We start from the raw sequence: 72089 nt of genomic DNA on the forward strand, positions 1-72089 counted from the left end.
GAAAGCAGTTGAGGATGGTCCAAAGCCTTGGGTTCCTGCACCCTCGGAGGAGACCTGGATGGAGCTCCTGGCTCTTGGCTTCAGATTGGCAGAACTCCAGCCATTGTGGCTACTTGGGGAGAGAATTATGGGACAGAAGCTCTTCCTCTTTGTCTCTTCCGCCTCTGGATATCTGACATACTGTCTCTTCATTACTGCATGAGCATCGCCAGCAATGGAGAAGTAAAGTCAACAAGGAAGCAGTAGAAATGTTTTTACTTCAACAAATTTCTTTTACTGAGTTTTATACATACCTGGTAGTTATAAGGTCTAGTAAGAGAGATAGAGGAGGAGAATAGCATTACATTTTTAGAATTTTATCTAAAAATAACATTTTATCTGTTAAAAACTAATCAAAATCAAAAAATAAAATAAATACTATGTTTCTATCAATAGAGGAAGAAAATAGGGTCCCCTGAGACTATGTCTATTATTTTACATACTATGCTTTGTTTCTTTATTTGTGTTTATTTTACTTGAACGACATGTAGACAGGATAGGCTCATAATTGCTGGTTTACTTCTCCAATAGAAAGGCTTGAAGTGGCTGGGCTGATGCTGGAAGATGAAAATTCCATTAAGGCCTCTCCAATGGTTACCAGGGACTCAGTAATTGCTTGAGCAATCACCGCTGCCTTCCAGACACTGAACTGCCTGGAATCTGGGGTTTAGGAGTCAAAACCAGGAACTCCAATGTGGAATGCAAGCTACTGAAATCAGTGTCTTCATCATTAGGCTAAACACTCATTGTGCTAAATTTATTTTATTCAGCTGGGCAATGCCAATATATAGAAAATCAATCTTCATTTTAAGTTGTTTTAGTAAAAATAGCAAGCAATCTGGATTTCAGTAACAAAATGGTATTATCTAAGCAAGTCGTTACACTAGCTTCTCAATTAGTGTACTCAAACTTTGCTGCAATCCTGTATTTTAGTTTAATTCTTTTTTAACCACAAATTTGATTGATAGAGTTGTAAGTTGATATTTGTGGCTTATTTATTATTTTTATAACTTATTTCTGTAAGATGAACAAATTTCAAGAACATCACAATATTGTAATAAGAGTTTAGAAACATTTTACACCTTGCTGTATCTTCATTCTGTACTCCACACCTACCCCCTCCTTTGCTATTTTTTTCTTTTTCATTTTTACAATGGCACACTTTCATTTCACTCTGCAATAAAAAGCTTCACCCTCAATCCATCAAGTTAAGATTTCAACACAGAGAAAGTGGGCTGGGGGAACTACTATTCCTCCAACGTATACGCAAAGAATATAAAGAATAATCAAATTTCAAAATGTCAGTCTCACTCATGTGGATAACATTTTCTTGTATACTCTGTATTAGCTACCACGGGTTACAGAAATGCAAGGACTTCATCCACGAGGCTACCACACAGGGACCAGGTTTTTGTTTGCTTGTTTTCAAGATTTATTTTATTTTTATTGGAAAGTCAGATATACAGAGAGGAAGATCTTCCGTCTGATGATTCACTCCCGAAGTGGCTGCAACAGCCAAAGTTGAGCCAATCCAAACCAGGAGCCAGGAGAGTCTTCCAGATCTTCTATATGGGCGTAGGGTCCCTAAGATTTGGGCCATCTTCTACTGCTTTCCCAGATCAGAAGCAGAGAGTTCGATGCAAAATGAAACAGGCAGAAAGTGAACCAGTGTGCATATGGCATCTAGGCACATGCAAGACAATGATGTAGTCATTAGGCTATAGTGCACGACCACAAATTTAACTTTGTGGTAATAATAATGGCAACACCCCCAACCCCCAAAATAAAATGTCATCTTACAAAGTTAGATGAAAAGGCTTCTGACTAAACTCGTTTTGTCAGAAAAGCTGTGCTAAAAAAACAACAACTTGAAATTTTGTAATTTTAATCAATAAATTTGGAAAATAAAATTAAATCAGCCTATTAGTTCTTTGTACATTCATGTTTATGACTGAACAGTTCACATGTTATTGTCCAAAATATTAATCAACAAATTACAAAGAAATGTAGAATAGTACTTGGCTACCAAAAAAGAATAAAACCATGCCAGGCATGTTGGGATTTTTAAAGATACATATATATATATGCAGAATTTTGGGTGAATGTTAGATATTACTCTTATTTCATTCTTACTGTGACAAAACATATTTAACCCCAATAAATGCCAAATCCTTAATACATTCCTTGGCGAGTTTGCCAAATCCAAGACTTCAAATACTTACTTTTTAAAGTATTTAAAAAAATAATTTAAAAAGCTGAATGATATAAAGATGGAAAGATAGAATGAGAAATAGATCTATGCTATACTACTTTACTCCTGAAATGGCCAAAATTGTCAGAGTTGGCCCAGGCTAAAGTGAGGAGTTCAGAATTCCATCACAGTCTCAGATACCTGGGCCTGTTCTACTGCCTTTCCATGTTAATTAGCAGGAGTTGGATGAGAATTGGAATACGTGGGACTGCAACTCAACTATGATATGGGATGTTGTATCATGAATGACATTCTAATACATTGTGCCAATGCATTTGCCATAAGATTCTGTCTTGTCTCTTCTACTCCATAGTGCCCTCTGAAAGTGTTTTTTTTTTTTTTTTTTTATAAGCATAGGATGAATCTGAATCAAACCAAAAGACTTCTGCATACTTCTAGAGGTGTGTGGAGAGCTTTGAAACCTGTGGTTACATTTTAATAATAATGTGTTGCTTCAGACTGAAAATAGCACTGAGCTAAAATTTGAAAGAAAAAAAGTAGTTTCCATTCACTCATCGACATTTTTCTTGGAAAATGAACACATCCGCGAGTAACACTTGCCTGCTTCATTTTCTCTGTGTGCGTGTTGGAGCACAGTAACGGAAACTGACTTTTGCAGCAGTAATAGGAGACTATAAGAGACCCTCCTCTTTCAATGGTGTAAAAATCTCTGAAATGAGGTAACTCATAGTGGTGATTAAGAGTATGAAACAGTATAATTTTGCAGCTAAGAGAGGATCCTGGGAGTTTTGCCTATAAGTTGTGAATCTCTGCCAGCCTGTTGCTGTCATCTTCTGTACCATACACTATTAAAGTCTTTGGTGCATCATTCAATGGAGCACTATTTCCATTTCCATCATCTGATCCTATGTAATTGCTGCAGAAACATTTGGCGAGAACCTCAGGGACATAGGCCGCGTGCAGAAAATGCTTGTCTCCTCTGAACCTACCAAGGTTCCCATTTTCTGTGGTTTTAACTTCTTGAACTTCCTCATTGTCTTGCCACATCAGTTTTCCATTTAAAACCATTTTTCAAATGGCTATTGAGTATTCTTAGATACTTCCAGCTGTTAAGCTGAAATTATCATATAAAGATATATGGAAATCATAATTACAGAAAACAATACTTTTTATCTGTTCAGCAGTAAGAGATTAAAATTGATCAATAAAATCTGAATATTAATCTGGTTTTCCACTGCAGATGTCACTGTTACTACTTCAACACAAACACACATGCGCACACACACGTACACACAGAGCTTACGTATGTAAAATAGGTTAATGAATCAGGTGCACAAATGTAGAAGAAATCTAATATTTAAGCATTCACAAGGTCAGATGGACTATTTTTCTTAAATATGCTTTTCTTTGGCCTTATTATTTCATCACATACAAAATGACAAATTTCTATGACAGAGATCCCTAAGTTTCATCATGAAGTGAATGGTTCACTATGTCTTCTTTTTTAAATCAGCAGGTGTAATGAAAAAGGTAGGAAAAAATGACAGAATGTTTTGGAAAGCTGAGAGTGTTTCAAGGGCAAATGTGATGCGCACACATTCAGAAAAGGTAACATAAGAAAATTTCAGGGAACCACAAGGAAAGTTAATCACATGTATTTAGTTTTGGCTCAATCTCTCCTGACATGCTTGTGAAAAGAAACATCATGATTTGATCTAATATGTATTGTTGGCTGGGCTGTGCCTACTTGGCAAAAAGAAAAAAAAAGTGAGGGGAGGAGATAAACATCATATTACTGCTATGAATCTCCTGACTTGGCTTCTTTTTAATTGGCACCTGCCCTGTTCTAGTTGTGGGTGGCTAGACCTCAGCATGTGCTTTATAGCTGAGTGGCCATGACCAGCTATCCTTCTTCAAAAAGATTCTAAACCTCATTTCTGAGCTTAGGAAATGTTAGTTGGTCTCATTTGTAGAAAACTTACAAGCAAACCTCTCACCTGAAGCCAGATAAAAGACAGCTTCATGTAGAGAAATCATCTAGGGAACCAAACAAGGAGACAGTTGGAGATGTACTATTAAAAACTGGTTCTCTTGGTTCTAAGAAGTTAAAAGAGGGATAAAAAATTTCAGTGTGGAGCACAGAAAGGGTGAAATAAGGGCACACAATCTGGTGATTTCTTTTCTTTGGTTCTGAGCCCTTAGAGTGAGCTGAAGAGGCTGTTTTCTTCTCTAGGGAAAATAATCCTGTGAACTGACCTGAATGATAGAAATGTTTCAAAAAGGGCAGAATTTTTGAAATATGAATAGCTTAATAGAATGTCTTGAAAAAAAAGTTTGCAAAATATTTAGGAGGATTGGATGCAACTCAGGCTTTTTAATTTAAAATGAAATACAGTTGATAAACTTCTGTTTCAGGTTTGTTTGATGGTGAAATGGGCAGAGTGATCACTGCTACTAGAGATCCTCAAACAGCAGTTCCTTCAGAGTTATTTTTTATAATGTCATTAAATAAATGCCAGTAGGTATTATATAAATTGTAGCAGGGTAGGCATAGAGACAATTTAACTAACTATAACCCGAAGTCTTTTCTAATTACTGTACCTGTTCTAAGAATTTCCTTATAAGTTAAAGTTAGAATTTTTCTTTTAATGGAATTTTTTCCCATTCCTTATAACTTCCACATTACATAGGACCATAGGAGACTTAACAAAAATCTGTTTGTTTTTAACTCAGTATTTATTGCAGAAAAGTTTGCTGGACAAAGGTTGGGAGTGTGTAAATACCCTCGAAAGAATAAATTGCTCAGGTGTCCCTTTATTTCCTTCTCAGTGCCTTTGATAATGGGAGGAATAGGAGCTTCAGAACAATGCTTTTGTCATGCTGAAAGTCATGATCCATGCCCCTTGCAACAACTCTACAACTGGGCAAGTTCAGCATAATCTGAAAGTGAAGTCCCTGTATCCTTTGCCTGCAGGCTCTACCTCTGCAATGAAAAGTCAAGTGAAATTTCTTCTTTTTTGCTTTGTTTCGTTTTCTTTTTTTTCAAGGTTTTAACATTTTCTTTGAACTGCAGACTTACAGAAAACAAAACAAAGCAAAACAAAACAAAACAAACAAAAAAACACAGAGAGACCTTCCATCCAATGGCTCATTCTCCAAAAGGCAGGAATGACCAAAGCTGTGCAGGACCAGGAGCTTTTTACTGGTTGTCCCCGCAGGAGCAGGAACCTGAGAAATTGGACCACCCTTTGTTTTCTTCTCTGGCACATCAAGGAGCTGGATTGAAATGGAGCAACTAAACTTGAACTGATGTCTATGTGGGATTCAAGGCTCACAGGTAGAGGCATAACGTACTATGCCACAGTATTGATTCAGTGAAGCAGACTTTTTGGTTATTGTAAACTAAGGAGCAATTTACTCGAACTCAACATTTGGAGCTTTTGTGAAGGAATAAATAAGAGATTTTACGCAAAACAAGTAACGACAATGGCTGGCATAAGTTAGTACTTGATATCAATACCATGATTTATATTACTAAAATGTAGAAATGCCATGATAACTTGGTAATCATTTCAGAAGAATATGAGGAAGAAAATAAATAAATAAATAAAGATGATCACAAAAGCTGTTAAAGAAAAGAAAATTTAGCTCTATGAGAAATTGCAAAAACCTTCAGAAAACAAGGTGTAAGGAAAATTCCATATTTTGTTTATAGTATTAAAAATACATTTCTTTGTTACTTACTTGGACTATGAAAAACTGAGAAAAATAACCTAATGTGTAATTTTGGAAGGTGACGTAATGACTGTGTTATAGCAGTTTAATTATAAAACAATGAACATTTAATAGTACCTACATAATTACACATGTCGTTCAATTATACCATTTAAAAAAATCAGTTACTTTAAAACAGATTTTATGTTCAGCTTTACAAACAAGTAATAATCATTCTATTCCAGTTCAGGGTCTATGTGTATTAAACACCTATTTAAGCTGTAATACATGGTACCCTAGAGGTTAACGTCCCTACCTTGCAAGCGCCAAGATCCCTTATGGGTGTCCTGCTTCCCATCCAGCGCCCTGCTTGTGGCCTGGGAAAGAAGTCGAGGACGGCCCAAAGCCTTGGGGACACTGCACCCGTGTGGGAGACCCGGAAGAGCTCCTGGGTCCTGGCTCTGGATCCGCGTAGTACCGGCCGTCGCGGTCACTTGGGAAGTGAGTCATTGGACGGAAGATCTTTCTATCTCTCCTCCTCTCTGTATATCTGACTTTGTAAAAAATAAATAAATCTAAAAAAAAGAGAGATTATTGAAATTCGTGAGAGGGTTTGCCAACATGTCAGGTAAAAAAAAAAAAAAAAAAACAACACAAAAAAACTATAGCACTTCTGTTTTTTTTTAAGATTTATTTATTTTTATTACAAAATCAGATATACAGAGAGGAGGAGAGATAGGAAGATCTTTCGTCCGATGATTCACTCCCCAAGTGAGCTGCAACGGCCTGAGCTGTGCCGATCCAAAGCCAGGAACCAGGAACTTCTTCAGGGTCTCCCACGCGGGTGCAGGGTCCCAAGGCATTGGGCCGTCCTGGACTGCTTTCCCAGGCCACAAACAGGGAGCTGGATGGGAAGTGGAGCTGCCGGGATTAGAACCTGCACCCATATGGGATCCCGGGGCGTTCAAGGTGAGGACTTTAGCCGCTAGGCCAAGCCGCCGGGCCCGCATGTATACATTTTTTATTTCTGTACTGGTTCTGAATTGATGCTATTTCAAATATGTGAATATATACAAATTGTTTTCTGAAAGTAAAATGTTAAACATATTGTTGAAATTAAAATGTAAAAACCTCAGGATATCATTGAGAGAAATGTCTATAGTGGACAACTAAAAATATTCCTTTTTATACTTTGTCATATGGACAGTTCTTAGGGTGATACATGATATGTGTAGTTTATACTTGTATGAGACATTTCCTACATATAGTGAGTACAATTAATGACAACATGTTGTATTTTTAAAAACTGCCAAGTTTCACTGTTAGCATAATGGTAAACATTCTCACCTCAAAAATGATACCTAGGCAAGATAATGTATACAAAAGCTACCCAGCTAGAAGAGGATATTTAGCATTAGACTAACAGAAAAACTAGGCAGTTTTTTTAGACTACAATATGTTGCTTTTACTCTACTTCCCATTCAAGTCCCTCGCTATGGCCTGGGAAAGCAGTAGAGGAGGGCCCAAGTGTTTGGGATGTTGGGATCACTTGGGAAAAGCTCCTTCAAACTCCTAGCTTTAGAGTGACTCAGCTACAGCCACTGTGGTCATTCAGGGAGTAAACTAGTGAATGAAAGATCCCTCTGTCTCCCTTCTCTGTTCCAATAAAAATAAATACATCTTTTAATTTAAAAAAGAGAAACACTGCATATTATTTTTAATATAAACACCTAACACCTGAAGTGAGGAAAATCATATCCCTTTACTGAATAATGTATTTATTTATTTGAAAGGCAGAGTGATATAGAGAAGGAACACACAGGCACACATTCAGAGTAAGAAAGAGGAATCTTCCATCAGTAGGTTCAAAATCCAATTTCCAGGTGTGCATGAGCCAGGCTGAAGCCAGGATCCTGGAATACCTTACAATCTTAAAATAACATTGGTAAATGATAAGGATAATGAAATACCAGCACCTTCCAGAACCAATTGTAACTTATAATTATCAATGAACATTCTTTATATATAAACTACAACACAATGGATAGTGCGTTTTCAAAGAGGGGACATTTAGATGATCCAGACACAAAGTAAATTTCAGGGTTGTTTTTTATAATGACATATTCATGAACCAGTGATTTCTTGCTTGTCTTTAAGCTTGAATTTCCATGGTAACAGCATCCTCCAGGAAAAGCAAGCAAAGAAATCTATTCCACATAACACATGATTAAAAAGGACAGACAAACTTGGCTACCAAGAATTGTTAGGGAGATGAAATATTCTTTTCTGAAACTCCTAATGCACTACTATTATTTTTCTAAATATATAAATGTAGAAAGAAATGTACTAAATTGAATAAATCAAAATTTTCCCCATATTATAGCAATAGTTTAGTCCCTCAATATTAGTCACAAGTCTATTATTCTGTAATTTAAGTGTATCTTCACATTGTAGGTATAAAGAATTGTATAAATTCCAGCATTCTAATGTCAAGATATATTTAACATTTTTTTTCTAAACCTCCAATGCATAAGCTAAAATGTTAGTTGGAAAAAACCCTATCAATAAGAGTCTCTTATGTTTAGTTTACAACTTGATATCATATCAAATGAAGGTGATAAGTCAGACATACTTTGTTACTGACAAAAATGATTATTTGCTTTTTAAACTATTTTAAAATTTATTTTATTTTTATTTGAAGAACAGAATTATAGAGAAGGAGTGGGACTGTGGAAGAAAGAGATAGGAAGAGAGAGGGGAGAGAGAGAAATGGGGATCTTATATTTGCTGGTTCACTCCCAAACAGCTGCAACATCTGGAGGTGAACCAGTCAAAAACCAAGAGATTCCTCCAATTCTTCCATTCAGGTGCAGGATGCCAAGGACATAATCCATCCTCCACTGCTTTCCCAGGCCATAAACTGGGAGCTGGATGAGAAATGGAGCAGCTGGAATACAAACCAGCCCACATACATTATGCCAGCAGGTGTCTCAGGCAGGCTTAGTCTACACCTTGATGTTGGCTGCTAACTTTTGTTTTTTAGTACCTTCGTTATAAATTCAAAACTGACTACTCACTAACATGAACTCTGTGGACACAATTTTAATTGTATACCTAGAATACATAGGCTGAACATTTCAATGAACTGTCATCTGTCAGCTACTTTACAAAGTTAAATAGCCCTGAAGCTCTTTCTTGAACCGATCCCTTGCTCGCAATGCTTAGAAAATTGTTCCACAGAATTTTTAATTTATTATTTATCTATGGATTGAAATGTCAGCCTACTACTTACCATTTCTTTCTTTTTTTTCTAGGTTTACTTATTTTTCTTATTATCAATTTATGATAAACTTCCATAGATCATGAGATTTCCCTTATCTGCTTCCAATTCCCTCCACCCTCACTAAATACTCCTATATAATTACTACAGTATAGTTCTTCATATACAATCATATGTCCACAATTGTGGGCCTGGACAATGGCAGAGAGTTCAGCATCCTATTGTCAAGATATAGTTTTATTGGGAGTCATCTTTGTCTGGAAGTAGAGATGCATACTGCATTGTATCCTCACATCTGGATATAACAGTCTCCATTACACAGTTACTATACATCCCCTTAAATGAAAAGCCACAAAACATAATCAACAACAGGAAGAACAAAAAAAGAAAAGAAATTAACAACACCGTGACATTAAACAACATGGTACTGAAAGACTAACGTGTCGCTGGAGAACTGAAAAAGAAAGCCAAGAACTTTCTTGAAGAAAATGATGCTTCTGTATGTTCTATGAGTTATTATTGAAGAATTTAATCAGAAGAAAGTGTTTTGAAAAGATGAAACTAACAAAAGAATCAATATCAATGAGATATAGTTTCAACCGATCTTTATTAGTGAAATGTGTCTCCTGTAGGCAACAAACAGAGGGATCTTGTTTTTTAATCCAGTCTACTAATCTATGATGTTTGATTGATGAATTTAAGCTGTTTACAATCAAGGTTAATATGAATAGGTGTTAATTTGGTCCTGTCACTATAGCAGTGAATTATTCATTGATTTAGTCTTCTGTTATTTTACTGGGTTGTTCTTTGCATTGGCCTTTGGTTTTGGTGGGCACGATTCCTTTTCTCTGTCAAGAGAACATTTTTAAGTATCCTTTTAGGGCAGGTTTGGAAGACGCATATTCTTTTAACTTTTCTTGACTGTGGACAAATTTTATTTTATTTTCAAAGAAAAAGAAAAATTTTGCTGGGTAAATTATCCTGGGCTGACAATTTTTTGCTTTTAGAATCTGGAATATGTCATTCCATTCTCTTCTAGACTGTAGAGTTTCCTGTGAGAAGTCTCCTGTGGGTTTAATTGGCATTCCTTTATATGTCAACTGATTTTTTTCACGTGCACATTTAAGGATCTTTTCCTTAAGTTCAATTGAAGAGAGCTTGATGATCATGTGTCTTGGTCAGGATCGCTTTTGGTCAAGTCTGTTGCAATTCTCTGCCCCTTCTGGATGTTATTTCCCAATTCTTTCTCTAGATTAGGTAAATTTCCCCTTATTATTTCATTAAATACATTTATAAACCCAGCTTCTCTTTCTGCACCTTCTGGGACTCTCTAACTCTTATATTTAGCCTTTTAATAGTGTCTTTCAATTCTTGAATGCTTTCTGCAGGGGTGAGGGGGGCTGATCCAGCTCTGCTTCCAGTCTTTTGTTTGTTTTCCCCTGGTGACAGGAAATATCTTCTAATTATGAGATTCTTTCTTCTGCCTCTTTCATGGCTCTTTGTTTGCAGTCACTTGTGCCACTTCCTCCAGCAAGTTCCAGGTCTGGGTTCTTATGTTAAATTTCTACCATCGTCTCTGTAGCCCCAGCTCCAGTCTGCGCTTGCTGATACCATGCCGAGGCTACAGCATTGTATATACAACCTTTCTCCCATTTCTGGTTGGAGCAATTTCCAGGATTAGGAAGACACCAGGTGTTCTATATACCTTGGCTGTTGGTGGTGCTGATCTTGACGAAACATGTTTGCTGTTAAGTCTGAGGGCCACACAAAGCTATTTTTTTGCAAGACTTTACTCTTGCTCTCTGTGTTCTTGATCTGCATCATGTTTTCATTCCAGTTTTAGCATATTTGCTGCCGAAGTGAGCACTACCCCATGTTTCATCTGCACGATGGTGTGGTGAACTAGCAGAAGAAATCTGTCTTGCATATGTTCACTCACTTTCTCTTCTTTTTCTCTGTAACTCTCCCTCTCAAATTAAAAGAAAAGATATCTCTAAAAGCATATTTAAAAAAGTCTGATTACCTCCCTCAGGGCTACCACTCTCACTGGACAGCACGAACACCAGGACAGGGGCAGGGGTGGCTGGACAGAAGGGCACCTGCCAATAGGTGTGTGGGCTGGATAGTAGGTTGGTTGGGTTGAGCTGGGCTTCAGTGACAGTGCATGGGAACCAGCGTAGGGGCAGAACTGGTGGGGGTTATGGGGAGTCACTCCAACTAGGCTGCAGCTCCAACTGGTTTGCGTGAGGACAGAGTATGAAGTGGGCAGGATCGAGCTGGACTACAGCACCCATTGGTTCATGAGGAAGACAGGGCTGGAAACAGAACAAACCCAGCAATCCCAACAACCAACATGTGCATAAGCTGATTGGTGTGATGGATGGTGGACTGTGTACTAGCAAACTCGTGCAAGAATCAGGCCTGGGATTATCTCAGATGAAGTTTCTTTGGAGATCCCACCAATTGAACTGCTGAGCTTAGAATCCTAACCATGAAGAGACTGTCAGCCAGTGGACTCTGAATAGGTTTCATTGCGATTGGAACTAAGAGATTGGCAGCAATCCAGAACTGATGAACTATCAAAACTGTTTGAGCAGGACCCTCAGAGCACGCCTCCCGTTGGGGATATGGGATGTTGGGAGGCTGGGTGGGGCTTTTCCCTTTGTTTCTCCCCTGACCCCAGATACAGGGAAAAATGATAATGTTAGTGTGGAAACAATGGTATTACCCACTTTCACCCTGTAGCCCTTGACCCTTTGTACCCTAATAAACTAAGATTAAAAAAACAACAACAAAAAACAAAAAACAAAAAACAAATCTCATTCGTTTTTTTCCAAAAATTTTCTTTGAATGTTTTGCTAAACCCTTAATCTCAATCATTTTTTTTTTTACTTAGACATCTTCTGGACAGCTAAAACATATTCAAAATTCAGAGTAGCCTTTTTTTTACATATACATGTTTCTCAGTTTTTATACAGAACAGTCAGTTTCAGAACCACTGCTCTACCTGTGCAAACCTGACTATAGGAAGTTAGTCATGACTTCCTGCTCTACCTTTTCTTCCGTTGCTCACAATAAACGAAATATATGCTTTTACTTTTTCCAAAAATATAAAACTCTCATTATCTCTCATTTATTGTTTTCCTCATATTGCTAGGATGAAATTGTATTAATATTTCAGTTCATACTTTTATCTAATACTCTACAGCCCTCTGAAATGTTAACTTAGTCAATTCACTGTATATTTCACTGCAGTTGCTTCACAGAATTTATAGAAATAATGAAAAAAAATTTAAATCTATTATTAAACCATCTCTGTTACTATTCTCACCATATCTTTTCTATCTCTCATTAGCTTATCTGCATCTTTAGAAACAAAATTAATTTTATAAAAATAAAATAATAATAGGAAGCATTTGGTATATATTTGCTATATTGCCAAGTATGGCCATTTCTTGGCTGTTGTATCTTTGTGTTTGTTATGTCTTTTCTTGAATATTTTTGCATACTGTTAATTTGATAAATCCTATCATTTCTATCAAATGCTGATTCTACTCAGGTTTATAAGCCTGGTTTGTGTTCCCTTATTACATTCTCCACTTTCCTGTCTGAAAATCAACTCGTAAGTACTAACACAGCCATTGGTTAAAATTCTATAATGGAAATAAATCTAAGGCCTAAATTTATAAATTATATTTATTATTTAGTCTATATACTATATCACTGGGGTTTGACATACACATGTAGATAGTGTAAAGGTTTCTAAACATAATTGAAACCCACATATCTAAATAAGAAAATACTACCTAATTAAGCTTGATGGTCTTGATTATTATTTAAGCACTAATACATTTAACATTTGATACCATGAAAATCTTAAACTTGAATTTTCTTTGTATTTTATCTTTGGGAATCTTATGGCCTTATTGTTTTCAGTAGTTATTAGAAGCAAAATATTTTGTGGACCTACAGTTGCCTTGACTACATATTTAAGCAAGATTTTAAAAATGGAGTAAATCCTAGCTAAGATCAGCTTTAAATACTAAATTATATTTGGGATAATAAGCCCAACTCTCAAGCATGTAACTCAGTTATCATACTAGCATACAATTACTTTTACGGACTTTCCCAGCTTTGTAGCAAAGAGAAGTGGGACCCCACTGTCTTAGAATTTTATAGCTTCTTAGAAAACATTGACTAAAGCCATGGCCATATGTTATCAATTATTTAAATGTTGAAGCAAAGAGTTAGATATTCAAAAGTGTCCTTATTAAAAAACTTAATAAGACACAATTCATATTTTATTGATACACAGAATTGTCTGTTGCGGGACAACCAAACAACAGTTAGCCAAATAAAGCAAATAGACATCCACTGTCAACTCTGTCAATGATTTTTACACTTTCATTTTTAAATCCTTATTTTAAGTACAAACTTATTTGCCAAATCCTCTGTAGTTCTTTTCCTTTTTGTTTTCTAACTTGGATATTTCTGTGCAGATATTGAGACATTTTGTTTCATTTTGACTCAGCTATATGCTACCACCTGTGAATTTCCACTTATTCTATATTAAATTTACAAATTAAATAATTGCAAAATTTAGGAATAAGAGAAATGCTATTGCAAATCATATATTCATAAAGAGGAATAAATATAACTCTTCTTAAGATTTACTAAGAAAGTACCTGGGTTTATCTTGTCAAATATAATATTAAAATAAAAATATATGCTACAAATTAAAGTAAATTCAATCTGCTTATCCTAACAGAAATGGATGTCTTGAGAAGATATTTTCAGCTTCACTCTTTTTAAAAAGAAAATTATAACCATAGAAATAGCAAAGACAATATGATCTTTGATACATTCAGAATGCAGATATGCATGCTAGGAAGCAGAATTGAGCACAGTAAATGATTGTTCATTATGTCAAACCCAGGAAATGTACTTATTTTAGACTGTGTAGGCCAAAACATTGAGACATTTTATTAAGGGTCATTTATAGACTGTTTTGATTCAGAAAATAATTTAATGGGCCATTTGCAAAACATATTCTACCTTTAATATTCTTGTACATACACACCATTCATGGTTTAACCTGGGATAGATTCCAAAGATAAGTAACCAACGGTAAAAGAGGGGCCTGGAAATGACTTAATAAGTACAACTAGGCTTAAAGACCAACATTCAATGGAATGTATGTCAACCTGGTAAGTGGTTCAGCACATATTTTGAGCATAAATTTTGGTGACATTTAAATAATTAATGGAATGGCTTCATTTGACATTAACTTATCCAAGCTGCAACAAGATGGATGATTCTCATTATTTTGTTTGGTTTCACATGTTTTATTTATGTTGTACTAAATTTTAAAAATTACTAGAGGATTTTCTGACTTAAATGTATGAAAGAACTATTATGAAAATCCAATTCCAAAGTTTGGGTATAATATTTTTCAAAGATAGGATAATTAGAAACATAAATGAATATGAAAAAAGGCAAGCATGTAAAGTCTATAAATAATTTCCCAGTGAACTCATTGAATCTACTGCCATGATGTACTTAGTGTCTGTCCATTGCACATGACACTCATTAATCAGTTATTTGCTTCTTGGTTTAGTAAGCAAAAGATTACAAAATGTCAATAGAAGCAATAGAATGATTAATTATCATTGAAGTGATACTCTATGGCTGATTTAGAGTGAGATTATTGAAATGTACCACTGTCACTATGCTTATATAATAAGGTGAAGCTTTTATAAATGCAATCAGAATGACAGGACAGGAGGAAGGAAACAAATATCAGAAGTCCTGAGACAAACAAGGACAGCTTTTCAAGGTCTTTTTGGGGTTTTTCTGCATGTGACCTCTCAGGATTACAAACTACCAACATTTCCATGTGTTTCACATTTTGATATTAAGCAAATAGAGGTTAGAGTTTACTGGATTAGTAACATGTGGTGCTGGGCTGGTTCATGTGCCAGTTGCTCCAACTTCCCGTTTATGGCCTGGGACAGCAGTGAAACATGGTCAAGTCCTTTGGTCCCTGCACTTAATGGAAAGTGTGAATGGGGCTCCTAGCTTCTGATCCACTAACCAGGTGCTGTTGTGGCCATTTGGGTCTTGAACCTGCTGGTAGGGAGTCTCTTTCTTCTGTTTCTCCTTCTCTGTGTGACTGCTTTCCAAATAAAAATAAAGCAACTCTTTAAATTGTTTACTGAGAATTTTTTTCTTTGTTTCCTTGTGTGTTTTTCCTTGTTTGATGATTTTCAATACTCCCTAGTCAACTAGCAAAAACAAGGAAGGAAAACTAATAAAATCAAAGGCGAACTATCAAGTCATACATTTTTAAATTTTATTTATTTTTTTAATTATTATTATTTTTGACAATCTTGACATAATTAGGGTAAAAAGGTTCAAGCACTACAGGAAGATGGGCAAAACAATTAGTTCCATATTGTTTCCCTAATATATCTGATGTAAAAGGGGATTTTCAGGGAGAAACCCCACCCAGTTTCCCACCCACCCCAGGTCCCAGATGTGGGGCATGCTCCGAGGGTCTTGCTCAAGTGGTTTTGATAGTTCAACAGTTATGAATTGCTGCCACTCTCACCACTCTAAGCATGATGCGGTCGTTGAAGAATCCACTGATTGACATAGTCCATCATATAGTCTCCATTTGCCCAGTATTTTCATTGCCAACATATAGCTGAGGTGGTTGATTGACTTGTTCTGTCTTCTGTCTTTTGATGGTTAGTATTATGAGCCTGAAAGCTCGATTGGGGGGATCCCCAATGAAGCATTGTCTGAGGTGTTCCCAGACCAGATTCTTGTATGTACTAGCAAGTACAGGGCCCGGCACAGTCCATTGCCCCGATCAGCTGGTTGTTGCAGTTGCTGGGTTGGTTGTTTCCATCCCTGTCTTTCGATGGAACAAATGGGTGTTTGCAGTCCAGCCTGGTTCTGCCCAGCACATGCAAAGCCATCACACAAACCAATGTGGGCTGCAGCCTAGTAGAGTGACCCACAATACCCCTCACCAGGTGCCCCCTACCCTGGTTTGCCAGTATGTGTAGCAGACTAGTCCAGTCTGTTCCACATCCCTTTCTGCTCTCATACATGGCAATGGGTATTAAAACCTTGTTCCATCTAACCAGCTCAACTATCCAGCCTTCACGGATGTTGTTGGGTGTCCTTGTCTAGCCACCCCAGCCCCTGTCCTAGTTTTCGTGCCCTTCCGTGGGGGGTGGTAACCTAAGAGGGAGGAGCCCACTATTTTCCTCCCAGGCCACTCCCCCTCCCGGATTATGCTCTCCAGGTGGTTCTGTGGTTTAACTTGACAGAACTAGCCCCCAGTGCCAGCTTCTGACATTTTTTTTTTATAGTTGTGGGGTTTTGCTTTTTTTAAAAAATACATTTTGTGTTAAATTATATTGATTATAAAGGTGAGTCATTTGCAGACACACATGGACTTCTGCTTCGTGGGCAGAGAGTCAAGGTTGGGGGGAAGCTGGGTGAGATTAATGTTTCAGACTTTGCTCCTTTCTCCTTGGAGCGGGATGGTGGTGTACATAGCTCCTTGCTTTTAGAATACATCATCTCCTGGGGAGGAAGGCAGTTGTTTGATGTTGCCTTGGAAACCCCGTGGGGAAGAATGGTCTGAGGGTCTTAGGTGAGTAGTCTTGCTCTTGGATGCCATCAGTTTCATTGTATCAGAGGTGAGCAATTCTTGTAAAGAACTTCTTTCAGTGTGCCCACAGACCCTATGTGCTTTATACAGAGTCTGGTATTTCATATTTTCTCTAAGTTGTAGTCTACCCCTTTTTACAATAAAAATATTTTAGTTGAATTAAACAGCAGAGTGATATAGGAAGGGATAGAAATACAGAATTTTCCAGCTGTTGGTCCTTTTCCCAGATGACCTCAGTGTACAAGGCTGACCCAGGCTGAAGTCAGGAGCCTGTCTTGAGCTAGGGGATTTAGCAACTTGCATGTCTTCCACATGAATGCTGGGACCCACGCTCCTGGACTGTCTTCTGCCAGGGGCTGAATCAAAGTGGAGCAACTGGTACTAGGACTGTAACGTGAAAGTTGGAGGCTTAGCCTGTAAGCCACAGTACTGCCTCCCCCTTATTGACAGGGTTCTGTCTTCACTCTCACATTTTCATTTCCAAACATTTTCATGTATAAATGTCTCCAGTGAGTAAATGTGGAATATAATAATAAAGCTTCTTCTAAATAAAATTTGAATTTTATTCTTCATCTAGCTAGATTTTGCTTTCATTTTCACAATTGCCTCACGTACTTATTGATAAAGATGACTTGTCTGGTGTTAGAGAAAGCAATAATGTGGCACAATGAAAATAGCCACACTGACGTAATTTCAGGAATGACATAATATTTGTTTACCATTGTCCATTTTTAGGAAATACTGATAACAACTTTACACATAAAGGATCCAGTATCCCGCAGAAGTATAGAAAGCCCTAGTGACACATAGTAAAAGGATTATGATGTCTTTCCAAGAAGATGATTATTAATATATCATAAAGGGAAAATGAAGATGAAATGAATTATGAAATGATTGTTCTGAGGAATTGTTCAGGGATAGAAGCATTTTGATTTCATTGTTTATGAGGAAGTAATCAGAATTGCAGAAAATAAATCTCCTGTAGCTGTGATATGACTGTCGTGGTTTCTTATTTTCTCTCATGATACTTGAAATGATTGGGAACTATACTAGCATAGACAGAAAATTCTACAGTATGAGCCAGTGTCTTGTCTTTAATATCATTCTCACCAAATCCATTGAATTACTAATTGGGTTCTTAAGTCACTAAATAATGAAGCAGATGTCCTCTTAGTTGAAACTATGAAAAGCAATATATCTAACAAAACTAATCTAAATATGCCCTCATGGAATACAGATCAACCTGATTATTGCTAAGTGAACTATTAAGCTTGACTCTCTGACTTCCTGCCTGCTGTGTCTTGAAAAACTTGCCTGAGCAGTCCACAGCTTACATGCCAACATTTGAACAACACCAAAAACTAATATGTATAAGACTTGCAAGAAGTTTCTATACAAATCTAGCAGTCACTCTTACATTTTAATTCCTTATTGAAAAAGTCAAATTAAAAAAAATTCATTTACAATTATCTGTATTTTTGCGTCTTAACTAGACAAAAAAAAATAAAGCCTCCTGTAATCATACATTTTGAAGATACGTTCAGCCAGATTTCACTTTTGTAGTGAAATTGAAACAATTACATACTCATTAGGCTATTCGCATGTTTTAGGAAATAATTGTATCTGTAATAGGCATATATTCTCTTTCTATTATTCAAATAGTGTAAAATGTACAACATTTCTTGAGGTTTTATGTTTTTGTTGTTTATACTCTTAATATGTGAATAAGTTTTTGAAATAATACAATTTCTGTCTTTGAAATCAAATAAAAGATTTCATGATACCCTAAATTACTCACAAAATTAATAATAGTAACTTTTGGAAGTAAAAATTATTTCAGTTGTTCATGTGAAATAATATTTGATGATGGTATCATATAGAATATTTAGTAAAAGATGTTATCAAAGTAAATTCTCAATACGAACAGAATTTCAGAAAAAAACTCTGGTTTTGGAAGTTTTATTTTTATATAATTTTTGTTTACTTGAAAGGAGTGGCACAGAGATTAAGGAATGGGAGAAATGAGAGAGAGGAAGAGTCTTGCACAGTAGCAGTGTCATTTGAATGGCAGAACCCAACTTCTTGAGCTGTTTCCTGCTGCTTTCAGCCGGTGCCCCTTAGGATGTGCACGAGCAAGGACCTGGAATTGCGAGAGAACCGGAATTTAAACTAAGGCACTTCAATATGAAATGTGAATAATTCAAGCAAAAAGCTAATTGCTGTGCCAAATGTCATTTAAAGATTTAAAAAAAATAATGCCTCTGTGAATCCTTGTTACATTCCTCACAATCTTATTTTCACAGTTATTATCACATATTTTTCTTTCCATTAGGAATATTACCATGAATGCCTACTAGTCACTAGAATGTGATCTGTATCAGTATATGCTGCAATTAGTACAGAAATAAGTCATTTTAGAAGTAAGATTTTTTTCCTTTATGTAAATAAAAAAGCAAAAACAAAACTATAGACCAGCCTGAAAATGTGTAGGGCTATTACTGGTAATCAAATGAGAGTATGAAAATTTCATTAATAAGCATTAGATATCAAAATAATTATAATTCTGTAGCTGGTGTTGTGGCATCATGCATAATGCTGTCACTGTGATATTGACATGTATGTATACAAAATCATATATATAGTACATATATAGCATATTTCCTTAAATGTTGATAGACACATGGTTGATTCTATATTTTGGCTACTGTGAATATTGCTTTCATAAACATGATGATGGAAGTATCTGATGTAATCTATTTGTGGCTTTGAGTTCTATATCTAGTAGTTGTATTGCTGAACCATGTGTGTATTTCTAGAGTTTTAAAGACATTTCCATATTGTTTTCTATATTAGCTAAGCTATTTTACATTTCTACTAAAAGTTAAGCTTCCTCATAATTCCCTTAGATTGTAAGAAAGCACAATGAATTGAAAGAAAACACAGAATGAGGTACAAAAAAAATTAGGTGGCATGGATGAAAATATCACAAAAATAGAAATCTATTTCCTCAGAGATCTGAAAACAGATATATCATCCAGTATTTGAAATTTATCCACACAAAATGAAATCAGCCAACAAGCCATGTATTGACCTGTGCTTGTTGCAGCTTGATCTATAATGGCTAAGATACATAATCAACGCACGTGTGCATCAATGGTGACTCAATGCAGAATATGTGAAAGCATGCACTGTAAGAAAAAAAAAAGAAAACAACAAAGAGTTCAGAAGTGTGGTTGGAAAAAGTGGGCAGGAAAGAGATCAGGGTGGGAAATACCACTGTAGTCCCAAATGTATACTGTGAAATACTTGAAATTTCTTCAAGTTATATAAATCAAAGTTATAAACTGTATTAAAATAAATAAATACTTTTCTTCATATTCAGGAAAACAATAAATTATTAAGAAAAACACAATAGGGTCCAACACAATAGCCTAGTGGCTAAAGTTCTTACCTTGCACATTCAGGATCCCATACGGGTGCTGGGTCTTATCCCGGCTGCTCCACTTGCCACCCAGCTCCCTGCTTGGGGCCTAGGAAAGTGGCTGAGGATGGACGAAAGACTTGGGACCCTGAAAAAGCATGTGGGAAAGCTAGAAGAAACTCAGGTCCCTGGCTTTAGATCAGCTCAGCTCCAGGCATTTCAGCCATCTGGGGAGTGAACCAGTGGATGGAAGATCTTTCTGTTTGTACCTCATTCCCTCTGAAAATCTGATGTTCTAATAAAACAATAAATAAAATCTTAATTTTTTAAAGAAAGAAAGAAAGAAAGAAAGAAAGAAAGAAAGAAAGAAAGAAAGAAACTAACAAGGCCCAGCATGGTAGCTTAGTGACTGAAATCTTCACCTTGCACAGGCTTGGAGATCATGTGGCAGCAGTTCTAACCTGGTGGCACTAAATTTCCTATCCAGTTCCCTGCTTGTGGCCTGTGAAAGCAGTCAAGGATGGCCCAGAACCCTGGGATCCTGTATCTGCCTGAAAGACCAGGAAGAAACTCCGGGATTCTCCTGTCTTTGGATCAGCTCAGCTCTGGCTGCTTCAGTCACTTGGTGAGTAAGCCATAGGATGGAAGATCTTTCTCTGTGCGTCTCTTCTTCACTTTATAAATCTGACTTTCCAATAAAAATAAATAAATCTTTAAAAAGTGTGAGACATAGACATCCAGATAAAGAAAGCTCAAAAGATCTCAAGCTCAATCAAAAAATATTTTATTCAATATGTAGCTTTTTATACACTAATGATGAGCTTACTGATGCTGAAATCAAGGAGGCCCATTCACAATGGCAACCCAGATATCAAATATCAATTAATGATTCTATCACTAATTAAAGATGTCAAAAGGGAAACTATGAAACAGTGATTAAGAAAATTATGAAACAATGTTATTACATTTCCTATTCATGGATTGAAAGAATAACCATCATTAGACTATCTACATAAAATAATTTAAAAATTCACTATGGATTCACTTATATCCCCATAAAAATATCAATGACATGCTTCACACAAAATTATAAAGCCAATATGAATATCCCTAAAGATGATAAAGGAATAGCCAAAACAATCCTGAGAAAATGCAAATGTTGCTATTACAACATCTTTTTCTATTCATATTACAGCACACTACTAAATTATACTGTGTTAATGGCACATAATCAATATGTAGATGAATGGAACTGATCAAACGTTTCACACTGAAGTTCTATTCATTGCAATGATTGGCAGAAGGTAGTGAAGCAATATGGCTACTATTCTTGGAGCCAAACAGTGGCTCAGACCCAAGTCAACTTCCCAAGCTGGAGAAGAAATGTGTGTGACTGCAATTGTCCCTTAAGTTAAGCTACATGTAGAAATTTCTTCCTACCTTGACTTAGGAAGATAGTGATTCCTAGCTCGCCTAAGTATAATTTGGTATCAGCAGTCATTCAATGCCAAGTGCATGTGTACCTCCTACACAAGGCTTGGCCCAAAGTAATGCTCCAATGCACTGAGCTATCCAACTGGTGTAAGTTGCTTATTCTTGGTCAAATGGCATGAGACAAAGAAATGAATGTGCTATAACCTTTGTAGATACAAATACTTATTTGGAAGTTTTTCCTTGCAAGAGCTGTAACCAGACAGACTTTGAAAGGTTTATGTGATGCCCAGGTATCTTCGTCAAGTTAATAGTACCTGAGGCACCTATGTTATGCGACATTACTAGAGTGAATTAAGGATTTCCAAATAATCAGCACTTTACAGAACTTTTCTTACCTCTCAAGATCATCTATCTATCTGGGGACAAAAACCTTATTTTATCTGAACTTAAGAAATCAGTAATAAAATCAAAGTAATACACCAAGCCTGCTGAAATGGGGGGCATAGTTCTGCATTATCTGTTCGGTCTCATTCACTCAGAAAGTGATTACCTGACTGTATGTCAATGAATTCTTTAAAAAAAAATCCTTATAAATAAAATTAGACAATCATTCCAAAACTCTTCAAATAAATTTATCTTTTAATTTCATTTTTCCACAGAAAATCTGAAAGAAGCAAAATCATGAATCAGCAAAGTCGAGTAAGCAGGACAGATATTTTCAAGTGACATGCTTCTGACTTTGAAGATGGAGAATGAGGACATTACACAAAGAATTCAGATAGATTCTGTAAGCCAGTGAAGGCAAGAAACCTGGCTACCTAAGAACCTGCTGTGGGGATATAGCACTCCTGATTCACCTGAGGACTTCTGGCCACTAGAAAGAACTTTGATAGAAAAATTATATTGCTTCAGTACACTAGAAGGTATTTTGTTACATCAGAGATAGTAAACTAGAATATTATCCTTTTGTTAAGGACTGTTAATACATTGCTGTAATTGGTGTCAACACCATTTTGGTTATGTGTCTGATTCAAAATTCATTCTCAAAATAGTTTTCCAGGAATTCTGAAAAAAAATAGTTTTACCTAAGGAGTCAAAATCTAACATTGGATTTTAAAGCACAGTTTTTTGAACTGGATCATCCATTAAGCAGCTGATGATAAGGGCTAAGCATTCATGGTAGTCATGAGTATTAATCTTGATTAAATACAATGAGCAAGATTACTTCTAAAAGCTTGTGAAATTTTTAACAGATAAGTGATTACTAAGTATGTGGCCAAATATACTGAATCTCTTCTATTAATGTCTTGAGAAAAAAAATGATGAAAAGTAAAAGTGTATGTGCAACAACTGAAGGAAAATAACTTAAAAAGTATGTTCATGACAGAGAAGAATCATACCCTGACAAAAAAGGAATGGAAGTAGAATGAGACCGTTCTTTAATTGTGCTTTTAACAGATTGAGGTGGGTATCTCTAATTCTTCTCTAAGCGATAGAACTTATTGATGAATCCATCTTTTTTTTACATTGTGCTTGAAAATTGATAAACTTTGATTATTTGTGTCTTCCCAAAATCCATTTATTAAAATGTTAATCCACAGAATTATGATATCAGACAGTGGTATATTTGGGGAAGTGATTGTATCATTAGGACAAAACCCTCAGTGGGATCACTACTGTTATAAGTCCATTGCAATCTGTTGGTCTTTCTCACCAGGTGGGGCAGGAAGGCAAAATTTATGAACCAAATAGGACTATTGGTCTGAAACTTCTTAGACTCAGTATGTGAGAAACACATTTTTGATGCTTTTGAGTTACTCAGTAGGGGCAGACTGCTACAGAACATGCTCCATTTTGTTGTTGTTTGCTTTTCATTAATTCTCCTTAGTTATAAGGATACTCGGATTTTCTGTTTCTTCATCATTCTTCTTATATATATGGTACTAAATAGGAATTTGTCTCTTTTACTTTGTGTTCTTTTTTAGGACAATTGTTCATTGTAGTTTTTATTAACCTTTTTATTGTAGTAATACCTTCCTTCACATTTGTGATTTTATTAAAAATTTGACTTGTCTGCTTTTTCCATGGCTAGAGCTATAGACTTGGGAGCTATAGACTTCCCAGATTTGTTTCCATGGAAAAGATGCTCCATCCAGGTCACTCACATAGGTACCAGGCACCTAAATACTAACACCGTTTATGCTGTTTTTCCAAGATCATTATCAGGGAGCTGCATTGGGAATCGAGCAGCCATGACACACACAGGTGTTTGTAAAAGGATGTTGGATACTCGCATAACAAGAGAGAGAGAAAGAGAGATGGAGAGAGAGCGAGAGCTAGAGAAAGAAAGCCTGCCATATACTTGATTATGACTAGATCACATTGATTATAGTTTTAAAGAATTTGTCTTCGCTAGAAGTAATACACAGTAAAATACTTGTTTTCTCATAAAACCCTAGTCAAAAACATTAACAGAAGCTTTTATATAACATTTGGTCAAATGACAAAAAGCTCTTAGGATCTTTCCAAAGATAGGTTTCCAACAACCTTTCCCATAACCGAAAAAGCAAGTTACTATTTAAAGCAAAGCATAAAATGGAACCTGAGTCTGGAATATACTTCTCTAAGTACGTACTCTGGAATATACTATCCAAAATTTTGGTCTAATAAAATGACAAAACAGCCTCCCTTACGAGAAACCTGAATGGAGTTCCTACCTACTAGCTTCAGGCTGGTCCAGCTCTGATACCATGAAGATGGAATAACTCTCCCTCTCTATGTCACTCTGTCTTTTAAGATAAATAAAGACATTTTGCCTAGTCTGTGCACAAATTACCTTCAGCAGAAGTTAGCTTCTTTGCTCAAAGTCACATCCATTTCAGAATATACCTACATAGAAAAACTGGTACGTACAGTTTATGAAGAGATAAACCATTTACTCTGGAAAAAGTAACAGCACAGTGGCATATCAAACCTAGAGCACCCTATGCTAATAGTTGATGTCTTGTTGAAATGCTTCCTGGTCATTCTTTTCTTTATTCAGCCCTCCCTCTTTTTTATTTTCTCTACACCTCCATGTTCATAAGGAGAGTGCTTTAAAAACAACAACAACAACAACAACAACAACAAAAAACAGAACAAAAGCAAACAAACAAAACCCTCTGGATATTCTCCAAAAAAACCTGACCTAAAGCAAATGCATAGAGCATGTGAAAGTCATCAGATGTCTTCAGAATATCAAGCAATATTTATGACCAGTTTCTGGTGTATATTCTCCCTTCTCCTTCTCACTTGGTCCTAATGATGACCTATATCAGAGATTTCTCTTTCGAAGCATTCACAGTTTTCTGATTTAGCCATTAGTATGACAAGTGCAGTCACAGAATCCACCGTTTCCCTGAGCAAATTGTCTTTCTATAGAAACAGCCCACAGAATTCAAGTGTAAAACTGACAAACCTATTTTTCAAATAAATTTGCAGAGACTTCAGCCAGAAATAAGACAAAGAAAGACGGAATACAGTTTACACACAGAGAGAAATAGATTTTCTACTTTGACTGCTTGTAAGAACTTAAGGTGATAAATAAGCTAACAATATCTGTTACTCGCAGGGGAAAAGTTTCCATGTCTTGTTTGTCTGGTTTCCAGAGTATTCAGGATATTTTCATCTGATATATGCATTTATTTATTAAAATGCTGATAAGTAATACTTTGTACATAAACATTATACGCATAATTTATGATATGATACAGATTCCCACATGTACATTTGTTATCTAATTACAGATATAATTATATCCTTCATTTTGAAACTTTTTTTATTGTTTTCATATGATTTTACATATGTCTTTAGATGTTTATAACAATAAGATGCATCATATTCTCTTTCAAAATCTAGTTTACAGAATTTAAACTATCAACAGTTACATTTTTAGAATTTCTACTTAACATTTTATACAATCTTTTCAATAGTGCTTTTATTAATTTATATTTGCATGAGCAGGGTGCAACGGGTGCTTTTCCTCTGCATCTTTGCCAATACTTAGCGTCTTTTGTCCTTTTTAAATTGCCTATCTAATAGCACGCTCACCTATTCGCTTTAAATTTCCCTTATGCTGATGTTGAACATCTTTGTTTCATGCATTGTAGCCTATATGTATGCTTTTATTTGAGACATGTATGCTTGTATCTATCCATTACTTTTCTTTTTTTTTAAAAGATTTATTTATTTGTATTACAAAGTCAGATATACAGAGAGGAGGAGAGAAAGAGAAGAAGATCTTCCATCCGATGATTCACTCCCCAAGTGAGCGCAACGGCCTGAGCTGTGCCGATCCGAAGCTGGGAACCAGGAACCCCTTCCGGGTCTCCCACGTGGGTGCAGGGTCCCAAAGCACTAGGCCGTCCTCGACTGCTTTCCCAGGCCACAAGCAGGGAGCTGGATGGGAAGTGGAGCTGCCGGGATTAGAACCAGCGCCCATATGGGATCCTGGGGCGTTCAAGGTGAGTACTTGAGCCGCTAGGCCATGCCGCTGGGCCCTATCAATTACTTTTCTTTAGGTACTGATGGTGATGATGATTTTTCAAACTGAGTTGTATGAGTCCTTAAGTATTCTAAGTTTTATCCTCTTTCTATATGCACAATATACATCTGTTTTCTCCTATTCTGTATTTTTTTATCTTCTTGATCATTTTTGTGTATCCTTAAAAAAGTGGGTTTTTTTTAGTTTGTTGAAACTTTACTTGTCCATTTTTGCTTTTTTTTCTTGTTCTTTGGAGCCTGTTCAAAAAATAAATAAATAAAAATCGTGCAATTTGCTATGTCCAATAAGGTTCTCCCTGTTTTATTCTAGTAATTATAATGCTCAAATCTGAATTTAGGTTTTGTGCCATTTAGAATTATTTTATATATTGAAAGATAGGGATCAAATTTCCATTTTTCTGCATCTCAGTTTCCAACGTCCGGCACCGCTTATGAAGAAGAGCACCTTATTTCCAGAGCACGTGTTCAGCCCTTTTGTCCCAGTCAGTGAGATGCTGATGTTTGCTTTTAACTTCTAAGCTCTGCACTCTGCTCCACTTGTTTCTGGCTTTGTTTTCATGAAAATATCATGCTGTTTTAACAGCCATATCACTGTAATATATATATATATATATGTGTGTGCATATGTATGTAATATATGTGGTAGGATATATAATATATATATATAATATATATTCTATAAGGTAGGATAATACCTCCTGATTTGTTCCTTTTTCTTGCAATTATCTTGACTGCTTTGTGTCCTTTTCAACCCCATAGAAGTTTGAACATTTAGTAGGAATTGCAATGGTTCTGTAAATTTCTTCAGGCAATAAGCACATCTTAATGGAGGCGGGCAACTAGGGACGAGGGAGGAGCCGTGTGGCCACAGGGACCATGCAGAGGCCTGCCTGCCCAGGCCCCTGTGGAAGCAGAACTCGGCCAGGAATTGCAGGCACCAAGGAATACTGCAAGTACATCAACAACAGAATGTGGGAAATTCTAAGGGCATATGCATTGATATTTCCACCAAATTAATGCAAAGAACAAAACAGAAGGAAACCATCTGCAAACCAATAAAGAGAAGGCCAACTGGGAGAGCAGTCGAGGACGGCCCGAGGATTTGGGACACTGCACCCGCGTGGGAGACCTGGAGGACCTGGAAGAGGTTCCTGGCTCCCGGCTTCGGATCGGCGCGTATCGGCCCGTTGCGGCTCACTTGGGGAGTGAATCATCGGACGGAAGATCTTCCTCTCTGTCTCTCCTCCTCTCTGTGTATCTGACTTTGTAATAAAAAAAAAAAAAGAGAGAGAGAGAGAGAGAGAAGGCCAATGTTTAATGCCCTTTCGACCTCCCCTGTTGAACAGCTGTAATTTATCAATCAGAGATGGTCAGAAAGGAGCCATCATTGTAATACCTTCCTCCCCCGTAGCCGGCCAGAAAAGGATGCTGGGGGTCACAGAACCCTATGCAATGGAGCCAAGATTTGGAAACCTCTAAGCAACAGGATAATGCAGGAAAGCTAATAAAACTTGAGTTTATAATTGAAAAAAATCCATGCACAGAGATTGTTTTTCATATTTTTGAGGTCCACTACAACCTGAACTGAGCCAGGCAAAGATAAGCATGGGACTCAGTCAAGATTTTTTTTTTTAATGTGGGTGCCTATGTTCATACTACTGAGCTATTGTCTTGGCCTCCAAGGGTGTGCATTAGCAAGAGCTGGAATCAGAAGCCAGAACTTCAGCTTGAATCTGTAATTTTGGTGTGAGTTGCAACTATTCTAACTGGCGGTTTAAATGTTAGTTCACATGCCTGCTCCAATGTGATTTTTATAGACATCGTGATTCTTGTTTTATGTTTTAAATTTTTACTTCACAGTTTCCCATGAAACTGGCAATGATACTTCATACCCCTTAATGCTACTAACTGCTTTTCTAGAATATCATATTAACATCTGAGATTATTTTCCTTGCTGGACGTTGATTGAAAATAGCAGCTAGCTCCTCCTAGAAAGGTTGGTGTCCTTCCAAGGTTTCAGTTTGGTATGAACTGATAAGAATTGTCTTTACAGATGTCTTCGCTGTGCTTCCCTATTGCGTTTTCTATTTCCGTTCACCTATAATGTTTAAAGTTAAAATGCATATTCAGCATATCTTCTGATTGAAATTGCATTGATTTTTCTTTATATTTATTTTGATTGGAAAGTCAGATATACAGAGAAGAGGAAAGACAGAGAGCAAGATCTTACATCCGTTGATTCACTCCCCAAGTGGCCGCAGTGGCTGGAGGTGCGCCAATCTGAAGCCAAAAGCCCGGATCCTCTTCCGGTCTCTCACGCAGGTGCAGTGTCCCAAAGCTTTGGGATGCCCTCAACAGCCTTCCCAGGCCACAAGCAGAGAGCCTGATGGGAAGCAGGGCTGCCGGGATTAGAACCAGCTCCCATATGGGATCCCAGTGAATGCAAGGTGAGGACTTTAGCAGCTAGGTTACTGCACTGGGCCTGAATTGATGTTTGAATAATTGTCATAAATTATTTTTTTATATTGTTTAAATTTCTCATTTTAGAAATCAATATATCTCATTTTGTATTCAATTCTTTATATATGGCAAGAAAGATTTTTCCCCCCATTGGCTATTATAAACCCTTTGTACTTTTTATGTTTTTTTTTCAATTGTTCATTTATGTTAACATGAGTAGGATATTTTACCCCATAATCTATTTGAAAATGATTGATATAAACTTATAAATTGCAGTGTCTCCAAAGGCAAAATTAAAAAAATCAGACCCACATGAATTCTAGATTGACCCCAAACTTGCTGTCTGATAATTTTGAGATTACAAGCAAAGACGTTGTAGATATGTATCGAGCTGTCTCTAGAAAACTGAATTATGGATTGCAGCTTCCAAAGCCTCCCTTTCAAAGACCAGGATACATTTTATTTTTCAGATGGTTAAATTAGCAGGAGGCCATCAGATGGAAAAAATAAGCATTTTAAGTTCCGATGTAAAACATGAAACTTAATTTAGTATACAAATACATTTAGTGTGTAAATAATTACTAAATTTAGTATATAGATTACTTAATTTAAGATTATAGGTTAGTTATAAATAAGTGTGTTTCAGTAAATTGTAAATAACCAAGTATTAGCTGGTTACAGGGATGCGCTTGATTAAATGATGCCAAAGTCAGGACATGGCTTAGCTGAAGCCAACTAGATTTTTCCACTTTATTTCTGAGTTAGGCCTACAAAAGCTCACTGTCCGTGTTGCTGCATAGAGGCCTCTGAATATCCTCTGATTCTGAGTCCTGCTTTATCTAGGAATCATTCTTTGAACAATTAAATTGCTTTTTAAAATCTTTCTGTTAACATAGTAAAATATGTGTTCTAACTTGTGGCAAAGATATATAAGGGAACATGAAAATTGAGAGTAGAATGATGGGCATACCCTATTGTAACAATATAGGGGAGGGGAGTTGGGAAGGTGGAAAAAAGAAGTGAAATCCCTGAGCCTATGGAACTGCATCATAAAATAAATAATTTTTTTTTAATTGAGAAGCTAAAAAAAAAAGTTAAAATGGCACTTTTTTGGTTTATACAATCAGTTTGCAAACTGAGGAATATACAAACTGGGAATATGCATAGTATAGTTTTTGGGTCTTTTTTATATTTGTTTTGTTTTTATTAGGAAGTCAGATATACAGAGAAGGGCAGAGACAGAGAGGAAGATCTTCCCTCTGTTGATTCACTCATCCAATGGCCACAATAGCAGGAGCCACACAGATCTGAGACCAGAAGTTCAAAGCCTCTTTAGGGTCTCTCCCGCAGGTGCAGGGTCCCAAGGCTTTGGGCTGTCCTTGACTGCCTTCCAGGCCAAGGGAGCTGTAAGGGAAGCAGGGTCGCTGGGATTAGAACCGGTGCCCATCTGGGATCCTGCCGCATGCAAGGTGAGAACTTCAGCCACTAGGCTACCTTGCCCAGCCCAGATTTTAAAATTTATTTTATGTATTTGAAAGTCAGAATTTTAGAGGGCAGAAAGGGGGAGAGAGAGAGAGGGAGAGAAAATCTTCAACCCAGTAGTTTACTCCCCAAATGATGGTAACAAATTGAGCTAGGTAACATTCGCTCTTTCTCTCTGTATGTGTATCTGTCTTTCCAAAAAAACAAAATAGATAAACAAAAAATAAGAAATAAAAAATAGATAAATCTTAATAAATAAATAAATGAAGCTCAAGAAATAAAAAAGAATCAAACCAAAAGCAAATGTGTGTGTTTTTTTCTTTTGCTTTGTGTTTGTTTGTTTGTTTTTTATAATCCATATCTTTCAGATTAAATTGGAGGCAGGCTTATTGGGTAGCTTGCTGTTACCCTATTTCCTGCTTTAATGTGGGTAGGTTTTGCTTCAAACTCTCAATCTTTATTGTAAAATCATGCATATTCTTTAATAGATCTGTTCTTTCTTTAAACAAAAATAAGCTTGTTATTTGCCTAATCAGTGCTGTCGCTCACTGGATAAAGTTTGCTTCATAACTTTGCATTGTGCTTCTGTTTCACATATTCTGGTATGTTCTTCAAGGGACATTTATAATATATGTCATGGTCTTTTTCCCATATTGATTTGTTATCAGTTCGAGTTTGCACATATCTTTTTTCTATGGAGTGGAAATGCCACCATTAATGCAATACTAATTTGATTTTAACTTTTCAATAAAATTGACATTTGGCTAATTCCATCAGCACTGTTATTCTTTTTGTTTAAAGGAGAAGCTGGGAAACTGTTCTGTGGCTGAACAGGCTAATACACCATCCTATGGCACCAACATTGGATGTGGGCACTAGTGGTGCAGCAAGTTAATCCTCTGACCTTTGTCACCAGCATCCTACATGAGCACCAGTTCTGTCCCAGCTGCTGCACTTCTGATACTGCTCTATGCTTCCGGCTTGGGAAGGCAGTAGAGGATGGTGGGGGTCCTTGGGACCCTGCCCCATGTGAGAAACCAGCATAAAGCTCCTGGCTGCCAGTTCAGATCCACTCAACTCCAGTGGTTGTGTCCATTTGAGGGTGAACCAAAGAATGGAATGTTAGATGATGACCATCGACAGCCCGCCCAATGGTGGAATAATATCGGCAAGTTGTTCAGAGTTGTAATGGAAGCTTTTTTGGAAAATTCACTCCTGGGCCCCCTTTGCGCAGAGGGGAAGGAAGAGGGAGGCGAAAAGGGCAGCTGAGATATGTGTGGAGGAGTTTTATACTCCTATAGACATGTGGGCAGGCAAAGGGGCTGTCTGTGCCCCAACTGTGTAAGGAATGTCCATGCAGGTGTGCCATTGGTCAACTGGAATCCCGCCAGGTCGGTGACGTCACTGGCTCCTGTGGCACCTTTTGTTCCAGGCTGAAGCCTGGAAGACATGCTGGGTCCGGAGCAGACCAGCCCCTTGTCTCCAGTGCCCTGGGCAGCCATCATGGAAGACCTCTTTTTCTGTTTCTCCTTTTTCTGTGTAAAATTTGCCTTTCAAAAAATATATATCTTTTCAAAAAGATTCCATTTAAATAATTATTAAAACAAATCATAATCAAAAGATTTGATTTTCTGTTTCCAAATGCTTTTTTTTTTTTTTTTGGTCTTTAAAAAGCTCACAGAAATATTTATTTCAAAAGCATTTTTGTGCCAATACAAATTTGTCTTTTAATTATATTTTCCATGAACTTCTTGAAGCTCCCTCATATACAGAATAAACAATTAAGCCTTGAAATAAATACCATTCACAATGCCTCAAATATGAATATTTCATAGTTCATCTGGAAAAAGAAATGAAACCCTGCACACCAAGAACTTTTCGAGGTTATATAGAAATTCCGAGATCCTTCGCATTTCCTTTGAATTTTATCAAAACTTGTCCACCCGCAGTGGCTATTGTCTGTGTCATTTGCAATGGTGTTCTGCTGAACAGATAACGCTAAGAGCTGGTGTCTTCACAATATTTAATGTAACAATTTGTGAACAGAGTGCATCTGCTTGTTTGCATCTATTGTCCTTTCCTTGAGTTACAGTTTCTAGTTCTCAGTATGCAGGTTTTCATTTCTTTTTCTAGATTAACCACCAGACATTCATATTTGAGGCATTGTGATTGGTATCCAAATGCTTTTATAAAGACAATTTTATGCATTCTCAACAGTATCTATAAGTCATCTTTCACAAAACAACATTAGTTTCTATGGATGATTCAAAGGTTAAGCACCTATGTTGTAAATTTTTTAAAACCAAGTTTTCATAGTTTAATAAACAAGTTCTTACCTCTCACAGACCAACCTTAATGATAGTACATACTGATACAAATATCTCACCTTTAAGAACCTACAATTCAGGGCCTGGCAAGATGACTCAAAGGCTAATTCTCTCCTTGTAACTTGTAGGATACCATATGGGCACTGGCTCATTTTCATGTTGCTCCACTTCTCATCCAGCTCCTTGTTTATGACCGTGGTTAAGCAGTGGAGTACATCTCAAGTAACTGGGATCTTGCATCCATATGGGAGACCCAGAAGATATTCTTGGCTCTTGGCTTTTAATCATCTCTGCTCTGACCATTGCAGCCATTTGGGAAGTGAACCAGTAGATGGAAGATCTTTCTCTGTCTCTTCTTTCCAATAAAAACAAATAAATAAAGAAATAAATAGACAAACAAGCAACCTGCAATTTCATTTAGAGATCTAATAACCCTGTTAAATAAGGAGTGACACAGTCATTGTTTTACCTTGTGATATCAACAATTTAACTTTGAATAAGCTCGTTGAATAACAAATATATCTGAATCATTATGTTCAAAGACAATGGCTATATTCCAGAAAAATTCTTGGGTTCTCTATTTTGTTTTAATCCTCTTGTTTTTTTTTCCCTAGATCTTCTTGAGTAAAAATATGAAGTTAAGATGCAAACCACCTCCCTTTGTAATCGGTATTTCAGAAAGGTTGCTGTTCATCTTCTCTAAGGACCTCACAAATCCCGAGTAAGGAGGAAACATCATGCCAATCTAATTATGTTTGCCCGAAGCTTCACATCAATGACAAAGTGATGTACCTGCTCATTCCCAGTGCAATCTGTGAGAGCTCACTAAGTTATTTTTTGGTCTGTTATTAATACAGCACACATATTCACTTTTGAATGCACTTACAAGCATATTTAAAATTAAAAAGAAGTTACATTAATTTCCATTAACTTATGTAGTTAAACAATGTCTTCAGGGGTACTTTGAGTCTTTAGGTAACATTTCTGGGTCACTTTAATCCTCACATTTTTTGGGCCCGGCGGCGTGGCCTAGCGGCTAAAGTCCTCACCTTGAAAGCCCCGGGATCCCATATGGGCGCCGGTTCTAATCCCGGCAGCTCCACTTCCCATCCAGCTCCCTGCTTGTGGCCTGGGAAAGCAGTCGAGGACGGCCCAATGCATTGGGACCCTGCACCCGCGTGGGAGACCCGGAAGAGGTTCCAGGTTCCCAGCTTCGGATCGGCGCGCATCGGCCCGTTGCAGCTCACTCGGGGAGTGAAACATCGGATGGAAGATCTTCCTCTCTGTCTCTCCTCCTCTGTGTATATCTGGCTGTAATAAAATGAATAAAATCTTAAAAAAAAAAAATCCTCACATTTTTTCCTCTATATAATTACAAGCCCAATAGTTTTATAGTAAGTACAAGATGCTTTATAGTACTTTAAATATTTTAGCCTCTTCAAAATACATTGTGTCCTATTTTAGTTATGAATTAGTTTCTTCTTTTTTTTTTTTTTTTTGCTTTTAAGAAAACTGCATTAAAATTAAGGAGGAAAAGTAGAAATACCTTCACAAAGGGCAATGTTGGAACTACAATAGAATTTTAAAGTTTCTTCTGTTTATAAGTCCATGAGTGCTACGAAAGCATAACAGCTTTCCAAAAAAGTCTGCCATAACAGAGTATCTACTGGTGGATTAAAGCCTGTTGCACAATACAATCAAAAACAAAGCGTTAAGTGAACCAGAAGTAAAGTCATGTGGGACGAAATTATAAAGGTGTTCTTATGTCTGGATGAACTTGGAACAATGTTTCAAAAAAAAAAAAAAAAACAGAAAGAAAATAAATCCTCTAACCTGTAGGCACACTATAATGAAGGCTATTCAGTTTTGCTATTTACTCTAATCCATATTATAATAAGTAACATACACAGTGTGTTGTTCTGGTACTTAATGATTATAGTAAGTAATATTTGATACATTTTATTATACAAGTTGATTCAGTCATCATGATATATTCCATACTGTGTCAAATGTTTTAGTAAATAAAACAATAAATAAACACCATGGTAAATGCTAAATACTTTATACACAGGAAAAGCAATCTACAGAGGCAAAAGAGACACTATCAGGAAAGGCCAAGGGGCTAAGTCAGTTCTTACCAGAAGTACTGAAAGTAACCAGTCATTATTCCATAATCCAAAAATAAATAGAGCATGCCACCAAGTTATAAAGCAAAAGAAAGGGGATCTTCATGACCTTGGCAAGCACCTAAAAAATTGGAAATGAAAGAGGCAGTTTTAATTAAATAAATATGTAAAAGTGAAGTTATTTTCCTGTTTTGGCATTTGGCATCTTATTCTTTTACAACTAGTGTCTTAAATAATTATATAAAATGCATTTATTAGTAAAAGAATTTCATAGCAAATTAATTCTACTTTCAAAGGCAAAGCAGAAATGTCCCTTGTATTTAACAAGTAATTTGACTAGAATAAATATCTGTTACCTATTTATTAAATTTTGGCACACAACCATCAATTCGCTGAGGATTCAACATTTTCTTGTTTCAATATATGTTTCAGAAATGAGAGTTGCAGAGAGTGAATCTGTTGATTTAGTGTTTATTTTTTAATAGTTTTTGCTTTTTAGCAAAGTTTAAAGCAATTTAAACTTTGTTGTTTTGAATTTTATAGAATAGATTAGTAGAGGAATGTTGGCAATCACTTCTAGCAAGCTTTCACTTTTCATCTCTATTATAAACACAGAATAGAAAATATCTAAATTTTCATTTGTTTCTGTTGATATTTTTATTTAAAACAAGCCTATGATCACTATGGAAATTAAAATGAATTCTGTATTTATACACAGAAATATGTACGTTCACATAGATCAGAATCTGTAAAATCTGTCACCAGCTCTATACAGAAAGCCATTGAAGGAATGGCAACAAAGGTAGCATTATCTCCGGAAAACCACAACAAAGAAGTATCTGAAATTCTCAGACAGGAACCAGATACCATCAACAGCCTTGTCACTTTCAAAGCATGTTTCTTGCTTTTTCTTCCTTCCTTCCTTCCTTTCTCCCTTCTTCTATTCCTCTCTTCCTTTCTCTTTCTTTCAAAAACTAAGTCTTGGATGACTTCTTCGCTTCAGCTTTCCAGAGATGCAAGCTAAACTCTGAAGATATTCCCTCACAGAAACTATAGAATTCTAAATATGTGCTGTTTTAAGATACCAACCTTATAGTTTTACTTTTATTCAACAACAGATAATCAATTCAAGATCATTTAGTTCTAATAATGAGAAAAATGGGATGACTAAATCAATGAAAGAAAACATTGATTTTCATTACCAGTAGTTTAGTGAATGGTAGAAAAATCCATCATAGCTCAATTTTCCTCTCTTCCTCCTCTCTCTATTTTTTTCTTTTCTTATTTTCTTTCATTTATTGTCTCTCTCTTATTTCTATTCTGTCTTATTCTATTCTATTATCTTTTTCACATAAAATATATTTTATTCTAGTGATTGTAAGGAATAAAAAGCCAAATTAACATGGTAAATTCTAAAATTTATCCCTAAGCTTTGCTTCTGCTACATATTTTTTCTTTTTTGTCATGGTGACTGTTTATATTAGAATTCCTAAAAACTTTTCAAACTTTTGAAAGTAAAATGTAAAAACTTTTAAAATGTAATTAATTCCACATTAAGAACATGTACCACATGCACGTCATCTTAAAGGCCAAGTGTTTGGTTTGTGACAGATGAAGATTTGAAAGATTTACCAGTGCAAATGTAACAGCACCAACATGTGACTCTTCTGAAAATGTATCTGCAAGCTTCATTGGAGAAAATATTTATTGTTTATATATATATATATACATATATATATATATAAAAATTCAATTTAATGTTCCAAAATAATAATTTAAAAGTATATACTTCAATGTTTTACATTTTTAAAATACCATATATATATAATCTCAGACATACAAAAAAATCAAGTAAAAATAACCTAAATTTTGAGATATTTGCTGCATATTTACTTTTTTTTTCTTTTAAATTTATTTTTATCCCTTTGTATGTTCATTTATTTATTTATTTGAAAGAATTAAAGAGAGTGAGAAACAGAGGAGAGGTCAGTCTTCCACCTGCTTTTTACTGCATAAACAGCTTCCAGGACTGGGGCAAACTGCAGCCAGGAGACATGAGCTTTGTTCTGGTCTTCCTTACTAATGTTAGTGCATCGAGTACTTGAGTTATCTTCTGTCGCTTATTGAGGTCATTGGCAGGTAGCTGAATCATTAATCAGAATACAAAATCTTTAAAAGTCATTTATATATATGAATTAATTCTTATGGATATACATTTATAAATATACATATACACACATTTTAATCTTTATTGGAAAGGCAGATTTACAGAGAGAAGGATCTTCCATCCACTGGTTCATTCCCTAAGTGGGCACAATGGTCAGAACTGATCTAATCTGAAGCCAGGAACCAGTAGCACCTTCTGGGTATCCCACATGGTTGCAGAGTCCCAAGGCTTTAGGCAATCCTCAGCTGCTTTACCAGGCTGCAAGTAGGGAGTTGGATGGGAAACGGAGCCGCCAGGGTAATAACCAATGCCCATATGGGATCCCAGCTCAAGCAAGGCAAGGATTTAGCTGCTGGACCACCACACAGAACCTGTGTATATTATTTAGAGAAGCTATGTACAGCGTGCCCATCCACTGGGTTACTCCTCAAGAGCCAGGCCTATGTTCTGGGAACTGAATTTAAATGCTGTTATGTAGAATTTCAACATTTTCACAGAGGCTAAATGCATGTGGTCAATATTAGGATTCTTCTATGACTCTGAAGTTGTTTGATATTGGCATTTTGATTTGTAACATGCAAACAGTAATTCCTAGTGTTAGAGGTACATTTAGGAAAAAAGTGAAATAAGAGAAATGTAGCATGAGTGTTTCTCGCTAAAAAAGATAACACTAATTATCTACTAATTCAAAATTTTCTCCTGCTAGACTTCACTTTGCCTCTACCTTTTTTTTTTGTATTTCTATAATTAGTGGACCTTTAAATAGTTTTCTCATATGTATGATGAAAATCTGTGGAACATCTTTAGTATTAACACGTTGCTACCATAGTAATATATACCGATACATGGATATTTAGCATATAAAACAAGTATTGCATATTCAACATTAACACCAAATAATAATTATATTACAAAATTTCTAGTTACTTCTATTGCATAGGAAAAAGTTAAGAGCAAAAATGACTTTACAGAACTTAGTAAGCAAAAAAAAATCTTGAACTAGGTGACAAAGAAAAAAAGAATGTGTTAATATAATGTGAAATGTCTCAAATAGGTTTTTCTGTAATAGGCATATGTAGGGAAGCAACATGCAGAACTATACCCAAATCAAATAATTTTAGCTGTTTAATGTATTTTTTAATATAATTAATCGTACTTATTATCATATTGTGTAGAATAGACTTATAGTGTTCCATGTCTCTCAGAGGAAAATAGCCTTGAGCAAAGTTAAACCTTTTCTGCATAGTAAACTGTTATTTACTCTCCCTGTCTCTATTTTATGTTATCTGAAAATATAAAGCTGCAACTTCAAAGTCATTAGGAATAGAAAGTCTGTCCTACACTTGAATATCCTTCATATGAAGTGCACTCCAGAGGAAGAATTTAATGATTGGAGTAGCAGACGGATGCTCTCAACACCCCCTGCAATTCTGGCATCAAGGTCATTCTACACGCAGTTACTGGAAGCAGAGGCACACAGTTGGACTCAAAACCCAGAGGAAGTTCTTCAATATGAGGCTTCCAGAGGTGAATCAGTTTTTCTACTTGTTTTCTTGTCAGGCGACCATCACCGCATTTTAAAAGTTACTGCTGCTGCAGCATCAAAAGAGGCATGTTTATGCAGAAACATTCTATGCATCCAGGAGGAAATAGACTACAGTTGCAGTAATAGGCTAGATACTAAGTTTCTAATTTCAATCTAGCAAGCTATGTGGAAAGTTGAGTATTCTCTCTATAAATTATTTCCCTCCTGTGTGGTAAAAGTGCAAGGAAAGTGGACTATAAATCTATGCAGGGGCATAAAGAATAAATCCTATGTTGTAAACAAAGTACACTTTGCTGAACTTCATTGAACAGATAGTTGCTACATGCCTCATACTGGACTTTCTTTTCATTACGAAAAAAAATCTCACTCAGTTATGCAGGTGGAGTAGTCCCTCTGTAAAGAGTTTTAAAAATGAACATAATACTCCAGGATTAAAAAAAAGCAGACAAAATTAACTAGGAGAGATAGAAGGTTAGTGAACAGGTGTGAGCACCTGTCCTGAGGCAGATCATGGATGACTTGAGGCCATATGAACACAAAAATCAAAATGAATAAGCTAAGCCCAGCGAGGTAGCCTAGCACCTAAAGTTCCCACTTTGCAAAACCCAGGATTCCATATGGGTGCCAGTTCTAATCCCAACGGCCCTGCTTCCCATCCAGTTCCCTGCTTGTGGCCTGGGAAAGCAGTCAAGGATAGCCCAAAGCCTCGTGACCCTGCAACTGCGGGAGACTCTGAGGAAGCTCATGACTTTGGATCAGCCCAGCTCCCGCCACTGCAGGCGCTTGGGGAGTGACTCATCAGACAGAATATCTTCCTCCTCTCTGTATATCTGAATTTCCAATAAAAATAAGCTAAATAATTTTTTTTAAAAAAAAGATGAATAAGCCCTCCCGAATTCTGCCAGTATCATAATATTAAACTAATAACTCCATGGAACTTTGCAGATTTACTGTCAAATTTTGTCTTGAATTGGTCGAATGCTGAAGTATAAATGTTGACTTTCGAAAAGTACGTATAGATGTAAAGTGTCAGGGGTGGGTGCTTGTTTCACACATGCACCGCATGTTAAATGATAGTTAAGACCTGACAGAGTTGGTAGCAAAACCTTCGTGGCATTGTGTGCCCATGGATGACTGAAACACAAAACTAAAATATTGAAGTTGATGAATGTTGTGGTATTGTCTTTCTATATCTATAATAATGTCACCAATTGGCTCAAAATCAACTATTCTTGATCATTACTGAGCATCATTTTTGAATAACTTAGCATTTTGTCACATACCAATTTTTTTCCGATATTTTCTTCCCACTGGATTTAGTAATAAAGTAAAATAATGGAATCCAAAGGCTTCGTGCCCAGGCTTCATCAACATGAATATTTATTAACACAGTAAAAACAATGCACATGTTTATCAAAGTTGTCATCTGCTAAACTCTAACAATACAGTTTCTTACCACTCAGGATGTTAACCGACCCTTTCCAATAGGTCCTTTTATCATGGTCAGAGGCTGTTTATAAGAGAATAAGTCAAATTTAAAACCAATGAGACAAGCTCTGTGTAATCTTTACTAAACTACTTTAGTCACCAGGAAAATACATTTTCTCATTCATAAGAAGAAAGAGTCAATGCTGGTATAAAAAGAAATGCTTTAGTTTTTAATTGGCATATGCTTTTGAAAATTTATCATGTTGCCTAGCAAATCCTAAGTTTAATATATATGTCTATTTGAGGAAATGCTGTGTTTCCGTGTTAGTATAGGAATGTTAAACTTTCTTTGCCTACAGTAGAGGAAAACATGTCTAGTCCTCCAAGATTTTCTCTCAAAATTTGCCTTTGGTTTATTTTTATTTCAGGTAACAATTTATGAACAGTCAGTTGCTAGAGATACACACAAAAAAGCAAATTATATTTAAAGAGAAACAAATGTTCATACTGCCCAATAATCAATAACAAAGAAAAACATTTTTCCATAGTCATTACACTGATTTTAAATAAATTAGAATTCTTTTATGTCTTTTATTAGATTTATTTTTTTTTTATTATCGGAAAGGCAGATATACGGAGAAGAGGAGAGACAGAGGGAAGAGATTCCATCTGATGATTCACACCCAAGCAGGCACAGTGGCCAGAGCTGAAGCCTGAGCCTCTTCCTGGTCTCCCACTCAGATGCAGGGTCCATAGGTGTCCAGTCATCTTCAGCTGCTTTCCCAGGCCACAAGCTGGGAGCTGGATGGGAAGCAGGGCTGCCAGGATTAGAACTGGTGCCCTCATGGGATCCTGGGTTTTGCAAAGTGAGGGCTTTAGCTGCTTGGCTATCTCCCAGGGATATTGTTTATGTCTTTTAAGGAGTAATTATAGGGCCTTAATTTTACTCTATCTACAAATTGAAAATTTTGTTGAATGAATTCTCTCTTTTTATCTATCTTTCTCTCTCTCTCTTTTTCAACATATAATGTGCTTAAGTCATGGGCCTGACAGGAGAGCCTGGTGGCTAAATCCTTGCCTTGAATACGCCAGGATTCCATATGGGCTCACCTTCTTATCCAGGCTGCTTCACTTCGCTTCTAGCTCCCTGCTTGTATCCTGGGAAAGCAGCTGAGGACGGCCCAAGGTCTTGGGATCCTGCAGCAGTGTGGGAGACCCAGAATAGGCTCCTTGCTCCTGGATTCTGATCAGCTCAGTTGTGGTTATTACAGACAAATGGGGAGTGAACCAGTGGATGGAAGATCTTTCTCTCTGTTTCTCCTTCTCAGTGTAAATCTTACTTCCAAACAAAAATAAATAAATCTGTCAAAACAATGCTTAAATCTCATATTGCATGCTCTGAAATAAGTAAAGAATTGTTAAGGATACTCCTGATCATTTTGTGTAATAATCATCCTTAAGTTGACTTTAGCATACAAACTGAACATTCTGCTTGTTTATTCCTCATCTACTTCATGTTTTTTCTTTCATCACATAATATTCTATAAAGTAATACTTGCCACAGGCACTACTAATTTTTAAACTTCTTAACTAATCTTATCAAATTAACACAGCCCTAACTTTGTTTGAGCCTAACAGTCTGGTCTCAAAAATACAAATATTAGTTAAAACTACCTTAAAAGAGTGTTAACTAATCTGTTTGATTCAATTATCATCAATACTGCAGTGGCATATAACACTAATAACTTACCAAATTAAAATTCCTTAACTTGCTTATTTACATATTATATACTCCAAACCACTTCTCAATCTATAGTCCCACTTTTGTTTTCCGCTGATAATATCTCTTCTGGTTAACAGACTATTCTAGATGATCAATGTGCTCATTTCATTTCCCTTGAAGATAATTCTCTCAGCTGGTGATTGAAAGGCGTATTTCAGCATTCCTACCAGGCCACGCTTCACCCGGAGCCCTCCGTAATATATACCTCCACATAAACCTAAGTATATACATTCTTGAGACATTTTCTGTTAGAGAAAAAACAAGTTCTATTCTAGCCCACGTTAGGCTACTTTAAAAACATGTAAGAGAGTGTGAGATAGGTTAATACCTCCACTAAGAGTCTTCTGAAATAAATTATCCTATAGTTTTCATGCACTCTCTTCTGTCAAGTGTTGGCCACAGTTTTAAATATTTATTTTGATTTGAAAAGGAAAGAGAGATAGCAAGATTGTGTGTGTGTGTGTGTGTGTGTGTGTGTGTGTGTGTCAGAGAGAGAGACCTTATTTACTGGCTAGCTTTTCAAGTGGCTACCTGACTGTGCCAGGATGAAGTCAGAAGCTAGCAGCTTCTTTCGGGTCTCCTAAGTTGGTTCAGTGATTCAAAAACTTGGCCATAATTCACTATTTTCCCAGGCACACTAGCAGGGATCTGGATAAGAGGCAGAACATTTGATATTCAAACCATTCCCAGTGAACGAGGAAAGTGTTACAGGCAGTGGCACAAGCCACTACACTATGACACAAGCCACTACAAGACTGCTCCTATGGATTCCTTATTCAGTATGTGCTAAAGAAGGATGAGATTTCTGGCTATTATGTGCACTATAATTTATGTCTGCTTATATATTTTCCTCAGGAATGCTACAGCATACCTCTTCTGTTTAGAAATTTCCCCATAATGCTCTTGGAATGCAGCTGTTTTAAAATTGGAACCTCACTTGTCTTTTACCCAAATTTGTCTAAATTTGTCACCAAGGGCAGTTGAGCCTAGCGCTGAACAGGAAGCTTCCTCTCCAGAAGATAATAATAATCAGCTGTCAAGAGTTTTTCAGGAATGTGTTTTCCTTCTCTGAGACTCTACTTATCTATTTGTTAAACAGGAATAGTGTACAGGTTTCAGTGTTATTATGAAGAATCAATTTTAAGTGATATGTAAAACATATTAAATATATAAACTTCTCTGTGCCCATGATTTTTTTGTTCCTCTCTCTCTCTCTTTCCTTAATTCTACTGTTAAAATGAAGGATAAAAGAAGTGAGACTTTGAAAATCCAAGTAGTCCTCTTGTGTTTAGATGAAATTTTGGTTTATAAGAACTTCTTTATCCATCACCCCTGCTCTGATTAACTCTTTCCACTTTACTGATCATTTTTATTTCTACATGTATAGTCCTTATTGTCTTACAAATTAAGAAAAATGTATTCTGATTCTGCTGTCCCTCTCCACCTAAAACCTGAATTATCTTCTACACTTGACAACAATTTCACAAAACGGGTCAGTTGTGGCAGCTTACCTTTTTCGAAAAATCCACAGCAGTATTACTGGTTCTAGGAGCACTTCTACATTATTACTAGGCTCAAGAAGAGGCGACATAAGCCTGTTATTTGTAAATATGCTTGCTTCATCTTTCCTTGTATCCTGTGGAATTTTATTATTGATATTATGAATAAAATGAAGAAATTATGCTGTATAACTTCACAGAATAGGTAATGAAACGTAATGTGGTTTAATCACTTTCTCTCATCTACAATATTTATAGTTGTTTTCTAACCACCTTACACTAAGGAAGACTGGAGTATATAAATACAAATTTGGGGGAGGAGAGGAAATACCTGAGTCAGTGGAACTGTATCATTAAAGCAAATAAATAAAACATGCTTATATAATTGTGACCAAAGTACCTATAATGTAATGATACACTTATGTAGTAAAATGTATTTTTTTTACTGTTGCTGAAGGACTATGTCATTGTAATAATAAATGAGGAAATAGTGGGTTGGAGAAGAAGGCAGGTGGTAGGGAAATCCTTAAATCTATGAAATTATATACTGAAAGAAAATTAAAATTAAAGAAATAAAATATGCTTTTGCAATTGGATTGAAAATCTTACTTGACCTCAATGGACTGTTTCGCAGCTTCTACCTAAATTACAAATATTGAAATGCTCAGTGACAGTTACTGTCCCCACTTGGTTACCTTCTATTTGCTCTTTCACATAAGTCCACTAACTCAAAATGGCATTTTGTGAAAATGACCAATAAGAATTGCATTTCTCTTCTCTTAAATCCCCAGTTCTCCAATGGGATGAGCAGCAACTTTTGACAAACTGATGGCACATTCCTTTTCTAAATAATATTTTTATGATTTTTCTGGACACAGTATTTTCAATATGTTCTTCATTCCTTTTGAATGCATTCATGAGTGTTTACATTAAAGACAAATTCAAGAAAAAAATATTTTCTGACCAATTAAAAGTCTTAAATCTACCATTTTAAGTTCTCTAAACATTTTAAAATCAATGCATGTATTATGAATTTAATCTCCATGACACTATTCAAGAATGCAGAGATTAAATATGTTCATTAGCAAATACTTTTAGCTCAGAATTATTAAATTTTCCTAAGCTTTATTCTTACCTGAGAAAAGGATCAATGCAGCAGACTGTTTTATTGTTGACATTTTTCTTATTTTTCTTCTTCTGTTTTTGAACAAATATTGCATACTTGTATTAACATCAAAAGTATCATAACAAAACAATTTTTGTCTCCAAATAGGAAGATCTCTCCTCAAGCCAGCTGTGTTCAAATGATTTAGAATGTGACTCTATTCTTACACATGAATGATATTTCTGTTCTATAATTCATATAAATTTTCAGAAATAGGCAGTAGAATCTATACTTAGATTCTTCTACATGCTTCACTTTATTACGCTGAAAAAATTTAAATGGCAAAGCTGTAATTTAATGAAGGCAGGAGCCAGCTTTTTTATAACCTCTAATTTAGCACATTCTGTCAAATGCTGTTAGATTAACTGTCTCTTTCTTTACATAAAATCATAATTTCTTCCCAATGCAAATCCCACTGAGTAGACAAGCATAACTATGTAGTCTCTGCTTGTTATTGCTGCTGCTATCATTAATATATTATGAATAAATTTGATTCATGAAGGGACCATATAGATGCATATGGCTCTGTCAAACGGGCTAGTTATGTTAAAAACAACTATGAACTGTGATTAAAGAATGAATATATTCTTAATAAATACATATCCCCCCTCAAAGATCAAACACCTTAAAAATTGATTGACTTGGTTGAAAGCACATGGCACAGAAAGAGTAAGGGATATATTTTATTTCCCATGTGACCACAACGGTCAAGTATGTGTTGGGTGGAAACCCACAGCCAGGAATCAGGATCTTCTAAGAATTTGAGAAGTCTTACATTTAAGTAAAAATCTTATCAAGTGAAAAATTCAAAGGATAATGAAGAGCTCTCACTTATCCTTACATATATGACTTTATTATTTATTTTTCATATGTTTCATTCATTGCTTGTCATTAATTACCTAATATTGATATATTCATTAGTTTTCACACACTCATGGCAGAGCTGAACTGATCAGAAACAAGAAGCTTCTTCTGGGTCTTAGATGAAGGTATATTGTCCGAAGGTTTTGGGATGTCCTCAGCTGCTTTCCCAAGCCTGAAGCAGGGAGCTGGATGGGAAGTGGAGCGGCTAGGAAACAAGGACTTTAGCCACTGGGCTTCTGTGTCAGGGCCCCTTCCTTAGTTATTGCTTATATCCTTTAACCATTCTAGGATTCAATACAGAATCTTAGGTTACATTTAATTGTCACTAAGGGTCTTCTTGGCTAAGACAATTTCACAAATGCTCTCAATTTTCATTATCTTGATTATTTTGAGGAATTCTAATTAAGCATTTTTTTCAGAACACACCTCTATCGAATTTTTACTTCACACTTTTTCTCATATCTAGACTGGGGCTGTTTTGTTTTTAATTTAATTTTTTAAACTTCAAATTTTGAATTTTATGGTACAATTCTGTAGAGTCTATAATTCCCCTCCCAATTCCCATCCCCGACTGATTTTCCCCATATTGCTACAGTTGTATAGTCCTTCATAAGGAGTTCTATCTCATTCCGAACAAGGACCACATCTATGACTTCCTCACCTTTCAAATAAACATTGTAAACTAATAATAATTGGAAAATAAGTGAAATTGGGACTTGAATCCAAGAACTCTGAAATTGAATGTTTGTATAGTAGTATGTATGTAAAATCTATCATCATTATTTGATGAAATTATGTCAAATAAAATTACCATGAGCATTGATAGATAATAATAATATCCATTAATCCTAAAAGTACAGATTAGATCATAAATCTCCTAAATAATTCAATGAAGTACTTTCAATTTTCTTTCTTTAACAAAAGGGAAAACAGGTTGAAAAGTGTGAAGATACTTGTTTTGAGGCCACCCTACCTATAGCTGCTAGCACAGGAATTTTAATTCTATTGTCCTGATCTGTGAGCCAGAGCTTCCTACATCATACTATAATATTCTCTAGTGCGCCAGTATCTGGATTCTCTGTATTGGGCTGAAGCAAGAAACTAAACCATTTGGTGAACCAATGCTAGATCAGGCATGTGAAAACTGGAATGTTCTGTGCATCCCCCTAACGAACTGCAAGGTTATGACGTTACAAGTAAATTTTAGCAAGTTGGTATCTGCAAAATCGAACCCATGGTCATGAATAACCTCATTGTGTTTCCATTCATGATCTAAGCTATCTATCTGTTCCATTTCATTCCTCCCCCCCAGAGACTGGTGAACCTTATTCTTAAGAGTTGTTAAGGATTCAGGTACATTATACCTTTTTTAGCTGCTTCCTGCTTATTAGGGACTTGCCTATACTGCGTTCAGAGCTCATTCTCCATCCTATCCAGTGATTCCATCCCACAAGCCGGAGAATTTATAGTCAGTGCTAATGATTGTGTCTGCTCAGATCACTGAAAAAGATTTGACTTCTATAACAAACAAGTTTATCAGTAAGCAAGAGAAAAATTGGAGTGAAACCAGTTATAGATGGAGTGCTGTTTAAGAAACGGCTAAAGTCCTCACCTTAAACGTACCAGAATCCCATCAGTGCAGCTCCAGCCGTTGCGGTCACTTGCAGTCACTTGGGGAGTGAAACATCAGTCGGAAGATCTTCCTCTTGGTCTCTTCTCTTCTCTGTATATCTGACTTTGCAATAAAAATAAACAAATCTTTAAGATGTGTGGGGAGATTGTATTTTGTTATTTCACAATTACTGTGTAATAATATATAGCCTTGTGGAGTTTGTAAAAAAAAAACCCTAGCTTCAGCATAGAGACATTTAATATCCCTTTCAGTGAGCAGTCTATTGTTACGTTATGAGTGAAAAATTCTATTCATCTCTGCATAGGCACGCCATTACGCTATAAGCGTACATCCTATGGTATGTTGGTTGTTTATGGTTACTTTAGCCAGTGTCCATAGACTTGGTTACTTTTCATAGAAGTTGGCCTGAAGAGTAGGCCAAATTATCTAAAGCAATTAGCAGGCTTTTAAAAATTATTTTCAAATGATATGCTGATGTCTTCTAATATTAAACTGGAAGATCTTACTACGGAGTTCTACAAACCTCAGCTTCCAGAAAGGATCAAGAGAAGAGATAGGAAAATTGTGTTTGTCTTAAAGTGTAACAGCTTTAATATGTCAAAAGCTAAATATTTACTTATCATTTTGCCTTTTGGGAAGATATTTGAAGTCTTAGATGAGTTCATAAGAGGAGGCAGAATTACTGTTAGGTACACATGTTTATGTTCCTCTACTTTGCAAAGGATTCAACCGCAAAGGTAGCTTTATAGAGAGCAGCCCACACAGCTGTGGGCTGTGGGTCCTGAAACTGGAAATCCTCATTTGTTGGAAGCCAATGGAAAATGATAACATGGGCTATTTGCTGGTGTTAAAAACACTTGTTGGGCCATCTCCCTAATCCCTGGTCTGCCCTAGCTCAATACATCATGAGTACATCTTAGGCAGGTGCAGCCTTCAATTTTACGATATTCCAGTTTCCTGATAATGTGAACAGTTTGTTGGAAATGCTAGATGATGGCTCAAGTGCTTGGGTTTATTGCTACACAGAAAGACTCAAATTGAGTCCCAACCTCCTGGCTTTGATATGGCCTATTCCTGGCTGTTGCAGGCATTTCTTGTTTATTTGAACTTTATTAACATAAAATAACATTGTAATTCATCTTGTAGATATGATTCTAAGATAAAACACATTATATAAAAATTGTAAATTTTTTTAAAAAATTAAAGACATCTAAAACTAATAAAAATGACACTAATTTTCCAGTGCGATTTTCTGTAATTCAGCCTAAAGAGATAATAAAATGAAGTTCTTGATCCAATTCTATATTTTCAGTTGAAGTATTTTTTTTCTGCATATATAGCATGAATACTGTATACTCCTGAATCACCTTTAGCTATCTCTAAAACATTAAAAAAAAGTGACATAGTAGTTGTATGAACTATTTCAGGTATAAAGGCAGCATGATCTTAAGGCCAAGACACTTGAGAAACTGGTTCTTAAACTTCCTTTCATGTAACTTGCAAACCACTATAGAAATAGATTCCAAGAGAGGCAGTGCCTGTTTCTGAATCAGTTTGAAAGAAGTAGAGGTATTTTTTCTTTTCTTTTTTAAAGACTTATTTAATTCTCTTTGGAAAGCCAGCTTTACAGAGAAAAAGAGAGAGAGAAAGGAAGAGAGAGAAATCTTCCATCTTTCTGGTTCCCATACCAAGTGGCCCTGATGGCCGAAGCTGAGCCAATCCGAAGCCAGGAGCCAGGAACTTTTCCTGTCTCCCTCGCAGGTTCAGGGTTCCAAATATTTGGGCCACCCTCCACTGCTTTCCCAGGACAAGTAAAGAGATGGATGGGAAGTGGAACAGTTAGGATACTAATTGGTGCCTATATGGGATCCTGATGCCTGAAACGTAAGGATTTAGCCACTAGGCTTGTGTGCTGGGCCCAAGTTATGTTTTTCTTAAGACTTTGCAAACATGATTTGAATGGTTGTAGAATTATCACTAATGAAGAATGGCTAGAAGAATTTCTCTCAGTAATTTGTAGTTTTAGAAATTATATGTTGCCTTCTACAATTTGAATTATAAAAAGTATATTTGTGACATTCAAAATAAAAGAAAAAACATGTTTTATGTAAAAAAAGATACGAAATGTGTCATATTGAAAAAATGACTCATGAGCTTAAAAAAGTGACAAAATAAACATCTTTTAATTCCATTTTTCTATATAACTTTTAAGTCTACTGATACACTAAGAAATATTAAATAATGGTAGTGGAAATACTTAATTTGATTTGATCCTTCTTTCAGACCATGATTACGATCTACTGTCGATTTGTTTTAAGTACATTTGTGGAGTAATGATCTTTGGACAAATATTTCATTATTCTAAACTGACAAAACCACATGACTTGAAAAATACTTCAAATTTGTCTTCACAGAAGTAATGATAGCTAAATTGCATTTCATGAGTCTATAACTAATTTGAAATACTCTCCTAAATTTAAGCATCACTTAAGACCACCATCAATCCTCTTCACATTACAGGACTTTGAGAAAATATTTTGCTTTCTCCAGCAAGAAAAGAGCAGCTATTGAATGTGTACTTAACTGATGAAGACGAGAGCTGTTATTAAGAAAGAGTGTAATTGAAATGTAAGTGATTGAAGCATAGCAAAAAAAAAAAAAAAAAAGAAAAAAAAGAAAAAATCATTGGAAAAGGCTTTTATCACTTCAGTGAAGAATTTAATCTAAGCTTAAATTGCTTCCTATAATTTCTGTATATAAGCATTCACTCACTCTGTCACAAAAAGCATTTGTGATGTCTAACTTACAACATGAGGTAATAGCACTGTGACATTTCAAGCTCTTCAAGGTTTGTCAAGCACAGTAATTACGTTTACTGGGATTCTCTCACCTCTCTTACTCAGGCACCTAATTCACACCCACAACTGAAATCTATACAGTATGTGGCACTAGCGTAAAAAGAGTGTGTCAAAATGCTTCTTCTCAGATATGTCTGAGATTTTATAATGTGGGCAATCAAAATATACTTTGTTATTTTTACCAGCAGGTATACAGTGCTTTTTATTAAAGCTAGCGTGAAACATATAATGGGATTCCTTACAAAGTTTGGTAATGCTCAAAAAGGTCCTTTTGAAAGTTCTGATAAGGTAAGCATGTTTTAGTTAAATTTTTTTTTAAATCCACATGTAATTTGAGGTGATGTTTTCTGTAGCTGCATGTATCAAATATTACATGTTGAAGTTCATGTGTGAGCTCGCAATGCAAAAGGCATAATTCAAATATATTTTGATGAGAGAGCTTATGCAACTGTTGAACCAGTTAGGATAAATAAACATAAATTCTGGGGGCCACTGTTGTGGTAGCAAATAAAATTGCAGCCTGTGTTATTGGCACTGATTCTTGTTCTAGCTGCTTCAATTTCCATTTTGAAAATGTCTTGCGAAGAACAACTTAAGATGGCCCAGGCACTTGTACCCCTCTCACTCAAGTGCAAGACATAGAGCCAAATTTATTGTATGTGAATGAAATGATCATTTTTCTCATCAATTATTGTTTATGGCTATTTTCTATATTCACATTAGACTAAGGTATTGCTTTTTTATTTGTTAAATTCATTATATGGTGAACTACTAAGCCTTAGTACTACAATGAAAATTATAAATATGTTCTCTTGAAAGCTTAAACACAGAAGTAAAGGACATGTGTAGCAGGGGAAGAGAGAGAAGGAGAAAGGGAATATCATTACGTTTAAAAATCTGTGTCTATAAATCTCATTGAATCTCTTAAAGACTAAAAATGAAGTTTAAAAAAACCAAGAAAGTAATTTAATGTTGGAGAAACAAGATACTCTCAAAGTGAGCATGAATAACAAGAAATTACGTCATTTTTTTGCATTTTGTTTTTCACCATGCTGTTTTGAATATTTCAAATTTATAAAGCAAATTGGAGACAGTTATGCTAAGGGAAATGAACCAATCCCAAAAGATCAGACATCACTGGTTTGCTCGAATATAAGATAACTTCCACAAAAATCTTGAGGCTGGTATGGATAGGGGTTGTTTTGCTCATCTTTTGGAATGGCTCTTGCCTATTTCAAGATGCAGTCTTATAGGGTTAAATCTAATTATTTTTGCAGTGAATCCTTGTTGTACTTCCTAGTTATCCAATAAGTTCTTGTGATTCATTAACTGATCACCCATAAGAGATGGATTGCTTGTAAATGCTTAAGACTGCAAATGTCCATTTCAAGAGTTTTGCTACATATCATAAATAATGAAATTCTAGTTATTAATTGTAACTCCTCCAGTGCCACAAGAGTCATGCACTCTAATCTATTACTACAGGAAGGTATTTTATTCCTGTTTTACCATGTTATTGCAGAATATTTCAAGAATATAAGGTAAATATCGGTTAGTGATACAAATAATTTTCATATACACCTTGCTCATTTTCTCATATTAAGATCTCATATTAGTATAAACATCACAATCAAACAGCACACGTAGTCTACCTTGTTTTGTCTTGCCCACATTCCTTTTATCTCCCCCAGCCCTCTAATGCTCTAAGAATAAAAATTCAGTGCTGAGATGATTTATCTTTTTTTACTTTAAATACCACAGATAAGAATATGGTATATGTCATTCACCATGATGTTTTCAAATTGCATACATATTTGTGAAAATACTATCCCATTGTTTATGCATACTACATTTTCTTCATATACCCATCTTGGTATTTATTTTTATAGAATTTCTCTTTGTTGTGTTGTGTTTGGAAAAAAATGATATTAACATTTCCATTCCCTCAAGGTACAGTCCTCTTTCTATACATTTTTCACTTCTGAGGAGAAACACATTGAACTTCTTTCCCCAAGTACACTACTTAGGAGTAAAAGGGAAGCAGGAGGTGATAAGTGGCTTAGCAATCACACAGCAGTGCCTACTATAGTTTCACAAATAGCAACTTTCGTAAGTACCACTAGCTTACATTCAAATGCACATTGTGGCTGTCATTCTCCAAAAAAAGTACTGGTTTTACAGTAGTCATTGAAAATCTTCCCTGAACATGACCTCCAGTCCTTCCCAAAAGGTGTAAGTATCAGACATAGTACTAGTCATCATTATAAAAACATGATATTCTGTTTGTTTCTTAAGATTCATTATTTCTTTTTCTCTTTTTTTACTGTGAAGTCAAAAAGTCAAATTTACAGAGAGTAGAAGAGATAGAAAGATCTTCTGTCCACTGGTTCACACCCCAACTAGGTACCATGGACAGACCTGGGCTGATCTGAGGCCAGGAGCCAGGAGCTTCTTCCGGGTCTCGCATGTGGGTTCAGGGTACCAAGGCTTTGGGCCGTCCTCGACTGCTTTCCCAGGCCACAAGTAGGGAGCTGGAAGGGAAGTGGAGCAGCCAGGACATGAACCTTTGCCCATATGGGATCCTGGCACATGCCAGGCAAGAACTTTAACCACTCGGCTACTACACTAGGCCCCATTTTATCATTTTAATTCAGCATGATATCCTATAATTCTATATGCTCACATGGATACAAGAATTTCAAGACAATTTTTCTGTTTAATTAAAAATATATTTAAGAGCGTCAACATGATTATCAGTTGTTTTATTATTATGTGACCTTCTATTCTTAGCACTCTCCCATGACATACAATTAGATATCTAAAACTTAATGTTCAAGAAACAAATGACCAGGATGTTTTTCTTTTTTGATCTTTCTGATTTTTAAATCATGAATTTTTTTTTATCAAATGTTTTTTTCCTTGAAATTATGTTATAAAGTATATTTGACTAATAGAAAAAGCAATAATGTATTTGGTGTTGGCAGATTTTTTTTCAAATGCATTTATGCAAATCACTTTAAAACTTTATTTGTGATATATATATCTAATATATATTATAATATAATATATAATTATAATGTAATATAATATATAACATATATATAATATTTATCAATCTTCTATGGGTTTATGATTGATTTTGATTTTGAACAGATAGTTGGCAATTATAGGTCCACAGTACTGCCTTCTAGTTGTATATGTCCCAAATATAAGCCTATACTGATCTATTTCTTTTAGTGAAGGTGCCATTACTAAGTAATTAAGGAATGGAAGTAGAATAAGCAACACTCAAAACTGCTTGTGAGAATTCATACATAATATTTGATCTCTTTTCTCTGTGCCTACAATATTGTGCAAAGCTGAACCAGGGGACTTACCTAAAAAGAGACCTGTTTCCATCAGAAAGCACAGCGTAGAGTTGGGGATTCTATATCCAGATTCACTTCACCAATAATGCGCAAACTGTTTTAAGAAGGTAACTTTTATACTGAATTCTATATTTCTTATAACTTTTTGATAAACAAAATATAATTACATACATTGAATTCACCTGTAATGGATGTTATAAGTAATCAAAATTTAAAATACATGCATATTCTTACTCTTTCTAATTTTATCTTACTTCTCTCAAGATCGTGTTCTTCAGTTGCATTACTTTTGATGCAAGTGGCAGAATCTCATTCTCTTTTTATAGCTGAATAATTTGTGTCTCTGTGTGACAGAAATTTCTGTATCCATTCTTCTGATGATTATGCTTTGGTTGATTCCATGTTTTGACTATTGTGAATAATCTTGATGCTGCTACAAAAATCATGGTGAACATATCTTTTATGTTATGCATCTATGTGTTTTGAGCATATACCAAGTATATTTTTTTTGTCATGAGAGTAACTGTGGTCCCCAATCAACTGTTATACATTTCCTGAACAATCAAAAGAGATGAACTCATTATAAAGCAATGATAGACTGAGAAAAGTGTTAATGACTCTGATTTGATCAATATGCTTTGTGTTTTTCAATTTAAATATCACTGCCAAACCAGAAAAAAACAAGATGAACAAAGAACAAACAGAATTAAGAAAATGTCCACAAATTATGCATTTGATAAAAATTGATAACCAGAAATAGGTAAGGGGCCAAAAAATGCAATAGGAACAAAATAAATTAAAAAAAAAGAAACAAAGGATATTACATTTTTCTAAAGAAATAGTGAAAATGTTCAATAAGAATATTATAACCTGCTCCAGATCACTATCTCTCAGGAAATTGCAAATGAAACTGCACTGAGATATCATCTGAAGTACATGAAGTCAGATTCTGAAGACAATTTCTACATTCCTGTGCTTATCACAGCCTAATTAAAACAACAAAGATAGGGAACCAACCTATAGATTTATCAGTTTATGGCTAAATAAAGAAAATGGGGACTATCAGCATAATAGAGTACTAATCATTAAAAAATGAAATCCTTAATATTGTAAGAAAATATATAAACTTGTGAATCATTACACTAATTGAAGTCACATCAAAAAAGATAAATTCCATGTCTTCCACTATTTGAGGAAGTCAGCATGTATAAAAAAAAGCATTTAAGACATGTGGATATCACACTACTTGTATATAGTCTGTCTTCACTTCATTAGGTACTCCACGTAACAGTAAATGATTCTTTCCTCACTTCAACAATTTCAAGTTATGTGATAGTAATGTCACTTCCTTTCAAGAAAATGGCATGTATGCATATGTATATAATACCTATATGTGACTGAATATGGTAATATTCTAAGTCACATTCTAAAAATAAAATTTTAATAGAAAAAGTGATATGCTGTAGTATGCTCATATCTATAATCATTAAATCTAAGCATTTAAACAATTTGTGAAATTCATTAAAGAAAATCATTCTAAATAGTTAATGTTAGATAATTTAATGAGTGTGAATTAATGGTCCATGTAATTAGTGTTCAGTACTTGGCACCTGCATAGTAATTGTTCATAAAGAGTTTAATTAAATTTAACTTATTCTTTCTCTACCACATGTAATGTATTTTTAGGAGAACATTGAGATACCTGAAAAGATGATGACTGTACTGGGTTGTGAAAAAATATTATTTTGTTAAATGATATCCTGATCATTTTTAAAATAAGAGAAAGTCTGTAGCAGATTTGTAAACATTATATACAAGTATCACATAGTTTTATGTAAGTTACTTGAGTAGTAATATTTTTAGTATTTGTCCCATTAAGAGCAAGGAATGGCTTACAGATAGATAGTCTCCTGGTCATGTTCATTCAGAAGGAATAAGAAAAATGAGGGTATAAATTTATAGATTATGTTTGATAATAAAAATGAATACGAAGTTTAATCCATTTCCATTCCTAACCCTGTCCCATGCCTGGCAGTATGTGAGCAAATCTCAAATATTGTTGCTCCTTTTCTGTTTCTTGGATTATGTCATGGCTATAATCACTTGTAGTTTCTTCATAGTGTATCCATTGAAATATTTTGAAGCACAGTTTGGAATCAAAAGTGCTTTATAAAAATCAGTAAAATATCATGTGAAACAAAAACAGAAAAAAAAAACAACTTTATGTGCACCTAGCTTATATCAAAAATCTGAGATCCGTGTATATTCTGCCTGTTCTTTTACACGTCAGGATCAGATTATTTGTGATTATTGCTGATTTGAGATTAGCTGACCTAAGAGTTTCTAGCTTGCATTTCATTAATCGATGTACTCTAAAGTTAGAAACAATCAAACATCTGTTTGTGGGGTCACATTTACCTTAGGAATATAACTCTGTGACTAATTCTGTTCATATCAATTGCAAAACCATTTTATTTTGAAGTTATTTATACTTTTTCTTGAGATTCAACCATAATGATGTCTAGAAACTTAAAAATATATATTGATTTTTATTGGAAAGGCAGATCTACAGAAAGAAGAAAAAACAGAGAGAAAGACCATCCATCAACTCGTTCACTACATATGTGACCCCGATGGTAAGAGCTGAGGCCACTGGAACACAGAGCCAGGAGACTACTCCAGGTCTTCCATGTGGATTCAGTGTCCCAAGGTTTATGACCCATCCTCAACTGCTTTCCCAGGACATAGGTAAGGAGTTGGATGGGAAGTGGAGCAGTTGGGACAAAAACCAGTGTCCATATGGAATACCAGTGCTTGAAGGCAGAGGATTGGCCGGTCCAGGCATTGTACCACACCCAGCTTCCTTCTTTCCTTCCTTCTTTCCTTCCTTCCTTCCTTCCTTCCTTCCTTCCTTCCTTCCTTCCTTCCTTCCTTCCTTCCTTCCTTCCTTCCTTTTTCTCTCTTCCTTCATTTTTTCCTTAAAATCTATTTGATTTTGTTATAAAGGCAGATTTATAGAGAGGGGTGATAGTGAGAAAAGGAGGGCATGTACTCTCCTTTCCTTTCCCTCAACAAAATGCCCTAGTTGATTCACTGATGGGAGCCACAGCTGAGCTCCGTGATGACAAGAGAACATGGGACAGTACTGGAGCTTCTGATGGGGATTGGGCAGCTTACAGGTCAGGAATCACACATACTTCATGCAGTAACCATGAAAGTTCTGGTCATAGGATCCGCAGCAGCACTGTGCCTGGACTCTTGCGTACAAACTTCATCTGACTGTAGAGACTTGGAGCTCCCTTCCTGCTGAGGAATGATCTCACAGGGTGCTCAGGGACACATTGTGGAAGGGCTTGCTGCTCTACACAGTGCAGAGGTCTAGGTGGGTGAAATTCAATGGCACCACAAAGATGTGCTAGACTGTAAATCAACCAATTCATGATAACATAGAGAAGGGTTGGGATTGTGAATATGCTATTCAAAGCCAATATGCCCTCCTTGAGTTTATTTTAACTAGAGGTGTTCTCCCATGACAGTCTTGGGTTTCACTCTGGCCTCTTACCCCACAAATGAACGATGATCAGAGACTGCTGGCCCCAGCTAGCACACAATCCTGTATCTCCAATGGAAGTGTTAGACCATCCAAAACCCCACAGCAGCGTATTTTCAGAAATAAAGCATTCGATTAAAAAAATTTCCAGAGGACATAGAAAGCAAAGTGTCTGTCCAAGAGAAACACAGTAAGATATTAATATCTGAGGATGAGGACTTGAGATAATGGATCATTAAAAACAATTGTTCGGAATATTTGCAAGATTTTAAAATCACAGAGAAAAAAGTTATAAATGAACTATAAATGAACTAAGTAACTCAATGCACAAGTTGGAACGAAAATGAAAGATATATCGAAAAATCATAAATATTAGAAATTAAGTACTGAATAAACAAATAGAATATAAAGCCTTAATAATAAAGATTATGCAGTCTTTATAGATAGCTAGGTCAGTGAAGCAGCATAATAAAAATGAAAAGCAGCAGAAAACAAGAAGAGGAAGAGGAGGTGGAAGAAGAAGAAAAAGAACAACAGCAATGTGAACAAGGATACCAAGAGGAGATTCAAAGGACAAAAATAGGGCCCAGTGCAGTAGCCTAGAGGCTAAAGTCGTTGCCTGGCATATGCTGGGATCCCATATGGGCTCCAGTTTGTATCCCAGCTGCCTTACTGCCCATCCAGCTCTTAGCTCAATGAATGGGAAGGCCTGTTTGTGGCACGCAAACACAATCGAAGATGGCCCAAAGCCTTGGGACCCTGTGCCCAAGTGAGAGGCTCAGAAGAAGCTCCTGGATCCTGGTTTCGGATCAGAGCTCAGCTCTGACCATTGCGGCCACTTCGGGAGTGAACCAGCAGATGGAACATATTTCTCTCTTTATTGGCCTTTCCAAAAATAAATAAATTAATTAATCAAAACAAAAATCCTTTTAAAAGACAAAAACAGTGTTCAGATTCTTGAGACTTAAAACATAGTTGAACAAAATATATTCACTGCATTCTAAATCAGCATGACCAGAAAAAAAAGATTTTTCATGGGAACATTCTTAGTCGTTCTTTTTAACAAATTTTATGCAGAGTGTCCTAAAATTTACAGGAGAGAAATGTAGACTGCCTTTGAAGAACTCCCATCAGACTGCCTGAAGATTTCTCAGCAGAAATCTTACAGAATTTCTACAGAAAAGAAATGTAATTTAAGATGCACAGGTTAAAAGAAATGCTAACTCAGAATATTTCAAACCACAAAAATCTTATTCAAAAATTAAATTGCACTGAATACCTTCCAAAAAAAGCAAAAATTGGATGTGTCACTATTTGACCAGTTTTAAAAATGATACCTATACAGAAAAATGCAATAACTCCATTAGAAAATAAAAAGACAAAAAATTTTAGTGAAAGAACAATGGAAATGCAAACAAATAATAGTGATATTTATGGAAAGAGCAAAATGAAATTATAGCTTATCAATGATAAACATGAATGTAAATGAGTATATTTTCTAATTAGAAGATACAGATTGCCTGAATGGAGAAAATAATAGTAATTTTAAAAAGACCATCTTAGTGCTGCCTACAAGAAATACACTTACACAACATCGTCTTTGTGATTTTGCAGATTTTTCTTGATTTTGGGTGAGTGAATTCGAACCCTTTTTCATTTGACTGTTGCTTATTTCCATTGCTTATTTTCCTCCATAATCACAGTTAATTTTTTTTGAATTTTTTTGAACTCTTAAGTGGTTTATTAAGCATTTTACTCTGTTGTAGATAGTTATATCTCAAAAATTAAAAAACAAAATCTTCAATAAAAATTATTTTTCCTATTGAGACACTGAATGAATTTGTATCAACATCTATCACACAGAGAATTAGTACAGGCAAGTTAAACAGAAAGTGCTATCACAAACAATATTTAATTACTGAAAATGAAGCATGACCAATTGAAAAATAGTGGAAAATTTTAAAAGATTGATTCATAGTAGCTATAAAAAGCAAAGTATAAGATACTTGGTAATTTGTATAAATCATGCTTCATGTTAGTAATAAACATTTAAAGGAATATGACAGTGTGAAAGAGAATAACTAGAAGCATGTACATGGAGCTTGCCAGAAGAGAAGTGGTTACATTCAAGGGATTAATTAAAATTGCAAATATCAAATAAACACAGAACTATAACAAAACCTCAGTCGACCATAGAGCAATCTTCTACAAACAGGAATGAACAAAATAAATGAATTGTTCTTGACCTCACTGTTCTTCACTTAGCAAAGAACAAAATGTCCCTTTGAGAAATGTGTTGACTAAACATGCACCAACCTGCTCTACAACAAAGTGCTTAACATACTCAGAGAGTGAGATAAAACAAACACACTAATGCTAATGAATACCGTGAAACTTAAAATCCCATGTCAGTTGTAATTTGCCAAAGCCCTTCGCTCAACAAGAATGAGAAGTGGAAATAACATTCACTGCTCTGACTTGAAATTGAAGCATGCCATACGGTCATCACAAGATTGTCATGCTTCCTAGATGAGAAAGGCAATGTTTCGTGAAAAAAATTAATTATCTTCAAAAACAATTGTTAACAAGAGGAGTCCACAGAATCATATAAAGTAAGTAACAGTGCCTTTGAATTTTACACAGTTTTCACAGTACATGCAACTTACATGATGTGTGCAATTTTGAAAAATGAGCAATTAGAAAATTATTTAAGGAGAGTTTGTATGAATCGTTATTTCCATTAATAACTCTAATGTTACCACTGCAAGAAGTAGGTGACCACTACAAAACTCAACCACAAATTTTAATACTATTAAAATTACATAAAGATATCATGAAGTAAGATTGAAGGAATGAAAAAAATTAGATATTTTGATTATGGCCAATAATTCAATCTTCCCAGCCAGTGTTTTTTAGTTTCTTTTTTGATATATTTTGATATTTACCACAGGGGTTAGGGAGCTACTAACCCATATGGGTCACCAATTCTGGTTGGGATAAAGGGAGTCAGTGTGCAATGGAGTGGGTAAGATCATTTCAGTTTTTCCTCCTGCATCTGTTAGGGAAGGGTGGGGTGAAAGAATGCTGCTTCTTTGCTACCACACTGTAGCAGTGCCTGGAAAGGAGTAAGTCCTTTGGGGCCCAGATATGGGGAAGAACACTCAAAAGGTGCTACTTAAGTGATCTTGATTGTTCTGAGAGGTTGCCAGCTTTGTTACACCAGAGGTACAAAATTCTCTTTAAGGCATGTTGGCAGATCTTGTCTCCCTAAGGGTACCCACGGATCTAGCTGCCTGCTGTAGAACCAGGTCTGGAGTGCTGCCTCAACTGTCCTTCTATCTTTTAATGAGGTGTTGAAGTCTGTCAGCTTGAACGCCTCGTTCTTTGCTTTCTTTGGTCATATGAGTATGGCCTCCATTCTTTACCCTGCCTCTTTGGAGCTTCCAGACTTCCAGTAGTACAGTCACCTTTACAATCAACCCTTTCAGGCTCCTGTGCCCAAGTGAAAGACCCAGACAAAGCAGGTGGATTTTGGCTTTGAACCAGCTCAGCTCAGACTATTGTGGCTATTTGCAGAGTGAACCAAAGATGGAAGACTTCTTTCTCTCTGTCTCTCACTACAACTCTGCCTTTCAAATAAGTAAGCAATTTTTAAAGCAATTAGAGTGCTAATTAGAATTATCTATATTAGAGGTTTGGTGTATTGTAAAAGAATTAAAGCTTGGTTGAATATGTTTGTAGGTTTAAAAAGTGTGATCTTAAAGAAGAATCAATATATAAAATGAAAACACTTTTATATAAATCAATTCATATTTTTGTGACAAAATCATGAAGTCATTTTTCATATATCAACATTTTTAGAAACCATCCTAAGTATCGATATTTTGTTTTAAATAATTGAGTTTATAAATATGTTTGAGGAAAAACGACGATGTTAAAAATGTCAGTGACAAATTAAAAGATGAGATTTCTAATCTCTTTTCTTTGAAAACACGATGGTATGTATATGTTTAAAATATGACTTCAAAATGCACCACACTGGGTAGCTGTTGTGGTACAGTGGATTAAAACAAGGTTTCAATGTCATCATCAACTTGAGCCCTGATTCAAGAACTTTTGGATCTACTTCAATCAAGCTCCCTGCCAGTTCAGGCTCTGAAATCCATATAGAGACCAGCTTGTATTCTCTTGCCCTTGGCTTTGATCTAGTCCACCCTTGACCAACGTGGCCATTTGGTGAGTGAACCCTGCTTCCTATCTAGCTCCCTCCCTGCTCGTGGCCTGGGAAAGCAGTTAAGGGATGCCCAGAGCCTTGGGACCCTGTCCCCAGGGAGACTTGGAAGAAGCTTATGGCTCCTGGCTCCTGGGTTTGGATCAGCTCAGCTTTGGCATTGTGGCCAGTTGAGGAGTGAATCAGCAGATGGAAGATCTTCCTTTCTGTCTCCTCTTTCTATATCTTTCCAATAAAAATAAATAAAAGCTTTTTTAAAATTGTACTTTATTGTGCCTTGTTTTTAAGTATTTAAAATTTTAACTCAAACTTGTACTATTTTGTATAATGATAAGTAATTAATGCTCCTTTATAGAATCTGTTTTGATAAGACACTTTTTCTAGAATTGCTAGAGTTACTTTGATCTTCACCTCAGCAGAAAAGGTATTGCAGTTGATAATAATTAAAGGGCAAAATCTGTAAAGACTTTTTAAAATCATTCTGAAAATACACCAAAAAAGTGCATGGAAATCTAGCCCTGTCCGACCTGCATCTATTAGATCAGCACTGTACGTAAGTGTGGCCAACAAATGTAACTTCTATGACAGTTTTCAGTTAAGATGTATCACATCTTCTGGGAGAGTTGATAGAATCTCCACATTGAAGAAATTTATGTTAAGGGCCTCTGAGACATTTTTTGGCTAGGTCCCAAACTTAATCATGAGGAGTTCTTCCAAATTCATTACCATTTCTTCCATTGTATGAGCATATGCAGTGCCTTCTGAGACTTAATATAAACAGGATTTGTGTTGTGGGGAAAATAAAGCTCATGCAAGTCACTAAAGAAATACATATTAAAACGACAAGGACAGCTAACTCTAAAGGTTATCTAATGTACATATGTGCTGTTGAGATATTTCTGAAGTGTTTTGAAAAGTTAAAAAAAAACTAAGAGACATATAATGAAAAAGAAAAACTGTGACCACTGAAAAGAATAAAGAGCAGACACTGGAAACTTCCTTTTAAAGAACTGGTGAAAAGCAGATTCATGAAAGCCTCATGGAAAAACAGGCTCACACATAGGTCATTTAGAGAGCAGCTTGCTTGGCAGATGGAGGGAGATGAGCTAGCTCCAAGTCAAGAGCTACATTGTTGGTACCCGGTAGGATAAAATGTTGCTTGAACATACAGAGAGTGCTAAGAACTGTGTAGTCATGTTTTGACAGTCCAAGTCTAACAGGTGAGTATTTGCTACTCTATCTCCCTATTTACTTGTCCCCACTCACGGGGAAAGCTGTATTTCAAACCTATAAAAAGTTACAACAAGAGAAATGCAGCACTCAGCAAATAGAAACAGATCTCGGCTGATGCCCTATAGAGTAAAAGTTTTTCCTTTCTTATAATTGGTTATGGAGTCCATGATATTTTTATTTTTATAATAGAACCAGATGTTGGACTTGGTAAAACAAACACATAAAGACAACCATACGTGAATATATTAAATTAGGAAATTGGGTCCTGCAAAGTAGCCTAGTGGCTAAAGTCCTTGCCTTGCAAGCACCAGGATCCCATATGGGCCCCGGTTCTAATCCTGGAGACCCTACTTCCCATCCAGCTTCCTGCTTGTGGCCTGGAAAAGCAGTTGAGGATGTTACAAGGCCCTGGGACCCTGCACCCATGTGGGAGACCCAGAGGAAGCTTCTGGCTGCTGGCTTTGGATTGGCTCAATTCCGTCTGTTGCAGCCACTTAAGGAGTGCATGATCAGACAGAAGATCTTTCTGTCTCTCCTCCTCTTTGTATATCTGACTGTCCAATTAAAAAAAAAATAGGGATCAACATAGCTTAAAAGTAATGAAAGATGCCCTGACAATATACATGCATATAAAATAAAAACAGAAATAATGAAATAGAATCCTTTAAAAACTTTGGAGTTAAAAAGCACAGTAACCAAAATAAAAATTGTGAAGCAATGTAATGCTAGATTGCAAATAGCAGAAGAAAAGCTCAACAGATTTGATATAGTGAAAAATGACTTTTTGAAAACAACATTAAGGAAAAATTTTTAGGGAGCCATGCAGTAGCGCAGCAACTAATGTCCTTGCCTTGCAAGTGCCAGGATACCTTATGGGCGCCGGTTCTAATCCCAGCAGCGCCACTTCCCATCCAGCTTCCTGCTTGTGACCTGGGAAAGAGGTTAAGGATAGCCCCAAAGCCTTGAAACCCTGCACTCATGTGGGAGACCTGGAACAGACTCCTGGCTCCTGGCTTCAGATTGGCTCAGCTCCAACCGTTGTGGCCACTTGGGGAGTGAATCAATGGCTGGAACAGAGCCCACATTGGATACAGGAACCACAGAGGGAGGTTTTTCCTGATATGCCACAGAACCAGCCCCAGAATGATGAATTATTTTACTCAACTAAAGTAATTGTAATGTTTTATGTTTTGATTGTTTGAGCTGTTTCATTCCTTACATTAAGAGTATGATGTGTGTCCTCCCACCATCTCCACAGATGAAGGTAACAATGTTGACTTCTGATCCTCTCTGCTGTGGTTAATAAATTCATAAAGATGACAGCAGAGGGATATTAAATATTGAAGGTGTCTGGATAACATTCTGTTACTTAATCACTCCCTGAGACATGATTTGAAATGCACATACAGGTCTCTTAGTCATATGCTATTGTATTTCATGCTAATACACCATGTCAAGGAATTATTAGCAAAAACAATCCTGTTGAGCATGCTTTTAAAAATAGCTGAAAGCAAAGATACCTTGCAGTATGTATTTCTATTCCTGAATAAAGGGAGGACTCCCAGTGCAACAATTAAATATATCTCAATAATATTATGCTAGATTTTTCCACCCTGGTCTATACCTAGAATGCCATGGTGCACATGAATAGTGCAACTTGTAACTGTTGCTGGAAGACTATTCTGCTGTAATAATTTGAGGAGTGGGAAAAAATAGAAGGTGAAGGTTAAGGAGAGAGAGAGAGAGGCAGGAGGTAAAGATACAATGCTGTATTATGGAAAATAATAAAAATAATTTTAAAAAGAAAATAAAAAACACATATCATTATTACAAATGGGAGAAGGTTGAATTTGCTGCCTGACAAATTCTTTTCTTTTGACTCTGGCTTAATATTCAATAAGAAGAAACTTGCTAATTTTTTAGAAAAAGGATGATATTTGGACTATAACAGAATGTCTTAGAAATTAAAGAAGTTCTAAGAATGAACTTAAATAAGAATATTTAACATAGTTACAAATAGAGAAAATGTATCACCAGCCAATCTGAAATATGATAACACCATGAAAAGTGGTTTTTGGAGATATTCACATAACTGTGCTACTAGACTGTCATTATCAAACTTTACCCTCGATGGCTCTGATACCTTAAACATTATTTCCTCCTTAAGAATAATGTCTATATCCTGTTCATATTACTGACACCAAAAAATATTTGTATGAATGAAATTATGCACTTGTTTCTTTAAGTGATTAGTAAATTTGTCAGCATGAAATAAAAAACAGACTAGGCCATTCCAGTGGATTGACCATTATTCATTTATCTAAATATCACAGGTGTTTACAAGCACCATTGACAGCAAAATACGTGTTTAAATAATTAGATGAAGCTTTAGTATTTAATCACAAAACCACAAAATGTTGGTAAGTTGTACATAATGCAACAGAGGAAAGGGGAGTAAATCTAAACTTTTAATTCTTAATTTGAAAGCACAACTTGAGAGGCTTCTCATTTGTATTAAACAGCTATGGCATTGAGGAAAATTATATATGTGTGTGTATATAATTACATACATATATGTATATAATTATATGTGTATATACATGCATGTATGTATATACACATATATCTAGAAGTATCTGGAAATAAATACATATATGCATATTTCTAGATAGAAGACAGAAGGTTCCTTGTATGTCAGAAAGGTTCTATTTAAAATATTTTATTCTATTTATTTTGATTATAAATCCCCTTCAAGTATAATCAATTCTACTACCTTATTTCAGCTCAGACTCCTTTTAGGGAAAAAAAAAGAATTCTCACCAGAGGAAACAGCAAAAACAACAACTCAGCCAACTGTTACATGCTTATGGGATGACTTGAGTTTCATTTCCTTTGAAATGTATTTTTCACAAGTTTTACAAAGCTTTGTGAAGTGGCTGTCATGTCAGCTCTCTTCCTTTATCTTTTAATATCAGTGCCTGGAGAAAGAGCTTCAAAAATGTTAAAATAAACTATAATAACAGATTCTCCCAGACAGTTGGTGTGTCTAAATATTCCTAATTCTCTTCAGGCTAGAAATTCTAGTTTTAAAATGAAGTTACTGTGGCATGCTTTCATAATTATAGAATTTGGTAGAAAAAAATGACAAAATCAATTTTATTTAATCATTTAAAATGAAAAATGAAAACGAATAAGAGTAAGTACTTCCATACTATTAATCTTTCAACATAATTGAATGAAGTTGCCTACTCAAATGATGTACATGGATTGAATGAATTAAAAAAAAGACAGCAGTATGTTGCCTACTTGAAACAACCCCATCATTTAAAGCACACAGACTGAAATAAAAATGTTGCAAAAAGATAAAGTATACAAACAGAAACAACAAAGTAAGTAAGAGCAGCTGGTTATGCATATTTTTGTTGTTATTATTTTCCATGATACAATTTTGTTAGTGTTTTCCCACCCCACTTTCCACCCTTCCCACCACCCCCAGCACTTCCTGCATATTATTACAATAGTATATCTCTTCCGTAACAATGACAAGGCAGGGCTCCGCTCCATAGTGTAATGGTTAAGGTCCTCACCTTGAATGCCCCGGGATCCCATATGGGTGCCGGTTCTAATCCCGGAAGCTCCACTTCCCATCCAGCTTCCTGCTTGTGGCCTGGGAAAGCAGTTGAGGACCGCCAAAAGCCTTGGTTCCCAGCACCCAAGGGGGAGACCCGGAAGAAGTTCCTGGCTCCTGGCTTCAGATTGGAGCAGCACCGGCCGCTGCCGCCGCTTGAGGAGTGACTCATCGGATGGAAGATCGTCCTCTCTGTCTCTCCTCCTCTCTGTACATCGGCCTTTCCAATAAAATAAATAAATCTTAAAGAAAAAACAAACAGTCACAAGGCCATCAGTCAGAAATTAGAGTGTATCATAACATTGTAGCTATCGACAATTTTGAAAAATGTAGTATTACATTGTCTGGATATATTTAACAGTTTCATTGGCAGTCCTCATTATAAAATATTAATGTGGAGTTAAGCCTTCTATAGAAATCTATTTATAAATACACATATACTCTTGGGTGTCCTTTAAACATGAGCATTTACTGAGGCTTTCTAGTAAGGGCTGTATGACCAAAAGGTGGTCTTCCAGCAACATTTGCAGCAATATTGCCACTTACAAGGATATTTACTTCAATTTAAATTTCAGATAAACAACATAATTGTAGGCAAAAAGTTGCATTTTGTACTATGCATACGTATTGTGTAACATTTTTGATACATTTATATTTTAAAAAGCTTTGGTTAGTGTCTTAAATTCAGTTAACTGGATTTCCTGTATTTTAACTTATTAAGCATAATCTTTCCAATTTTAAGACAAAGCAAGTATGGAAATCAGAGAAGGTGCACAACAGATTTGAATGGATTCCTAAATCCACATTGCCTATGATGATTCACTAGGTCACTGAGGCAATGATGTGAACTTGGCTGAAAAATTCCATAATTTGATTTCAGATCATTCCATCACTCTGAAAGGAATCCTCCAAGTTCTAACCTTCCAATTACTATCTTCTGGCAATGACATACCTACTTTCTAAATTTATCAATTTGCTAATTCTAAACACTTCCTATAAATGAGAACATGCAATATTTTCCTTCTGTGTATGGCTTATTTTTTCTCTTTTTTAATTTTCTTTTTAAAAATGCTGTTATTTTCCAGTCCTGGCTCAGTAACCTAGTGCCTAAAGTTCTTGCTTTGCATGCACTGGGATCCCATAAGTGTGCCAGTTCCAATCCTGGCAGCCTTGCTTCCCATCCAGCTCCTGTATATGGCCTGGGAAAGCAGTTGAGGGCAGCCCAAAGCCTTGGGACTCTGCACCCACATAGGAGACCCAGAAGAAGCTCCAGGTTCCTGGCTTAAGTTTGACTCAGCTCTGACCATTGCGGCTGCTTGGGGAGTGAATCAATGGATGGAAGATCTTCCTCTCTGTCTCTCCTCTTCTCTGTATATCTGACTTTCCAATAAAAAATAAACACATCTTTAAAAATATTTTTTTAAAAATACACTTTATAAAATATTTATTATTTTCCATGACATTTGTATGGTTAGAAATTCCCCCAGTACCTCCTACCCTCTATCTCTGTTTTCTCCTTCCACCATTTTCCTCCATTTATTACAATAGTATAGTTTTTGAGCAACTCCAATATACTACTAATTAAGTAAAGGATGACATTGGGGAAAATGTAGTATCATATTTTTCAGGTATATTTAAGAGTTTCATTGATAATCTTTTTTATCAGAGTTGGGTTGGATACTCAGTGTATCTTCACTTTCCATGGTGCATTTATGAGAACGTATGTGTATTCATTCCCCTATATCTGCTCTGAATTTTGCATGAAGATGCCTCATATCAGAGAGAATATATATCTGTCCTTTTAAAATTGGCTTATTTCATAGAGCATAATCTACAGTTGGTATCATTTTGTGGCAAATGGCAGAATTTTGTTCTTCTTTGATGGCTAAGTAGTGGTCCATGGAAGAGACACACCACAGTTACTCTATCCATTGCACTTGCTAAGGGGATCTGAGCTGTTTCCACACCCTTACTCTTGTAGATTGTACTGCTATAAATACAAGGTTGTAGGTTGCTTTCTCATACAAGTCACTTCTTCGAATGTGTTTCCAATAGTGGATAGATCCATTTTAAGTTACCTTAGCGTTCTTCATAGTGACTGGCATAGTGACTGCACTAGATTACACTCTAAACAGTAGTGAAGTAGAGTATCTTTACCTACACCCACAGCAGCAGGTGTTGTTATTAGATTCTCAAATTTAGTTAAACCTCATTGGAGTTAGATAGATTCTCAGTGTAGTTTTTATTTGTATTTTCCTTATATCTAAGGTATCTGAAAATTTATTCATATGTATGTAGTCCATTTGATTTTGTTCTTTTGAAAATGTATCCTCAATGTTAGCCCTCACATGTTGTTTAGTGAAAATATTTTTTTCTCCTCTTTTGTTATTTGCTTCTTCACTTTGTTGATCATAGTCTTTGCTTTACAGAAGGTGACAGAACAGGTCTTGTTTCCAATGGCCGCAGCCGCCAGTGTAGAGCCAATATGAAGCCAAGAGCCAGAACCTTCCTTTGGGTCTCCTGTGTGAGTCTAGAGCTTTCCCAGGCCATAATCAGGAGTTAGATGGAAACTGGGATAAAGCGCAAATGCACCTGTACCCATATAGGATCCCAGTGCTTGCAAGGTGAAGATTTAACCATTGAGCCATGGTGCCTACCAGAAGCTCTTACGAGTTTTTTTTTTTTTCTTCAATTTGGTCTTTTACTTCTTCTATGTATAAAGCATGTCATCTGTGAACACAGATAATTTTAATCCTCACTTGCTATTTCAGTTAGTTTATTTTCTTTTTCTGGCATATCAGATAACATAGGCTTCAAAGTAACCATGAAAAGAGATGAAGTAGGTTACCACCTAACGATTAAAGGATCCATTTAGCAAGAAGAATTAATGATAATAAATGTAAAAGCATGAAATGCCAGGGTGCCGAGCTACATAAGAATAATATTAGTTTTGAAGGGAGAAATAGACTATAACATAATATGGCTAAAATGGCAAGACCAAATCATTAGCTATCGAAATGAATCCTAAATGGAAATGACCTAAATTAATCAATTAAAAGTCATGGATTCACAGACTATATCAAAAATAAAGCCCATCTATCTGTTTCCTACATTGGACACATCTCACCAGCAAAGATCTGTGAGAAATGAAGGTGAAGTGATGGAAAAGGTTATTCCAGGCTAATGCAAAGGAAAAATAAATTGGTGTAGCTGTTCTTATTTCAGGTAAGACAAGCTTTTATGTGAAGCATTAAAAGAAATGCAGACACCACATAATAAACAAGGAATCGAGCAAGACGAAATCACCATAACACATCTATACACACCAAATGCCAGGACACATAGCTTGAAAGTCCAATATTAAGATACCAGCACATATAGTTTGTGATTTGACTTTGCTGTCTGCTTCTAAACTATACCTGGGTCGTGTGTGACATAATACTTCCTTCAACCTCTTTTGTAACAGAACTAGTCCTGTTCATGACGTTAAACCCTCATGACTTAGTTACTTCCCAAATCAATACACCTTTTATCTAAACAATGGGGATTGACTTTTAACATGCGTTTTGGAGGGGCAGATAATTTGAATCACACATTACATATATAGGGAGATGTATCTGGCAAAGCTAGATGAATGCAAAAATAGATATCTACCAAGATTTCTTCATTGCACATATTTATAATATGAAGGATTCAATAGAAATGTATAGAACAGTTTGAATGAGTCCAGTAGTCAGGGTGAGAGGAGTCACCAAGACCAGTTCCACTGTAGTATGACGACAGATGGCCATCAACAACTTCTTAGAAATTTACTGTGACTTACGCAGTCTGAGTTGAGCCATAAAGTTAAGCCATTTTCCAGGTAATGAACTATGAGTTTCGTATCTGTATTGCTTGTCACTTCTTCCTCTTATTTCCTGAATTTTGCAAGTCTGTGTCTCCTAAAAAACAGAAGGGACTAATGTGAACCACCAACCTACTTTATAAAATCGAGCTATATAAAAATTACATGGTATGGAATTATCAGCCATTGTTAATCAATCACCAATGTAAACATTACTTGTATTTTAAAAAGAACACCAAAATGATGGGGGCAGCAGTATGTTGTTGTGAATACGGCTGCTGCCTCAATACCAGCATCCCATATAGGCCTGATTAAAGTCCTGGATGTTCAAATTCCAATTCAGGCCCCTGCTAGTGATCTTGGGGAAGCAACTGAATAACGCCCAAGTGCTCGGACCCCTGCAGGGGAGGCTTGGAAGAGCATACAATTTTATGTCTGTCCTCACTTCCTCAACAAATGTTTTAGAGAACCATTGATGTTGCTTTGTAAAGGATAATTGTTCAGTTTTCATTAAAAATAACATTATATTACATACAATTTCATAACACATGTGGATTTTTTCAGATTTTATTTTTATAGTTTATTTTTTCATATCTGCTAATTATGAACAATGATATGAAATACCATGATATGAAATACCATGATATGAAATACTGGATATTCTTAGTTATTTCATGTTTATCTAAGTTATGCTTTCCTGTTTTACACTTTATGTAAAGCAAATTTTTTTGAAGTGTTATCAACTTGATTTGAAATGAAGGATACTAAATGTATTATGTTATGTGAGCAGATCTCAGAATCAGCGACTTAAAATTTCTTTTGTAGTAGGTGATAGGTCGTATTTTACCAAACTGTGCATTAATGCAACTGAAAATTAATAATACAATATTTGCTAGAGTATTTATAACAGCCTGCATATCTGTCAACAATGATTGGTAGCTTCATAAATAGTAGGTATTGAATACCTTGTCACAGGCAAAACTCAGATTCAGGAGTGATGACCATTGTGACAGTTTTAAGAGGTGGGACATTTGAGAGCTGATTACGTCAGGAGAGTTCCAACTTCATGGATAAAATTAATGCCGCCACAAAAGGGTCAGTCTGGCTACCTCTGACTTTTTGTGCTTTAACTTTCTGAAATAGAATATGGCAAGGCAAGGACATTCTCTCTATCAGACGACACTTTAATATTGGATTTCCTGACCTCCAGAACTGTGAAACAATAACTTTCTGTTCATTATAAATTACCCAGTCTGCATTATTTTATTACAGGAGCACAAATGGATGAGAATCACAATCTTTCCAGTGACTTTTATTACCATTGTTTTAATTTTAGCCTGTGGCTAAGTAAATAATGATGTGTCACAATGACACATCACCATAACTCTAATGATAATATCATTGGCCAAACTTTAATGTCTGTTACTTACATGGATCTCCCCTTTAGGAGTACTTCTTCAATATTTATCCCTCTTTTTAACTGACTTTTGCTTTTGAATAGTTCTACATTATCTTTCATTACTATTGTCATAAATAACCCTTGTGTTTACCTCTGTTAAAATATTTTGGAATTTAGTCTTAGATTTTCAATTTCAATGTTTTCATTTATTGTTTTCTAAAAAGAAATTGCTAATGTTGCTCCGGTTTAATTCATGAAATACTTTGTGGGCCCAGCGTGGTAATCTAACTGCTGAAGTCTTCATCTTGCACACTGCGGGAAATCATATAGGGGTTGGTTCCATTCCGGCAGCCCATTTCCCAGCCAGCTCCCTGCTTGTGGCCTGGGAAAGCAGTCAAGGGTGGCCCAAAGACTTGGGACCCTGCACCTGCCTGGGACCCAGAGGAGGTTCCTGGCTACTGGCTTTGGATCGATGCATCTTGGGCTGATGCGACGGCTTGGGGAGCAAAGCATCAGATGGAAGAGCTGCTTCTCTGCCTCTCCTCTCTATATATCTGACATTGTGATAAAAATAAATCTTTACAAATGTTTATAATTAATTAATGTCTTTTTAATCATATTTTCAAATATTTTTCTAGTATTGCATTGTGAAAATGTAATTTTTACATCACTAATGGATATTTGCATTTATTTATACTATCCTGTTACTATAAACAATGTCATAACTATTTTGTTTTAATAAAGCCTTAAGTTATTTCTCATTAGTGTATATTGCCTTGTTTTAATTATTTCTGCTTATTTCAGATACAGAGATAAAGGCAGGTAGGACAGAGAGCCCATCTACTCGTGTAATCCTCGGTCCCTGTGATATACAGGTTTGGACCACTTCAAGAGCCAGGTTTCTTTGTCTTTCCTGATTGTTCAAATTGACACTGTGTTAAATAGAAGAGTTCAACATGGGCTGTCTTTGCTTATTCCTGATTCCAAGGTCTTTCTTCATTGATTATAATGTTAACTCTGACCTTTACACACCTGACTTACATTAGGTACAGATAGTATTGTTCTAGTTGTGAGGTACTGTTATAATTAAAACATATTCAAATTAGCCAATTGCCCTCTGCTCTTGTTTTATTTTATTCTTATATTTCACTTAAGCATTCACGATAAGT

Source organism: Ochotona princeps, chromosome 2 (assembly GCF_030435755.1).
Source record: "Ochotona princeps isolate mOchPri1 chromosome 2, mOchPri1.hap1, whole genome shotgun sequence".
NCBI lineage: Eukaryota > Metazoa > Chordata > Mammalia > Lagomorpha > Ochotonidae > Ochotona > Ochotona princeps.